General features: G+C 37.4%; 1 protein-coding gene across 3 annotated transcripts; it reads left to right on the top strand.

Annotated features, from left to right (window-relative positions):
• Positions 1 to 39,059: 39,059 nt before the first annotated feature.
• Positions 39,060 to 64,322, top strand: ESD (esterase D). 3 transcript variants are annotated; one of them, XM_053563631.1, is made up of 10 exons: positions 39,101 to 39,171; positions 42,150 to 42,211; positions 45,064 to 45,138; positions 49,348 to 49,436; positions 53,206 to 53,304; positions 54,787 to 54,911; positions 55,684 to 55,803; positions 57,418 to 57,516; positions 59,262 to 59,429; positions 64,108 to 64,322. In XM_053563631.1, exons 2-10 carry the CDS (start codon positions 42,189 to 42,191, stop codon positions 64,186 to 64,188), a joined length of 879 nt encoding a protein of 292 aa, XP_053419606.1. In that variant the 5' UTR covers positions 39,101 to 39,171; positions 42,150 to 42,188; the 3' UTR covers positions 64,189 to 64,322. The 3 variants fall into 3 exon arrangements, with proteins under 3 accessions (XP_053419607.1, XP_053419606.1, XP_053419608.1); XM_053563632.1 differs by lacking the exon at positions 42,150 to 42,211 and having other exon boundaries at positions 39,060 to 39,171; XM_053563633.1 differs by lacking the exons at positions 39,101 to 39,171; positions 42,150 to 42,211 and adding an exon at positions 40,078 to 40,249.
• Positions 64,323 to 72,089: the final 7,767 nt, after the last annotated feature.

Raw genomic sequence — 72,089 nt, 5'->3', positions numbered from 1 at the left:
ATTCTCTCAACAAATGTTAATCGCTTGAATTCCCCACTGAAGAGACATAGATTGGATGACTGGATTAAAAAACACAAGCCATCTATTTGCTGTCTGCAAGAAACACACCTGGCTTCAAAAGACAAATTAAAAGTCCAAGTCAAGGATTGGAAGACAATTTTTCAGGCAAATGGAATTCAGAAGAAAAGAGGAGTTGCAATCTTATTTTCAGATACATGTGGATTTAATGCAACTGAATTCAAAAAAGACAAAGATGGTCACTTTATATTGGTCAAGGGAAAAATGCAATAAGAAGACATTTCAATTCTAAATATTTATGTACCCAATTTAAATGCTCCCAGATTCTTGAAACAGATCCTACTCAGTCTGAGCAATATGATATCCAATAATACCATAATAACTCCTCTTACAGAGCTGGACAGATCCTCTAAACAGAAATTAAACAAAGATATAAGAGATTTAAATGAGACCCTAGAACAACTGTGCTTGATAGATACATACAGAACACTCCATTCCAAAGATAAAGAATATACATTCTTCTCATCATCCCATGGAACATTCTCCAAAATTGATCATATCCTGGGACACAAAACAAATATCAACAGAATCAAAAGAATTGAAATTTTACCTTGTATCTTCTCAGACTATAAGGCACTGAAGGTGGAACTCAACTCTAACAAAAAACGTTCAACCCCACACAAAGGCATGGAAATTAAACAACCTTCTGTTCAATGAAAGATGGGTGCAGGAAGAAATAAAACAGGAAATCAATAACTTCCTTGAGTATAACAACAATGAAGACACAAGCTATTAAAACCTGTGGGATACTGCAAAAGCAGTTTTGAGAGGAACATTTAACGCTTTAGATGCCTACATTCGAAAAACAGAAAGAGAGTGCATCAACAAACTCACAAGCCACCTTATGGAATTGAATAAAGAAGAACAATCTAAGCTTAACCCAGTAGAAGAAAAGAAATATCCAAAATCAAATCAGAGATCAATGAAATTGAAAACAAAAGAATCATTCAGAAAATTAATGAAACAAGGAGTTGGTTTTTTGAAAAAATAAATAAAATAGATAAACCATTGGCCAGACTAATGAGGAATAGAAAAGTAAAATCTCTAGTAACTTCAATCAGAAATGATAAAGGGGAAATAACAACTGATCCCACAGAGATACAAGAGATCATCTCTGAATACTACCAGAAACTCTATGCCCAGAAATTTGACAATGTGAAGGAAATGGATCAATATTTGGAATCACACCCTCTCCCTAGACTTAGTCAGGAAGAAATAGAGCTCCTGAACAGACCTATTTCAAGCACTGAGATTAAAGAAACAATAAAAAAGCTTCCAACAAAAAAATGCCCTGGTCCAAATGGCTTCACACCAGAATTCTATCAAACTTTCGAGAAAGAGCTTATTCCGATACTGCAGAAATTGTTTCAAAAAATTGAGGAGGAAGGAATCTTCCCCAACACATTCTATGAAGCAAACATCACCCTGATACCAAAAGCAGGAAAAGACCCAACCAAAAAGGAGAATTTCAGACCATTCTCACTCATGAATATAGATGCAAAAATTCTCAACAAAATCCTAGCCAATAGATTACAGCTTATCACCAAAAAAGTCATACTTCATGATCAAGTAGGTTTCATTCCAGGGATGCAAGGCTGGTTTAACATACGCAAGTCCATAAACATTATCCACCATATTAACAGAGGCAAAAATAAAGATCATATGATCCTCTCAATAGATGCAGAAAAAGCATTTGATAAAATCCAGCATCCTTTTCTAATTAGAACACTGAAGAGTACAGGCATAGGTGGCACATTTCTAAAACTGATTGAAGCTATCGATGACAAACCCACAGCTAATATTTTACTGAATGGAGTAAAACTGAAAGCTTTTCCTCTTAGAACGGGAACCAGACAAGGTTGTCCTCTGTCACCTTTACTATTCAACATAGTGCTGGAAGTTCTAGCCAATACAATTAGGCAAGACAAGGAAATAAAAGGCATCCAAATAAGAGCAGAGGATGTCAAACTCTCCCTCTTTGCTGATGACATGATCTTATACTTAGAGACTCCCAAAGACTCAACCACAAGACTCCTAGAAGTCATCAAAAAATACAGTAATGTTTCAGGATATAAAATCAATGTCCACAAGTCAGTAGCCTTTGTATACACCAATAACAGTCAAGATGAGAAGCTAATTAAGGACACAACTCCCTTCGCCATAGTTTCAAAGAAAATGAAATACCTAGGAATATACCTAATGAAGGAAGTGAAGGACCTCTATAAAGAAAATTATGAAATCCTCAGAAAGGAAATAGCAGAGGATATTAAAAAATAGAAGAACATACCATGCTCATGGATGGGAAGAATCAACATTGTTAAGATGTCTATACTTCCCAAAGCAATCTACCTATTCAATGCCATTCCTATTAAAATATCAACATCATACTTTCAAGATTTGGAAAAAATGATTCTGCGTTTTGTATGGAACCAGAAAAAAACCCATATACCTCAGGCAGTTCTTAGTAATAAAAATAAAGCAGGGGGCATCACCATAGCAGATTTTAGGCTAAGACTCCCTATTCAATAAATGGTGTTGGGAGAACTGGATATCCACATGTAAAAGACTGAAACTGGACCCACACCTTTCTCCATTCACAAAAAATTGATTCAAGATGGATACAGGACTTAAATTTAAGGCATGAAACAATAAAAATCTTCCAAGAAAGCATAGGAAAAACACTGGAAGATATTGGCCTGGGGAAAGACTTTATGAAAAAGACTGCCATGACAATTGCAACAACAACAAAAATAAACAAATGGGACTTAGTTAAACTGAAAAGCTTCTGTACAGCTAAGGAGACAACCTACACAATGGGAAAGGATATTTGCATATTTTCAATCAGACAAAAGCTTGATAACTAGGATCTATAGAGAACTCAAATTAATCTACATGAAAAAAGCCAACAATCCCATCAATGGGCAAGAGACATGAATAGAAACTTCTCTAAAGAAGACAGATGAATGGCTAACAAACATATGAAAAAATGTTCATCACCCCTATCTATTAGAGAAATACCAATCAAAATCACCCTGAGATACCATCTAACCCCAGCAAGAATGGCCGTCACAAAATCTCAAAACTGCAGATGCTGGCGTGGATGTGGAGAGAATGGAACACTTTTACACTGCTGGGTGGGACCTCAAAGTAGTACAACCCTTTTGGAAGGAAGTATGGAGAAATCTCAAAGCGCTCAAGCTAGACCTCCCATTTGATCCTGCAATCCCATTACTGGGCATCTACCCAGAAGGAAAAAAATCCTTTCATCATAAGGACACCTGTACTAGACTGTTTATTGCAGCTCAATTTACAATCGCCAAAATGTGGAAACAACCTAAATGCCCACCAACCCAGGAATGGATTAACAAGCTGTGGTATATGTACACCATGGAATACTATTTAGCCATTAAAAAAAAATGGAGACTTTACATCCTTCGTATTAACCTGGATGGAACTGGAAGACATTATTCTCAGTAAAACATCACAAGAATGGAGAAGCATGAATCCTATGTACTCAATTTTGAATTGAGGACAATTAATGACAATTAAGGTCATGGTGGGGGTTTCTGAAGGGGAGAGCAGAGAGAGAAAGGAGGAGGGAGGGGTGGGGAAAGGAAGAGCAGAGAGAAGAAAGCAGGGGGGTGGTTGGGGCTTTGGTTTGTGCCACACCTTTGGGGGGCAAGACACGATTGCAAGAGGGACTTTACCTAACAAATGCAATCAGTATAACCTGGCTTATTGTACCCTCAATGAATCCCCAACAATAAAAATAAAAGTAAAAATTATAATTAAGATACTTTAATTTTATAGTGGTAATTGTGTAAAAATTAGTTCCGAATATCTGACAAACCAAGACAAACAAGGAGCTGCAATACATAGATTTCACTGCTGGACAATACATAGCTCCCACTGATGGACAGAATACTAGTTTATTAGGACAAGCAAACAACCAACCCTTAGTGCTAAGAGAAATATTTATATGATACTACATAATATTTACAGAAGACTTTGTAAGCAGTCATTGATCTACATTATAAATATCATATAGAGCTATTTTAATTTTTTTTATTTCTGCTATCTGCCGCACCCCTGGCATCTGGCCGTAGTGGGATGGCTCTGTCCACGTTGTAAAGTACGTGGTTAGGCGGTCTGTGCTCCCCGGAGCGTTACCCCCAGTCCCCCTGGCTTGCGACAGCAGCGCATAAGTTGCCTAGCATGCCTTTTAGTGAACGTAGGAAGTCATGAGGTGCGGCATAAAAGCCTAAGAAACCTTTACCCTGAAACCTGTCTGTTCAGTTGAATGACTGATTATTGCCTGATTGTTTTGAGAAACTAAGAATAAACACAGTGACTTACTGATCCACAATTAAACACAGCAAGTATGGCTGTGCCGGACTCAGTGGCTCCAAGAGAGCCTGCACAACAGCACGTCCCTACCATAAATGTCAGTGACTTGAGACAATGCAGACACGGCAAACAAAATGTTCCATCACGATATGCACACCCACCATCCACGGTGCCTCTCACAGAAAAACTTTTCTCTAACACAACATGCACTATCACCATCTGCAATAAAACTTTACTTAGAAAAACATCTTACTTCACTAATTTTCATATGTAACACAAATCAATAGAGTAGTTTAATGTTTAACAAGCAATTAACTATGAATCAAAATATAGTTACTAATTAGAGTAAAAATATATAGAAGTAGTCAAGCATTATACATAAAAGAATATGTTCAGCTGTTTTTAAAAGAGATCATAAGAAACTGAGAACAATTACAGAACTAAGAGAAGTTACAAGCCTTGACATTCCTAGATAAGGGGAAGCAACCAAATGTTACTAATAAAACCACCTCCCTAGAGCAAAAACCTTGAAAAGATAAACCACCTCCCTCCAAAAAGAAAAACCTTGAAAACATATAGTGCATGATAAACCACATATGGAGACATAAAAATAATTTACAAGCATAAACAAAATAATGATTACATTGTTTTAACCCTGGAAAGAAAATGTATAAATACCATGCTTAAAAAAGTAAAGTCACAGCTGCTTTCTTCATCACTCGGTGTGTGGCAGTCTGTCATTTTCATCCTGCGTCGACCTTTCAATCAACCTGTAACGTTCGCCCTGAGCACCCTCAAATTGAGACTCATCGACAGGCGGCCCGCGACAGCTATCTATATAAGAAAATAATGCCAAAGCATTGTTCTATAAACACAACCATGCCAGGTGTAGGGAGATAAAGGCAGTTGGTAAAGTCCAGACATAGAGGGTTCTACTATCTTTAACATATTGTGCGTATCTAAGAGCACTGCACTCCACAAAATACTCCATTAAAGAATTCTAACTGGAGAGTTATAAATTTCTTTGTTATTTCTGAGTTCCTGCTGGGAATTTTCAGTGCAATGTGCTTTCAGGTTTCAAATTACAAAGTGCCAAGTGTACAACTGTTGAGGAACACTGCCTAACGAGGAAGCATAAAAGAGAACAGGGTGTGTTGGTAAGGATGTAACATAGCATAAATGTCCTGGCTAATATTTCAGCAATTTGTATTAGGAGGTTTAATTTTCCAATCCAATTTTTCTGCCACCCTATTCTCCCCAGCTATTATTTATTTTGACTAGCAAAGAGGTTGGTGGATTACTTGCAATTATCCTACAGTTTTAAAAGAGAAAAACATAAATATGAACTCACCTCAGTATTTGATTATCTATTTTGGGTTACATAAAATAATTCAGGTGTTTTTTTTTTTAATAATTTTTTTGAGCATGATATTCTTGAAGCAATCTCCAGAATGGCTTCCTTTTGCCTGTCTCACAGTAGAAAATGGTTTCTCTCCTTGTACCTTCCTCATCTCGTCTGCTGCAAACCATGAAATCCTTTGTTGATTTTTTTTCATTTTACATTATAAAATGCATCTTCCCATTTAGTCTTTCCTCAGTGTCAGAAGATGATGTCTTCCTCTCCTTGAATTTCTGTTCCTCACATTGCCTACATGCTGAGTGATGAGATCTCCCCTGTTAAGAAAGGCATGTCTGCACTTTTCTTCACTCTTCTTCTTATCTAATGAGTAAAGGATGTAGCTGTTCGCAACTGCAACTTCCATCAGCCAGAAGAATAATATTTTTCCACCATTTGTAAGGACCTCCTTGTAAATCTGTAACATCCACAGTACTGATCAGCGCTGTCCGCTGTTCCCATAAACTTTGTGTATTCTAAAATAACTGTTGGTTTTTCAAATTGAACTGGTTTCTTTTTTCCTATCACCAATGATCAACTAACTGTGTTTGAGGGCCAAAGAATGTACTCAGCATTATCACCAACCTCTTGTCATGGAATGAGAGGCACATAAAATTCATATCACATTGATAGGCACATAATTCATATTCCTGAAGTTTCTTCTTTTTCAGATAGCTTGGAAAATCCTTCATAGATTGGTCCAGTTATATGTATTTTCATTTTATGCATTTCCTAAGCAAATTGAGAGCTTGTGTAGAACCTATCAGTGTAGATGTGATAGCCTGAATCACTCGTCTGTGCTTGCAAAATTTGTGCCAAATGAATCACTAGTCTAGATGTAGAAGGAAGATCAGGATGAATAAGACTTTCTGTTATTGTCTTACCATAATAAAGAAAGTGAGAAAACATATAAACATTTTCTGAATCACACAGGCAAAAATACACCAAAGAAAAAACATGTTGGACATCATCTGACATCATAGTGGAACAGGAATAAATTTTGACTTAGCAAATCTACCTCTAGGACTATGTCTTCAGGAAACTAAGGAAGTGGGCAAAGGTTTACTTATGAGGATATACACCATAGAATTCTTTATAACAAAAAATCAGGAATAATCTAAACACTCAACAATATGGGAGTGGTGAAACATATATGAAAGACTTCACTCATTAAAAAGTCCTCAGTAAAAAACATTTTTATGATGGAAGTATTTTCAACTATAGGTTGCTGTTGGAAAAGTGGTGAGGATACAGTTTTTCATATACTTTAGAGAAGTGATTTCAGTGGCCACTGGCATGCTATGAGATCTCAGGTGTGCCACAAAAATTTTTAAAGATCATTAAATTATTTTCAAAAGAAGTTCAAAGCACAGTAAGTATATTCTCTTTTTCACTCTTTTTTTATCAACATAATTTAAGTGTGCCACTGAAGTTTAAGTGTAGGTTTAAGTGTGCTGTGAGATAAAAAATAAAAAGGTTGAAAAACATTGCTATAAAGGGTAGGTAAACTGGTAAAGCCCTGTGGGAGGCATATTAGGGGAGTATATCAAAGTTCTAAATATGCACACCCTGCGAAGCAGAATTTCAACTTCCGGTAAACACACCCTGCAGGAATACTTGCAGTGTGCACAAAGATAAACACACACATACACATACACATGGTCCTTGCTGCATTATCATAATGAGCAAAACCGTAAGTGTTCCAATGTCCTTAAGTGGTGGTTTTAAAACATGTCACAGATTCTTTGACATTTCTCCCATCAAGTTTCCTCCCCTGCAGCCTGGGTAGCTTGTGATTACCATGGCCAAGAAAGGCAACCCTATGTGGTCTTCCAAGGTCAGGTCAGGAAAGATGGGACATTCACCTCTACAGCCTTCAGCCACCACATAAAAGGTCTGACCTCCTTGAAGCTGTCAAGCTGTTAAGAAGCTCAGACTAGGGCCGCGCCTGTGGCTCAGTGAGTAGGGCGCCGGCCCCATGTGCCAAGGCTGGCAGGTTCCGACCCAGCCCGAGCCAAACTGCAATAGAAAAATAGCCGGGCGTTGCGGCGGGCGCCTGTAGTCCCAGCTGCTCTGGAGGCTGAGGCAAGAGAATCGCGAAAGCCCAAGAGTTAGAGGTTGCTGTGAGCCGTGTGACACCATGGCACTCTACCCGAGGGCAGTACAGTGAGACTCTGTCTCTAAAAAAAAAAAAAGAAGCTCAGACTACATGGACAGAGTCCTCTGGCCAACAACCAGCATCAACCAATACAAAATACCTATTGATGACTTCTTTCCCCAGTTGGTGAGTCACCTCAGCTGTTGGATTGCTCCAGCTAAGGCCCCAGACATCATGGATCAGAGAGGAGTCATTCCCCAGTGTGCCCTGGCCAAACATTTAACTGATGTTAAGTAAGATGGTCTGGGAATAGCTTTTTATACCATATTGGTAACTAGGATATTGTGGTATTGTTAAATAAAAAACAGCACATCCGTAGAAAGACACACTATACAGCTGTTAAAAAATAAAAGATGGAGTAGTTTGAGAATAATACATATAATATTACCCTATATTTCATAAAAGGGAGAAAGAAAGATAAACAAGGCACATGAGGTTTATGAACTTTCTGGAAAGCATTTTGGGGGTATATTTCAAGAACAATAAAAATGTCCAAAACAGTTGAACCAATACTTCCTTTCACAGGACTTTATCTTAATATTTTTTGAATTCATATATAAATCCAAGAATTCCTTTTATAAGAGGTCAAAACAAAAACAAATCATCTCTGAAAAAAAAATCAAGAAAAAAGAGAAACAACACACTCAACACTAACAAGGAGAAAAGTGTGATAACCACAGTTGTGGAGATTTTTTATGCTCCCAAAATATGAAATCAGAATAAAATAGAGTACCACTTTGTAAAATATATTTAATAAATCATTAAAATTTACCCCCAAAATATTTTAGAAATTTAAATCATCATAACAAAGTTTTCATTGCCACTTACAAAAAAATCATCTGGCACAAAAAGTTTTGCAGACAAGTGTTTATGATCCTGAAATGAACAGATGACCTATCAAAGAAATTAAATTCAATCGCATTCTCTTAAAACAGTAGAATTATTTTCTACTATAAATCTATAGCAGATTTAATTTTCTCTTTGCACTATTCTACATTTGCTAAGTGTTCTGCTTTTCAAATATATTGGTTATTAATATAATGAATATCATATAATAACATAATTAAAAATTATTTAAAATTAAAATAGAATCTAAATGGATGAGTAAATGGCTTAGATGGTATTTCAAAAATGACCTATGTACACAGCTATGATTTAATAAAAATAATAAATAAATAAATAAATAAATAAAAATGACCTTAAGTAATAGTTGAAGTTCTTAAGGATAGAATCATAAGAGCATACTTAGTCTTGCTAACAAAACACTAACTTTAGATCCAACAGACACTTATGATTATTAACCTAAACATACCTGTTACAACAGAATTAAAAGATGCTAAGTTCCTATAATCTTTACCTTTGTAACAAGTTTGCTCTTTTAAATAGTAACAAATATCCTTTACTTTGATTAAGAAGTGGTAGATAGGTAGGTAGAGTGTGGTGACTCACACTTGTAATCCTAGCACTCTGGGAGGCTGAGGTGGGTGGATTACTTGATCTCAGGAGTTTAAGACTAGCCTGAGCAAGAGCAAGACCCCATACCTACTAAAAAACAAACAAAGTAAGAGAAAAGAAAAAGAAAACTAGCCGGGCATTGTGGCAAGCACCTGTACTCCTAGCTACTCAGGAGGCAGAGGCAAGAAAATCACTCGAGCCCAGGAGTTTGAGGTTGCTGTGAGGTATGATGATGCCAGGGCACTACACCTAGGGAGAAAGAGTAAGAGCCTCTCTCTCAAAAAAAAAAAAAAAGTAGAAGTGGTAGGTAGGCATTTTTGCTTTTATAAAATCCTAAAGAAACAAAGGAAAACAAGCAAGTCACTGTATGATTCCACTTACATAATGTATTAAAGCAGTCAAATTTAAAGTAAGGGGAATGGTGGCTGCCAGGGCAAGAGGGGAATGTGAGTTATTGTTCAATGCATATAGCATTTCAGTTTGGGAAGATTAAAAAAAAGTTCTGGAAACAAACAGTGGTAATAGTAGTCCAACAATGTGGAAATACTTAATGCACTGAACCATATGCTTGAAAATAGCTAACATGACATATTTTATTGCATATACTTGGAAGTAAAAAATTAAAGAGAAAAAGTCAACCAGTAAGTCCTGGAGATCCAGGAAGAAATCAAATGCCAACACCAGAACACAATACTTTAACTAATAAAGGTAGAGTTAAGAGAATGGTACCTAAATGAGGCATATTTTATAAATAGAGTAGACTACACAGATCTTGAGTTCATTTTGATAAGTTTTGATAAATGTGTGCACTCATGTAACCACAACCCAAATAAAGATGTAATTCTAATATCTATGCCAGTTCTGGGTGTGTAATTGAATTACTTCATGGGAGTGTTTCCCCCTTTTTATCTACATAAACCCAATGGATGAATTTTTGTCCTGTGGATTTACATCATCTTCCCATGATTAACACCACAAATGACCACTTCCTTCATAGAAGCCCTCGTCCACTTACAAAGATAGAATTGGGTCATGAAAAATTAATCCTTTTCCATTAAAACTATGTGATTTGTACACAAATATCCATTGAATTTTAAAAAATGTCAAGAAAAAAAATACCGGGGGTGGGGGGCAAAGACAAGATGGCTGACTGAAGCCAGCTTTCCACAGAGGCTCCCATCCAGAAGGAGGGTTAAAGGACAGAAATTTAGCAAGTAACCTGGTGGATTAGAGCTGCACCAAGACAGAAGGTTGAAGAATGCACATCAACCCCACTGAGGGGAGCTGCGACCCCAAGGATACAAATGAAAGGTACAAAATTCATCACCAAGTGGACGGGAGTCCACTCCCCCATGAGAACAGCTCAGAGTGCCCCACAAACAAATGAGCAGAGTTCAAAGATCCTCCCACTAAACTCCACGGGAGAGACCCTCTAAAAACTGGACCTACCTCCCCTACTAGGGTGCCACAGTATTCTCCTGCCAGGCATAAAACTGTATATATTCTCTACCTGCAATTCTGAGCTCCCCTTCACCCTCACTCTGAGGTCCTGAGGCCTGTCGCCCAGGAGGTCAGATTCTTGGGAGGTTTCTCGAGGGGTGTGGACAGGGCCTAGACTACAGCTGGTCAGTGCTGATTTTGTGGCACAGGAGTGAGGAGAGGACAGTCAGCTGAGAGGGAACCACACCGGAGCAGCGGTGACCCAAAGTGCAGAGCAGCAGCTGTTTTTGGCAAAAATAGGGCTCACTCCTGGATATTCAGAAACCACATCCCCTGTCTCTCTGGGCAACCAGAGGAGGCCAGGCATCTTCTCAGGTGGCAACCACTGCGGAACAGATCTGGGATGGAAACACAGGCCCCATGAGTAAAGGGTTTGCCTGAGGTGGCACCGGCCTGGGTGGAGCACAGGGACTAGAAAAAGCATGGACAGAGCCATTAAATTCCCAAGGCGGGGCTGACCCAGACTACCACTTTACTGAGACTAAGATGCACCCGGCCCTCAGGGGATCGTCAGCCTATAGACAAAGAAAGGCAGGAGGCTAGAACTTACACCTAACCGAATACAAACCTGCAAGAGCAAAGACAGGGTCTGAGGCACAGGCTCTGGGAACTCAAAACAGCTTCTCTTTTGTAGAGGAATTTAGCAGGGACAGAAACAAATTCCCGCAAAGTTGTTCTGTTCTGTTCTGTCAGTAACATCAATAAGGGGAAAGGCTACAACTGAGTGAACAACCCCCAGCCTCCATCAAGCACCTGAGGTTGTCAGGTCTCACCTCCCCCTGCTGGATATGGCAGAGCGCAGTGGCCAGGGTGAGCAGATATAAATTTCCTTGTGATTCAGGCAGGTGCAAACCCCTGGAGTATCTGTTCACTACAGGGAACTGGGTCACAGCCCTGCGGGGCTATCAGACTGGGTATGACAGAGGTGCAAGGGGGAAGGAGGCATCAACTTTCCCAGACTAATCTATTTGCTGGGTGGGTCCTCCTGACTTCACGGAGCACTGGAGCAAGTCATATCTGAGTTGTCACCAGACCCCTGCGATCCAGTTGCCAGAGACCTTTTCAACTCTCTCACCTGAGACAGGTGCAGTCTAAGAAAATTGATTTGAACCTTTTGAACTGAGCCAATAGCCCAAAGACTATCCAAGTGGTGCCCTGGGTGTGTGGTTGTAGGAAGGTTTGATTTTCCTTTGCCAATTGTTCCCTGTGGGGGGCAGGGTGACTTAATTGCTGGTATTTCTCCACAGCTGAGACTTCAACCCAGAGTAACTGCTTCACTAGGGTCAGACAGAGACCAGCTGAAAACAAGACAGAACTACTTAGCCCCACCACACCAAACAGGGCCCCAGTTTCTCAGGCCATAGCACTGTATGGGTCTTCGACAAAGCTCCACGAGAAAAATAAAAGTGTAAAATAATCATGGGACAGAATCAGCAGAAAAATCTAGTAACATGAATAACCAGAATAGATCAACCCACCCAAAGGAAAGATATGACAGATGTAACTGAAGATCCCATTCATAAACAGCTGCCCATGATTTCAGAAATCAAATTCAGAATTTGGATTGCAAACAAGATTAATAGAATGGATGAAAATTTGGAATTAGAAATTCAAGCAGCAATTCAAAAGTTGGAATTAGAAATTTGAGGAGAAATTAAAAAGTTGTCTTAAGAATTTAAAAAATTTAAAGACAAAACCACCAAAGATTTTGACGCACTGGAGAAAGAATTTGCAGCCCTCAAAGACCTTAAAAATACAGTAGAATCCCTTACTAACAGAGTGGGACAAGTAGAAGAAAGGATTTCTGACATTGAAGACCAAGCTTTTGAATGCTCCCAAACTCTCAAAGAGGAAGAGAAATGGAGAACAAAAGTGGATCATTCTCTCAGTGAGCTCAGGGATAATTCAAAGAAAGCTAATACCCGCCTCATTGAAATCCCTGAAAGTGATGAAGTGGCCTCGCAAGGCACAGAGGCCCTTCTCCATGAAATTATGAAAGAGAATTTTCCAGACATGCCAAGAGATTCTGAAACTCAGATAGCAGACAGTTTCAGAACCCTGGCACGACTCAATCCGAATAAGACATCCCCTAGGCATATCATAATTAACTTCACTAAAGTTAATATGAAGGAGAAAATTCGGAAAGCAGCCAGACATAAGAAATGGAATACCTACAAAAGGAAGAATATTAGAATGACTGCAGATCTCTCTGCTGAAACTTTTGAAACCAAAGAGGGTGTTCATCGACTTTTAATCTCCTAAAGCAAAATAACTTTCAACCCCGGATCCTGTATCCAGCTCAACTGAGCTCCATTTATGATGGAGAAATTAAATACTTTAATGATATGCATATGTTGAAGAAATTTGCTATAACCAAACCAGCTCTTCAGGATATTCTCAGACTTATCCTCCATAATGACCAGCCCAATCCTCTACCACAAAAGTAAACTTTTGATCAAACTCCAACTTCCACAGTGGCAAAAGGATTAAAAATGTCCACTGGACTTTCGAAAAACTTGATACCCAAAATTTTACCAGACTTCTCAATATTCTCTATTAATGTGAGAATATTGTGAATGGCTTAAACTGTCCTCTAAGGAGACACAGGTTAGCTGACTGGATACAAAAACTCAGGCCAGATATTTGATGCATACAAGAGTCACATCTTACCTTAAAAGATAAATATAGACTTGGGGTGAAAGTATGGTCGTCCATATTTCAGGCAAATGGTAATCAGAAAAAAGCACGTGTTGTGATTCTATTTGCAACACAATAGGCTTTAAACCAACAAAAGTAAGGAAGGATAAGAATGGTCACTTCATATTTGTTAAGAATAATACTCAATATGATGACATTTAAATTATTAATATCTACGCACCCAACCAGAATACACCTCAATTTATAAGAGAAACTCTAACAGACATGAGCAACTTGATTTCCTCCAGCTCCAGAATAGTCGGAGATTTTAACACTCCTTTGGCAGTGTTGGATAGATTCTCCAATAAGAAGCTGAGCAAAGAAATTTTAGATTTAAACCAAACCATCCAACATTTGGATTTAGAAGACATCTACAGAACATTTCATCCAAAAAAAACCAGAATACACATACGTCTCATCAGCCCACGGAACATACTCAAAATTTGATCACATCTTTGGTCACAAGTCTAACCTCAGTAAATTTAAAGGAATAGAAATTATTCCTTGCATCTTCTCCGACCACCATGGAATAAAAGTTGAACTCAGTAACAACAGGAATCTGCATACTCATACAAAAACATGGAAGCTAAATACCCTTATGCTGAATGATAACTGGGTCAGAGATGAGATTAAGAAGGAAATTGCCAAATTTTTGGAACAAAAAGACAATGAAGACACGAATTATCAGAACCTCTGGGATACCACAAAGGCAGTCCTAAGAGGGAAATTTATAGCACTGCAAGCCTTCTTCAAGAGAACGGAAAGAGAGGAAGTTAACAACTTAATGGGACATCTCAAGCAACTGGAAAAGGAAGAACATTCCAACCCCAAACCCAGTAGAACAAAAGAAATAACCAAAATTAGAACAGAATTAAATGAAATTGAAAACAAAAGAATTATACAACAGAACAATAAATCCAAAAGTTGGTTTTTGAGAGTTCAATAAAATAGATAAACCTTTGGCTAACCTAACCAGTAAAAAAAGAGTAAAATCTCTAATTTCATCAATCAGAAATGAAAAAGACTAAATAACAACAGACCTCTCAGAAATTAAAAAAATCCTTAATGAATATTACAAGAAACTTCATTCTCAGAAATATGAAAATCTGAAGGAAATTGACCAATACATGGAAGTACCTCACCTTCCAAGGCTTAGACACGAATTTTGAACAGGCCAATATCAAGTTCTGAAATAGCATCAACCATACAAAACCTCCCTAAAAAGAAAAGCCCAGGACCAGATGGCTTCATGTCAGAATTCTAACAAACCTTTAAAGAGGAACTAGTACCTCTATTATTCAACCTGTTCCAAAATGTAGAAAAAGAAGGAAGACTACCCAACACAATCTATGAAGCAAACAACTCCCTGATCCCCAAACCAGGAAAAGACCCAACAAGAAAAGAAAATTATAGACCAATATCACTAATGAATATAGATGCAAACATATTCAACAAGATCCTAACAAACAGAATCCACCAACACATCAAACAAATTATACATCATGACCAAGTCAGTTTTATCCCAGGGTATCAAGGCTGGTTCAGTATACATAAATCTATAAGTATAATTCAGCACATAAAGAAATTAATAAACAAAGACCATATGATTCTCTCAATTGATGCAGAAAAAGCTTTTGATAATATCCAGCATCCCTTCATGATCAGAACACTTAAGAAAATTGGTATAGTAGGGACATTTTTTAAAGTGATAGAGGCCATCTGCAGTAAACCCACAGCCAATATCCTATTGAATGGAGTTAAATTGAAATCATTTCCACTCAGATCAGGAACCAGACAAGGCTTCCCATTGTCTCCACTGCTCTTTAACATTGTAGTGGATGTTTTAGCCACCGCAATTAAGGAAGAATAGGCAATCAAGTGTATCCATATAGGGTGAGAAGAGATCAAACTTTCATTCCTTGCAGATGATATGATTGTATATCTGGAAGACACCAGGGATTCTACCACAAAACTCTTAGAAGTGATCAAGAAATACAGCAGCGTCTCAGGTTACAAAATCAATATTCATAAATTGGTAGCCTTTATATATACCAGCAATAGTCAAGCTGAAAAAAAAGTTAAGGACCCTATTCCATTCAAGGTAATGCCAAAGAAGATGAAATATTTGGGCGTTTATTTAACAAAGGATGTGAAAGTTCTCTTTCACATAAAGAGAACTATGAAACTCTAAGAAAAGAAATAGCTGAAAATGTAAACAAATGGAAAAACATACCATGCTCATGGCTGGGAAGAATCAACATTATTAAAATGTCCATACTACCCAAAGCAATATACAATTTTAATGCAATCCCTATTAAAGCTCCACTGTCATAAACTTTAATTACTTTAAAGATCTTGAAAAAATAACACTTCATTTTATATGAAATCAGAAAAAAACTCAAATAGCCAAGACATTACTGAGACATAAAAGCAAAGCAGGAGGAATCACACTAGCAGACCTCAGACTATACTATAAATAGTGATCAAAACACCCTGGCACTGGCACAAAAATAGAGAGGTGGATGTATGGAACAGAATAGAGAACCATGAGATGAACCCAGCTACTTACCGTTATTTGATCTTTGACAAGCCAATTAAAAACGTTGAGTGGGGAAAAGAGTCCCTATTTAACAAATGGTGCTGGGTGAACTGGCTGGCAACCTGCAGCAGACTGAAACTGGACCCACACCTTTCACCATTAACTAAGATAGACTCTCACTGGATTAAAGATTTAAACTTAAGACATGAAACTATAAAACTACTAGAAGAGAGTGCAGGGAAAACCCTTGAAGAAATCAGTTTGGTTGAATATTTTATGAGGAGGACCCCCCGGGCAATTGAAGCAGCTTCAAAAATACATTACTAGGACCTGATCAAACTAAAAAGCTTCTTCACAGACAAGAACACAGTAAGTAAAGCAAGCAAACAGCCCTCAGAATGAGAGAAGATATTTGTAGGTTATGTCTCCGACAAAGGTTTAATAACCACAATCCACAGAGAACTCAAAACGTGTAAGCAAGGAAAGAACAAGTGATTCCATAGCAGGTTGGGCAAGGGACCTGAATAGAAACTTCTCTGAAGAAGACAGGCACATGTCCTACAGACATATGAAAAAATGTTCATCATCCTTAATCATCAGAGAAATGCAAATCAAAACTACTTTGAGATGTCATCTAACTCCAGTAAGATTAGCCCATATCACAAAATCCCAAGACCAGGGATGTTGGCATGGATGTGGAGAAAAGGGAACACTTCTACACCGCTGGTGGGAATGCAAATTAATACATTCCTTTTGGAAAGACATTTGGAGAACACTTAGAGATCTAAAAATAGATCTGCCATTCAATCATATAATTCCTCTACTAGGTATATACCCAGAAGACCAAAAATCACATTATAACAAAGATATTTGTACCAGAATGTTTATTGCAGCCCAATTCATAATTGCTAAGTCATGGAAAAAGCCCAGTGCCTATCCATCCACAAATGGATTAATAAATTGTGGTATATGTATACCATGGAATATTATGCAGTCCTAAAGAAAGATGGAGACTTTACCTCTTTCATGTTTACATGGATGGAGCTGGAACATATTCTTCTTAGTAAAGTATCTCAAGCATGGAAGAAAATGTATCCAATGTACTCAGCCCTACTATGAAACTAATTTATCGCTTTCACATTAAAGCTATAACCCAGCTATAACCTAAGAATAGGGGAAAGGGGAGAGGGAGGGGAGGGAAGAGGGAGGATAAGAGGAGGGAAGGTGATTGGTGGGATTACACCTGTGGTGCATCTTACAAGGGTACATGTGAAACTTAGTAAATGTAGAATATAAATGTCTTTTTTTTTTTTTCGTGGTTTTTGGCCAGGGCTGGGTTTGAACACACCACCTCTGGGATATGGGACTGGCACCCTACTCCTTGAGCCACAGGCGCCACCCAAGCACAATAGCTAAGAAAATGCCAGGAAGTCTATGTTAACCAGTGTGATGAAAATGTATAAAAAGGTCTATGAAACCAGTGTATGGTGCCCCATGATCGCATTAATGTACACAGCTATGATTTAATAATAAAAAATACTGTGTAAAAGTATTTTATGTGTAGACACCAGTGCTGTGTAAAAGAGCTTGCTGAGATGTAAATATTTTTCTCTGTTTCATCCAGTACAGATAGCTCTAGTCACAGGTGGCTTTTGTCCCCTTTGGTTATTGCTAGTGCACACACCACAGAATGAGAATTTTTCCAACAAAGGAATTGCTGGTTAATTAATTTTCCCCCAAACAATTAATAAACTGGTCTTTCACCAGTTCTATATGTGCCATGGGCTGTTAATAAGCTATGAATGGGACTTTGAAAATTATTAATAAACTGAACACTGAGGATCAACAAATATGTAAGATGTTAAGAAATGAGAAAAGTACTGTAACAGAGCAAAAAATGTCAAAAGAAAGAGAGTCACTCTGAATAGCAATAAATCTATAACTTTAGTTCTCATGCTAACAAAAGGAATAAAAATAATAGTTAATACAAAGGTCTAATTCTATGCCAGTTAAAATAATAACTTCATCTTTTTGAAACAAATTAGGAACAACGGAGAGGACAAAAACTTGATGGAAATAAAATATAGGCCTTAGGCATTAAGAAAATTAAAAAAATAGAAAATAAAATTAAAATGTATGAAATTTGGACATTTGCCAATGAGGGTAACTTACAGAATCTTTGCTAAAGTTTGTGTGCACTCGTAATGCACTCTGTAATTAGAACTAAGATAACAATGTCAAGATAGAAGAGTGACGTAGGACTACAAGTTTGCATGTATGGTTGAGTTCCCAAGACCCAAAGACTGACCCTGAGAGTATGCATTCAAAAATTCAATTTATGGGGGAGGAGACAAGATGGCTGACTGAAGCCAGCTTTCCACAGAGGCTCCCGTCCAGAAGGAGAGTTAAAGGATAAAAATTCAGCAAGTACCCTGGTGGATTTGAGCTGCACTAAGAGAGAAGGTTGTAGAATGCATGTCAACCCCGCTGAGGCGAGCTGCGACCACAAGGAAACAAACAAAAGGTACAAAATCCATCACCAAGCTGACGGGAGTCCCCTCCCCCACGGGAACTGCTCAGAGTGCCCCACAAACAACCGGTCAGAGTTCAAAGTTCCTCCCACTACACTCCACGGGAGAGACCCCCTAAAAACTGGACTTACCTCCCCTACTGGGGTGCCATGGCATCCTCCTGCCAGGCATAAAACTGTATAAACTGTATATAGTCTCTACCTGGAATTCTGAGCTCCCAGTGCGCCCCTTCGCTCACACTGGGGTCGGGAGGCCAGTCCTGGTCAGTCGGCGGAGACGGGACTGCACCGGAGTGGCAGTTCCCTGAGGCACAGTGTGACAGCCGTCTTTTGGTGACAATACGGCCAGGCATAAAACTGTGTGAAGCTCTGTGTGTTCTCTGCCCGCAACCCCAGGCTCCCAGCGCTCCCCACACTCCCCTCTGCTTTCGCTCCAAGGTCTGGAGGCCTGTTCCCCAGGGGTCCAGACTCTTGGGCGATTGTTCGAGGGGTGTAGACAGTGCTGGGCTGCGGCCTGTCAGTGCAGACTCTGGGGTGCGGGAGCCGAGAGAGGACTGTTGGCCGGAGGGGAGCTACACTGGAGCGGCCGTTGCCTAAGCCATAAAGCAGCGGCCCTCTTTTCCTAGCAATATGGCTCACAACCGAATATTCTGAAGCCACACCCCCTGTCCCCCTAGGCAACCAGAGACTCTGAGTTTACCTGAGGCAACTACAGCTTGCAAACCAGGGAAACTCCCAGGGTGGGGCTGACCCAGAGGTTCGCTTTACTAAACCTAAGACGCACCTGGCCCTCAGGGGATCGTCAGCATATAGACAATACAGGAGCAAAGACAAGCTGATTTAGAGCTCAATTCAGATTCTCTTCTGCAGGGGAACTGCACAGTTGTTCTGTTCTGTTCTGTCAGTAACATTAATCAGGGGCGAGACTGGACCTGAGTGAAAACCCCTCAACCTTCATCAAGTGCCCGAGGTTGTCAGGCCTCACCTCCTCCTGCTGGAGAGAGGCAGAGGGCAGCGGCCTGGCAGACTTCCTTGTGATTCAGACAGGTACAAACTCTTGGAGTACCGATTCACTACAGGCAACTGGGTCAGCCAACTGCAGGGCTATCAGTGATTGGATGTGAAGTGGTGCAAGGTGGGGAAGGAGGCAGCAACCTTCCCAGACTGATTTATTGGCTGGGTGGCTTCTCCTGACTCCACGCAGCACTGGAGCAAGCCACACCAGAGTAGTCACCAGACCCCTGTGATCCAGTTCCCAGACACCTCTTAAACTCTCTCACCCGAGACAGGTACAGACTGAGACAATTGATTTGGACCTTTTTGAACTGAACCAATCGCCTGAGGACAAATCAGGTGGTGCCCTGGGTGCACGGTGAAGGTTTTATTTTTCTTCTCCAATTGTTTGCCAGTGGGGGGCCGGGTGACTTAATTGCTGATATTTCTCCACAGCTGAGACTTCAATCCAAAGTATCTGTTTCACTAGGGTGGAACAGAAACCAGCTGAAAACAAGACAGAACCACTTAGCCCCACCACACCAGACAGGGCCCCAGTTTCTCAGGCCACAACACTGTACGGGCCCTCGACAAAGCTCCAGGGGAAAAAATCAGAGGGAGTAAAACAACCATGGGGTGGAATCAGCAGAAAAACTCTGGTAACATGAATAACCAGAATAGATCAACCCCCCCAAGGAAAGATACGGCAGATGCAATTGAAGATCCCATTCATAAACAACTGGCTGAGAAGTCAGAAATCGAATTCAGAATTTGGATTGCAGACAAGATTAACAAAGTGGAATTAGGAATTCAAGGAGAAATTCAAAAGCTGTCTCAAGAATTTAACGAATTTAAAGACAAAACCACCAAAGACTTAGACACACTGAAGCAAGAATTTGCAGCCCTCAAAGATATGAAAAATACAGTAGAATCCCTCAGCAACAGAATGGAGCAACCAGAAGAAAGGATTTCTGACATCGAAGATAAAACCTTTGAACGCTCCCAAACTCTCAAAGAGGAAGAGAAATGGAGAGCAAAAACGGATCACTCTCTCCGAGAGCTCTGGGATGATTTGAAGAAGGCGAATATCCGAATCCTAGGGGTTCCAGAAACAGATGAAGTGGCCTCGCTGAGCACAGAGGCCCTTCTGCATGAAATTATGAAAGAGAATTTTCCAGACATGCCTAGAGATTCTGAAATTCAGATAGCAGACAGCTTCAGAACCCCAGCACGACTCAACCCCAATAAGACATCCCCCAGGCATATCATAATTAACTTCACTAAAGTTAATATGAAGGAAAAAATCCTCAAAGCTGCCAGGAGAAAGAAAACCATTACCTTCGAAGGGAAGAATATTAGAATGGCTGCAGATCTCTCTGCTGAAACTTTTCAAGCCAGAAGAGGGTGGTCACCGACTTTTAATCTCCTAAAGCAAAATAACTTTCAACTCTGGATCTTGTATCCAGATAAACTGAGTTTCATTTATAATGGAGAAATTAAATACTTTAATGACATTCATATGTTGAAGAAATTTGCCATAACAAAACCAGCTCTTCAGGATATTCTCAGACCTATCCTCCATAATGACCAACCCAATCCTATATCACAAAAGTAAACTCACTCAGAAACTTCGGATCAAACTCCAATTTCCACACTGGAGAAAGGATTAAAAATGCCCACTGGACTTTTGAAAAACTCGATACCCAAAACTTTACCACACTTATCAATATTCTCCATTAATGTGAACGGCTTAAACTGTCCTCTAAAGAGGCATAGGTTAGCTGATTGGATAGAAAATCTCAGGCCAGATATTTGTTGCATACAAGAGTCACATCTTAACTTAAAAGACAAATACAGACTCAGGGTGAGAGGATGGTCATCCATATTTCAGGCAAATGGTAATCAGAAAAAAGCAGGTGTTGCAATTTTATTTGCAGATACAATAGGCTTTAAACAAACAAAAGTAAGGAAGGACAAGAATGGTCACTTCATATATGTTAAGGGTAATACTCAATATGATGAGATCTCAATTATTAATATCTATGTACCCAACCAGAATGCACCTCAATTTATAAGAGAAACTCTAACAGACATGAGCAACTTGATTCCCTCCAGCTCCATAATCGTCAGAGATTTCAACACTCCTCTGGCAGTGTTGAGTTGATCCTCCAACAAGAAGTTGAGCAAAGAAATCTTAGATTTAAACTTAACCATCCAACATTTGGATTTAGCAGACATCTACAGAACATTTCATCCCAACAAAACTGAATACACATATTTCTCATCAGCCCATGGAAATTACTCCAAAATTGATCACATCTTAGGTCACAAGTCTAACCTTAGTAAATTTAAAGGAATAGAAATTATTCCATGCATCTTCTCGGACCAACATGGAATAAAACTTGAGCTGAGTAACAACAGGAATCTGCATACTCATACAAAAACATGGAAGTTAAATAACCTTATGCTGAATGATAGCTGGGTCAGAGATGAGATTAAGAAAGAAATCGCCGATTTTTTGGAACAAAACAACAATGAACACACGAACTATCAGAAACTCTGGGACACCGCAAAGGTAGTTCTAAGAGGGAAATTTATTGCACTAAAAGCCTTCCTCAAGAGAACGGAAAGAGAGGAAGTTAACAACTTAATGGGACATCTCAAGCAACTGGAAAAGGAAGAATTCCAACCCCAAACCCAGTAGAAGAAAAGAAATAACCAAAATTAGAGCAGAACTAAATGAAATTCAAAACAAAAGAATAATACAACAGATGAATAAATCAAAAAACTGGTTTTTCGAAAAGGTCAATAAAATAGATAAACCTTTGGCCAACCTAATCAGGAAAAAAAGAGTAAAATCTCTAATCTCATCAATCAGAAATGACAAAGATGAAATAACAACAGACTCCTCAGAAATACAAAAAATCCTTAATGAATATTACAAGAAACTTTATTCTCAGAAATATGAAAATCTAAAGGAAATTGACCAATACTTGGAAGCACGTCACCTTCCAAGACTTAGCCAGAATCAAGTGGAAATGTTGAACAAGCCCATATCAAGTTCGGAAATAGCATCAACCATACAAAACCTCCCTAAAAAGAAAAGCCCGGGACCAGATGGTTACACGTCTGAATTCTACCACACCTTTAAACAGGAATTAGTACCTATATTACTCAACCTGTTCCAAAAGGTAGAAAAAGAAGGAAGACTACGCAACACGTTCTGTGAAGCAAACATCACCCTGATCCCCAAACCAGGAAAAGACCCAACAAGAAAAGAAAATTATAGACCGATATTACTAATGAATATAGATGCAAAAATATTCAACAAGATCCTAACAAACAGAATCCAGCAACACGTCAAACAAATTATACATCATGACCAAATCGTTTTTATCCCAGGATCTCAAGGCTGGTTCAAAATACGTAAATCTATAAATGTAATCCAGCACATAAACATATTAAAAAACAAAGACCACATGATTCTCTCAATCGATGCAGAAAAAGCTTTTGATAATATCCAGCATCCCTTCATGATCAGAACACTCAAGAAAATCGGTATAGAAGGGACATTTCTTAAACTAATAGAGGCCATCTACAGCAAACCCACAGCCAATATCATATTGAATGGAGTTAAATTAGAATCATTTCCACTCAGATCAGGAGCCAGACAAGGATGTCCATTGTCTCCATTGCTTTTTAACATTGTAATGGAAGTTTTAGCCACTGCAATTAGGGAAGAAAAGGCGATCAAGGGTATCCATATACGGTCAGAAGAGATCAAACTTTCGCTCCTCTCAGATGATATGATAGTATATCTGGAAAACACTGGGGACTCTACTACAAAACTCTTAGAAGTGATCAAGGAATACAGCAGCATCTCAGGTTACAAAATCAACATTCAAAAATCAGTAGCCTTTATATATACCAACAACAGTCACGTTGAAAAAAGAGTTAAGGACTCTATCCCATTCACAGTAGTGCCAAAGAAGATGAAATATTTGGGAATTTATCTAACAAAGGATGTGAAAGATCTCTATAAAGAGAACTATGAAACTCTAAGAAAAGAAATAGCTGAAAATATTAACAAATGGAAAAACATACCATGCTCATGGTTCGGAAGAATCAATATTGTTAAAATGTCTATACTACCCAAAGCAATATATAATTTCAATGCAATCCCTGTTAAAGCTCCACTGTCATACTTTAAAGATCTTGAAAAAACAATACTTAGTTTTATATGGAATCAGGAAAAACCTCGAATAGCCAAGACATTACTCAGAAACAAAAATAAAGCAGGAGGAATTACGCTACCAGACCTCAGACTATACTACAAATCAATATGATCAAAACAGCATGGCATTGGCACAAAAACAGAGAAGTAGATGTCTGAAACAGAATAAAGAACCAAGAGATGAATCCAGCTACTTACCGTTATTTAAACTTTGACAAGCCAATTAAAAACATTTAGTGGGGAAAAGATTCCCTATTTAACTAACAAATGGTTCTGGGTGAACTGGCTGGCAACCTGTAGAAGACTGAAAGAGGACCCACACCTTTCACCATTAACTAAGATAGACTCTCACTGGATCAAAGATTTAAACTTAAGACATGAAACTATAAAAATACTAGAAGAAAGTGCAGGGAAAACCCTTGAAGAAATCAGGCTGGGTGAGTATTTTATGAGGAGGACCCCCCAGACAATTGAAGCAGCTTCAAAAATACACTACTGGGACTTGATCAAACTAGAAAGCTTCTGCACAGCCAAGAACACAGTAAGTAAAGCAAGCAAACAGCCCTGAGAATGGGAGAAGATATTTGCAGGTTATGTCTCTGACAAAGGTTTAATAACCAGAATCCACAGAGAACTCAAACGCATTAGCAAGAAAAGAACAAGGGATCCCATCGCAGGCTGGGCAAGGGATTTGAAGAGAAACTTCTCTGAAGAAGACAGGCGCACGGCCTTCAGACGTATGAAAAAATGCTCATCATCTTTTTTTTTTTTTTTTTATTGTTGGGGATTCATTGAGGGTACAATAAGCCAGGTTACACTGATTGCAATTGTTAGGTAAAGTCCCTCTTGCAATCATGTCTTGCATGTGTGACACACACCAAGGCTCCACTCCCCTCCCTCCGTCCCTCTATCTGCTTTCCCTCCCCCCATAATCATAATTGTTATTAATTGTCCTCATATCAAAAGTGAGTACATAGGATTCATGCTTCTCCATTCTTGTGATGCTTTACTAAGAATAATGTCTTCCACGTCCATCCAGGTTAATACGAAGGATGTAAAGTCTCCGTTTTTTTGAATGGCTGAATAGTATTCCATGGTATACATATACCACAGCTTGTTAATCCATTCCTGGGTTGGTGGGCATTGAGGCTGTTTCCACATTTTGGCGATTGTAAATTGAGCTGCAATAAACAGTCTAGTACAAGTGTCCTTATGATAAAAGGATTTCTTTCCTTCTGGGTAGATGCCCAGTAATGGGATTGCAGGATCAAATGGGAGGTCTAGCTTGAGTGCTTTGAGGTTTCTCCATACTTCCTTCCAGAAAGGTTGTACTAGTTTGCAGTCCCACCAGCAGTGTAAAAGTGTTCCCTTCTCTCCACATCCATGCCAGCATCTGCAGTTTTGAGATTTTGTGATGTGGGCCAATCTCACTGGGGTTAGATGATATCTCAGGGTTGTTTTGATTTGCATTTATCTAATGTATAGAGATGATGAACATTTTTTCATGTGTTTGTTAGCCATTCGTCTGTCGTCTTTAGAGAAAGTTCTATTCATGTCTCTTGCCCATTGATATATGGGATTGTTGGCTTTTTTCATGTGGATTAATTTGAGTTCTCTATAGATCCTAGTTATCAAGCTTTTGTCTGATTGAAAATATGCAAATATCCTTTCCCATTGTGTAGGTTGTCTCTATGCTTTGGTTATTGTCTCCTTAGCTGTACAGAAGCTTTTCAGTTTAATGAAGTCCCATTTATTTATTTTTGTTGTTGTTGCAATTGCCATGGCAGTCTTCTTCATGAAGTCTTTCCCCAGACCAATATCTTCCAGTGTTTTTCCTATGCTTTCTTGGAGGATTTTTATTGTTTCATGCCTTAAGTTTAAGTCCTTTATCCATCTTGAATCAATTTTTGTGAGTGGGGAAAGGTGTGGGTCCAGTTTCAGTCTTTTACATGTAGACAGCCAGTTCTCCCAACACCATTTATTGAATAGGGAGTCTTTCCCCCAAGGTATGTTCTTGTTTGGTTTATCAAAGATTAGGTGGTTGTAAAATGTTAGTTTCATTTCTTGGTTTTCAATTCGATTCCAAGTGTCTATGTCTCTGTTTTTGTGCCAGTACCATGCTGCCTTGAGCACTATGGCTTTGTAGTACAGACTAAAATCTGGTATGCTGATGCCCCCAGCTTTATTTTTGTTACAGAGAACTGCCTTAGCTATACGGGGTTTTTTCCGGTTCCATACAAAACGCAGAATCATTTTTTCCAAATCTTGAAAGTACGATGTTGGCATTTTGATAGGAATGGCATTGAATAGGTAGATTGCTTTGGGAAGTATAGACATTTTAACAATGTTGATTCTTCCCATCCATGAGCATGGTATGTTCTTCCATTTGTTAATATCCTCTGCTATTTCCTTTCTGAGGAGTTCATAGTTTTCTTTATAGAGGTCCTTCACCTCCTTCGTTAGGTATATTCCTAGGTATTTCATTTTCTTTGAGACTATGGTGAAGGGAGTTGTGTCCTTAATTAGCTTCTCATCTTGACTGTTATTGGTGTACACAAAGGCTACTGACTTGTGGACATTGATTTTATATCCTGAAACATTACTGTATTTTTTGATGACTTCTAGGAGTCTTGTGGTTGAGTCTTTGGGGTTCTCTAAGTATAAGATCATGTCATCAGCAAAGAGGGAGAGTTTGACCTCCTCTGCTCCCATTTGGTTTCCCTTTATTTCGTTGTATTGCCTAATTGTATTGGCTAGAACTTCCAGCACTACATTGAATAGTAAAGGTGACAGAGGACAACCTTGTCTGGTTCCTGCTCTAAGAGAAAAAGCTTTCAGTTTTACTCCATTCAGTAAAATATTGGCTGTGGGTTTGTCATAGATAGCTTCAATCAGTTTTAGAAATGTGCCACCTATGCCTATACTCTGCAGTGTTCTAATTAGAAAAGGATGCTGGATTTTATTAAATGCTTTTTCTGCATCTATTGAGAGGATCATGTGATCTTTATTTTTGCCTCTGTTAATATGGTGGATAACGTTTATAGACTTGCGTATGTTAAACCAGCCTTGCATCCCTGGGATGAAGCCTACTTGATCATGATGAATGACTTTTTTGATGATAAGCTGTAATCTATTGGCTAGGATTTTGATGAGAATTTTTGCGTCTATGTTCATGAGTGAGATTGGTATGAAATTCTCCTTTTTGTTTGGGTCTTTTCCTGGTTTTGGTATCAGGGTGATGTTTGCTTCATAGAATGTGTTGGGGAAGATTCCTTCTTCCTCAATTTTTTGGAATAATTTCTGCAGTACAGGAATAAGCTCTTCCTTGAAGGTTTGATAGAATTCTGGAGTGAAGCCATCTGGACCAGGGCATTTTTTGGTTGGAAGATTTTTTATTGTTTCTTTGATCTCAGTGCTTGAAATTGGTCTGTTCAGGAGCTCTATTTCTTCCTGGCTGAGTCTAGGGAGAGGGTGTGATTCCAAATATTGATCCATTTCTTTCACATTGTCAAATTTCTGGGCATAGAGTTTCTGGTAGTATTCAGAGATGATCTCTTGTATCTCTGTGGGATCAGTTGTTATTTCCCCTGTATCATTTCTGATTGTGGTTACTAGAGATTTTACTTTTCTATTCCTCGTTAGTCTGGCCAATGGTTTATCTATTTTATTTATTTTTTCAAAAAACCAACTCCTTGTTTCATTAATTTTCTGAATGATTCTTTTGTTTTCAATTTCATTGATCTCTGATTTGATTTTGGATATTTCTTTTCTTCTACTGAGTTTAGGCTTAGATTGTGCTTCTTTTTCCAATTCCATAAGATCTCTTGTGAGATTGTTGATGTGCTCTCTTTCTGTTTTTCGAATGTAGGCATCTAAAGCGATGAATTTTCCTCTCAAAACTGCTTTTGCAGTATCCCACAAGTTTTGGTAGCTTGTGTCTTCATTGTTGTTATGCTCAAGGAAGTTAATGATTTCCTGTTTTATTTCTTCCTTCACCCATCTGTTATTCAACAGAAGATTGTTTAGTTTCCATGCCTTTGGGTGGGGTCGAGCATTTTTGTTAGAGTTGAGTTCCACCTTTAGTGCCTTATGGTCTGAGAAGATACAAGGTAAAATTTGAATTCTTTTGATTCTGTTGATATTTGTTTTGTGTCCCAGGATATGATCAATTTTGGAGAATGTTTCATGGGGTGATGAGAAGAATGTATATTCTTTATCTTTGGGATGGAGTGTTCTATATACGTCTATCAAGCACAGTTGTTCTAGGGTCTCATTTAAGTCTCTTATATCCTTGTTTAATTTCTGTTTAGAGGATCTGTCCAGCTCTGTAAGAGGAGTGTTAAGGTCCCCTGTTATAATGGTATTATCAGATATCATATTGCTCAGACTGAGTAAGGTCTGTTTCAAGAATCTGGGAGCATTTAAATTGGGTGCATAGATATTTAGAATTGAAATGTCTTCTTGTTATATTTTTCCCTTGACCAATATAAAGTGACCATCTTTGTCTTTTTTGACTTTAGTTGCTTTAAATCCACATGTATCTGAAAATAAGATTGCAACTCCTCTTTTCTTCTGAATTCCATTTGCCTGAAAAATTGTCTTCCAACCCTTGACTCGGAGCTTGAATTTGTCTTTTGAAGCCAGGTGTGTTTCTTGCAGACAGCAAATGTATGGCTTGTGTTTTTTAATCCAGTCAACCAATCTATGTCTCTTCAGTGGGGAATTCAAGCCATTAACATTTATGGAGATAATTGATAAGTGTGGTAGTATTCTTTTCGTCTTATTTTGTGAGAGTCCATTGCTTAGTTTTATCTTTTGCATCACTGTGGAGGTTAGGTTCTGTGCTTTAATTTCTGAGTTCTTACTTTGCTGCTGATCCATTGTGGTGGTCAGTGTGCAGAACGGGTTGAAGTATTTCCTGTAGAGCTGGTCTTGTTGTGGTGAATTTCCTCAATGTTTGTATATCCGTAAATGATTTGATTTCTCCATCAATTTTGAAGTTTACTTTGCAGGGTACAGAATTCTGGGCTGGAAATTGTTCTATTTAAGTAGATTAAAGGTAGATGACCATTGTCTTCTTGCTTGGAAAGTTTCATTAGAGAAGTCTGCGGTCACTCTGATAGATTTGCCCCTGTAGGTCAACTGGCGCTTACTCCTGGAGCTTGCAGAATCTTTTCTTTTGTCTTGACTTTGGACAGGTTCATCACAATGTGTCTTGGAGAAGCTCGGTTAGAGTTGAGGCGACCTGGGGTCCGATATCCCTCTGAAAGCAGTGTGTCAGAATCTTTGGTGATATTTGGGAAATTTTCTTTTATAATGTTCTCTAGTATGGCTTAAATTCCTCTGGGCATTCTTCTTCCCCTTCTGGAATTCCTATAACTCGTATGTTGGAATGCTTCATAAAGTCCCATAATTCTGACAGTGAACATTCTGCTTTCTCTCTCTTCTTTTCTGCCTCTTTTACTATCTGAGTTATCTCAAAAACTTTGTCTTCCACCTCTGAAATTCTTTCTTCTGCATGGTCTAACCTGTTGCTGATACTTTCCATTGCATCTTTAAGTTCCCTGATTGACTGTTTCAGTTCCTTCAGCTCTGCTATATCCTTTTTGTATTCTTCATATCGTTCATCTCTGATTTGATTCTGTTTTTGGATTTCCTTTTGGTTGTTTTCCACTTTATTAGCAGTTTCCTTCATTGTTTCCATCATTTCTTTCATTGTTTTCAACATGTGTATTCTAACTTCTCTTTCTGTCATTCCTAACATTTCTGTATAGGTGGAATCCTCTGCAGTAGCTACCTCATGGTCCCTTGGCGGGGTTGTTCTGGACTGGTTCTTCATGTTGCCTGGAGTTTTCTGCTGATTCTTCCTCATGGGTGATTTCTTTTATCTGTTTCCTTGCCCTAATTTTCCTTTCACTTCCTCTTGCTCTTTAAGTTCTTGTGCCTGTGGAAGTTGCGGCGGGTTTAGACGGATTGAACACACGTGACCACTTGCCAGTGTTCCACTGTTTTAGTCCTCCTCCTGGGGTCCAGAAGTCTCTTGCTGACTCCCTGTATCCTCTCAGGGGTGATGATAGGCAGATCCCACCAGCCAGAGATGCCTGGAGTCTTATCTCCCCAGACTCACGGTGCCCAGATGCAAGGAAGCTGTTACTCGGCTGCCATCTTGCTCCGCCTCATGCTCATCATCTTTAATCATCAGAGAAATGCAAATCAAGACTACTTTGAGATACCATCTAACTCCAGTGAGACTATCCTATATCACAAAATCCCAAGACCAGAGATGTTGGCGCAGATGTGGAGAAAAGGGAACACTTTTGCACTGCTGGTGGGAATGCAAATTAATACATTCCTTTTGGAAAGAGATATGGAGAACACTTAGAGATCTATAAATAGATCTGCCATGCAATCCTGTAATCCCTCTACTGAGCATATACGCAAAAGACTAAAAAGCACATCATAACAAAGATATTTGTACCAAAATGTTTATTGCAGCTCAATTCATAATTGCTAAGTCATGGAAGAAGCCCAAGTGCCCATCGATCCATGAATGTATTAATAAATTGTGGTACATGTACACTATGGAATATTATGCAGCCTTAAAGAAAGATGGAGACTTTACCTCTTTTATGTTTACATGGATGGAGCTGGAACATATTCTTCTTAGTAAAGTATCTTGAGAATGGAAGAAAAAGTACCCAATGTACTCAGACCTACTATGAAACTAATTTAGGGTTTGCACATGAAAGCTATAACTCAGTTACAACCTAAGAATAGGGGGAAGGGGGAAAGGGTGGGGAGGGAGGGGGGTGGTTGGTAGAGGGAAGGGGATTGGTGGGATTACACCAGCGGTGCATCTTACAAGGGTATATGTGAAACTTGGTAAACGGTCTGCAAAGCTAGTGAATGATGCCCCATGATCATATCAATGTACACAGCTATGATTTAATAAAAAAAAAATTCAATTCATAAGGTGAATACTATGATCAAAGGTCATAAGCCTCCCAGGAAATTTACCATCCTAACTAGATTCACTGGAGACTAAAGCATTATTAACTTAAGTTTCTGATTTATAAAATAACAATGAAAGCCATTCTTTTTTTGAAATGTCACTGGATGGGAACAGACTCGAAATGGAGGGATTTTGAAATACTTATCTAGGCCACTGGCTCATAACTAGTGACAATTTTGCTACCCCTCTCTCCTCCTATCCCCAGTAGACATTGGAAATGTTAGAGACATCTAGGGCATGGAAGCTTGTTGGGGGTGCTACTGACACCTAGCAGGTAGAATACAGAGATGTTGCTAAACATCCTACAGTGCACAGAATAGCTCCCCACCACAAAGAATTTTATAGCTCCAGATGTCAACAGAGCCAAGGTCAAAAAACCCTGATGTAGTCTCGAAAAACCACAAGAATGTTTCTGAAGTTGCATGATAGATGTCTGATGTTCGATAGATATCATTCTCCATGTATGGTGTCTTTTCTAGACTCTCTAAAAATCATCTCTGCTATGGACTGAATGTTTGTGTTTCCCAGACTTCAGACATGATCTGACAATTAAGTTGGTGAACTTTCCACAGTGTGCTTATATTGGCAGCACCGTGCAAACAACTTGGTAAAATTTCAGAACCTTGGAATATCAGTATCTCACAGCTGTGTCTGTGTTGATGTGTGGTGTTCATTGCTGTTATTGCATGTTTTTGTGTGCTTTTGCAAGAATGTGGGAATTTGACCTCTTTTTTTTTTTTTTTTTTTGTAGAGACAGAGTCTCACTTTATGGCCCTCGGTAGAGTGCCATGGCCTCACAGCAACCTCCAACTCCTGGGCTTAAGCGATTCTCTTGCCTCAGCCTCCTAAGTAGCTGGGACTACAGGCACCCGCCACAACGCTCGGCTATTTTTGGTTGCAGTTTGGTCAGGGCCGGGTTTGAACCCACCACCCTTGGTATATGGGGCCGGCGCCTTACCAACTGAGCCACAGGCACCGCTCTGAATGTGGGAATTTGAATTAGATCAGCAAACAAACATTTATAAACTTCCTATTAAATTTGGCAAGAGTAGAAGTGAAAACAGGGACAGGTTAGTGCAAGTTTATAGGAATAATAGCATAAAGGAAATGGCAGTGTAAAATTGAACATTTTTGTGAGGGGAGAGAAACATCACTGATGAAGAGAGGTCAGGAAGGCTAGTAATGAAAACATTGCAAATCTTCATTAAATTGTGTGTCAATTATTGACTGACTATGAGAAGCCTAGCAGATCAAATAAACATTGATAGATAGTTAGGAAATCTTAACTGAAAATCTTGGCATGAGAAAGGTATGGTTCTTACATTACAACAATACACGAGCTCACATAGCACCATCTGTTAGAGAGAGCTGTTAGCCAGTAAACAAATAACTGGATCAGAACATTCTCCCTACTCACCTGATATGACCCCCCAATTCTTTTTCTTTACCCAAGATAGAGAAAATATTGAAAAGAAGACATTTTGATGACATTCAGGACACTATGGGTAATATGACAACAGTTTTAACGGCCATTCCAGTAAAAGAATTTCAAAATTGCTTTGAAGGGTGGTGGACTAGTTGCTAGTGTCAGTGCATAACTTCCCAAGGAGAGTACTTCAAAGGTGACTATAATGATATTTAGCAATGAGGTATGTAGCTCTTTTTCCAGGATGAGTTTGTGAACTTCATTGTCAGTCCTTTGTATACTGAAAGGACTTTATACTTTAACATGAAGGTATTGGGAAGTGGGGCCTTTGGGAGATAATTAAAGGTCCCACTTCCGGCAACCAGCACCTCTCGGCACACAGGCAGCGCTCCCCGAGAGGGGCAGGGAGCCGGGGCGCCGGCTGAAGCAGCCCCAGGAAAACAACAACAGAGCCCTCACGCTGGCAGCTTGTGGCAGCCGGTGGAGGCCCAAACTTCATTGCGGCGAAATTTAAGGTGGAGAGAGCGAGGCTGAGATTGGTGGTGGAGGGGAAGAGGAAGGCCTTGGCTGTTCAAAGTCTTATTTCTGAAGTCCACAGGCACGGGAACTTAAAGAGCAAGAGGAAGTGAAAGGGATATTAGGACAAGGAAACAGATAAAAGAAACCACTCATGAGGAAGAATCACCAGAAAAATCCAGGCAACATGAAGAACCAGTCCAGAACAACCCCGCCAAGGGACCATGAGGTAGCTACTGCAGATGATTCCACCTATACAGAAATGTTAGGAATGACAGAAAGGGAATTTAGAATACACATGTTGAAAACAATGAAAGAAATGATGAAAACAATGAAGGAAACTGCTAATAAAGTGGAAACTAACCAAAGGAAATTCAAAAACAGAATCAAATAAGAGATGAACGATATGAAGAATACAAAAAGGATATAGCAGAGCTGAAGGAACTGAAACAGTCAATTAGGGAACTTAAAGATGCAATGGAAAGTATCAGCAACAGGTTAGACCATGCAGAAGAAAGAATTTCAGAGGTAGAAGACAAAGTTCTTGAGATAACTCAGATAGTAAAAGAGGCAGAAAAGAAGAGAGAGAAAGCAAGAACGTTCATTGTCAGAATTATGGGACTTTATGAAGCATTCCAACATACGAGTTATAGGAATTCCAGAAGGGGAAGAAGAATGCCCCAGAGGAATGGAAGCCATACTAGAGAATATTATAAAAGAAAATTTCGCAAATATCACCAAAGATTCTGACACACTGCTTTCAGAGGGATATCGGACCCCAGGTCGCCTGAACTCTAACCGAGCTTCTCCAAGACACATTGTGATGAACCTGTCCAAAGTCAAGACAAAAGAAAAGATTCTGCAAGCTGCCAGGAGTAAGTGCCAGTTGACCTACAGGGGCAAATCCATCAGAGTGACCTCAGACTTCTCTAATGAAACTTTCCAAGCAAGAAGACAATGGTCATCTACCTTTAATCTACTTAAACAGAACAATTTCCAACCCAGAATTCTGTACCCTGCTAAGCTAAGCTTAAAAATTGATGGAGAAATCAAGTCATTTATGGATATACAAACATTGAGGAAATTCACCACAACAAGACCAGCTCTACAGGAAATACTTCAACCTTGTCTGCACACTGACCACCACAATGGATCAGCAGCAAAGTAAGAACTCAGAAATTAAAGGACAGAACCTAACCTCCACAGTGATGCAAAAGATAAAATTAAGCAATGGACTCTCACAAAATAAGACGAATAGAATACTACCACACTTATCAATTATCTCCATAAATGTTAATGGCTTGAATTCCCCACTGAAGAGACATAGATTGGCTGACTGGATTAAAAACACAAGCTATCCATTTGCTGTCTGCAAGAAACACACCTGGCTTCAAAAGACAAATTCAAGCTCCGAGTCAAGGGTTGGAAGACAATTTTTCAGGCAAATGGAATTCAGAAGAAAAGAGGAGTTGCAATCTTATTTTCAGATACATGTGGCTTTAAAGCAACTAAAGTCAAAAAAGACAAAGATGGTCACTTTATATTGGTCAAGGGAAAAATATAACAAGAAGACATTTCAATTCTAAATATCTATGCACCCAATTTAAATGCTCCCAGATTCTTGAAACAGACCTTACTCAGTCTGAGCAATATGATATCTGATAATACCATCATAACAGGGGACTTTAACACTCCTCTTACAGAGCTGAACAGATCCTCCAAACAGAAATTAAACAAACATATAAGAGATTTAAATGAGACCCTAGAACAACTGTGCTTGACAGACGCATATAGAACACTCCACTCCAAAGATAAAGAATATACATTCTTCTCATCACCCCATGGAACATTCTCCAAAATTGATCATATCCTGGGACACAAAACAAATATCAACAGAATCAAAAGAATTGAAATTTTACCTTGTATCTTCTCAGACCATAAGGCGCTAAAGGTGGAACTCAACTCTAACAAAAATGCTTGATCCCACCCAAACACATGGAAATTAAACAATCTTCTGTTGAATAACAGATGGGTGCAGGAAGAAATAAAACAGAAAATCATTAACTTCCTGGAGCATAACAACAATGAAGACACAAGCTACCAAAACCTGTGGGACACTGCAAAAGCAGTTTTGAGAGGAAAATTCATCGCTTTAGATGCCTACATTCGAAAAACAGAAAGAGAGCACATCAACAATATCACAAGGGATCGTATGGAATTGGAAAAAGAAGAATAAACTAAGCCTAAACTCAAGAGGAAGAAAAGAAATATCCAAAATCAAATGAGAGATCAATGAAATTGAAAACAAAAGAATTACTCAGAAAATTAATGAAACAAGGAGTTGGTTTTTTGAAAAAATAAATAAAATAGATAAACCATTGGCCAGACTAACGAGGAATAGAAAAGTAAAATCTCTAGTAACCTCAATCAGAAATGACAAAGGGGAAATAACAACTGATCCCACAGAGATACAAGAGATCATCTCTGAATACTACCAGAAACTCTATGCCCAGAAATTTGACAATGTGAAGGAAATGGATCAATATTTGTAATCACACCCTCTCCCTAGACTCAGCCAGGAAGAAATAGAGCTCCTGAACAGACCAATTTCAAGCACTGAGATCAAAGAAACAATAAAAAATCTTCCAAACTAAAAATGCCCTGGTCCAGATGGCTTCACTCCAGAATTCTATCAAATCTTCAAGGAAGAGCTTATTCCTGTACTGCAGAAATTATTCCAAAAAATCGAGGAAGAAGGAATCTTCCCCAACACATTCTATGAAGCAAACATCACCCTGATACCAAAACCAGGAAAAGACCCAAACAAAAAGGAGAATTTCAGACCAATCTCACTCATGAATATAGACGCAAAAATCCTCAACAAAATCCTAGCCAATAGATTACAGCTTATCATCAAAAAAGTCATTCATCATGATAAAGTAGGCTTCTTCCCAGGGATACAAGGCTGGTTTAACATACGCAAGTCCATAAACGTTATCCACCATATTAACAGAGGCAAAAATAAAGATCACATGATCCTCTCAATAGATGCAGAAAAAGCATTTGAGAAAATCCAGCATCCTTTTCTACTTAGAACACTGAAGAGTATAGGCATAGGTGGCACATTTCTAAAACTGATTGAAGCTATCTATGACAAACCCACAGCCAATATTTTACTGAATGGAGTAAAACTCAAAGCTTTTCCTCTCAGAACCGGAACCAGACAAGGTTGTCCTCTGTCACCTTTACTATTCAACGTAGTGCTGGAAGTTCTAGCCAATACAATTAGGCAACACAAGGAAATAAAGGGAATCCAAATGGGAGCAGAGGAGGTCAAACTCTCCCTCTTTGCTGATGACATGATCTTATACTTAGAGAACCCCAAAGACTCAACCACAAGACTCCTAGAAGTCATCAAAAAATACAGTAATGTTTCAGGATATAAAATCAATGTCCACAAGTCAGTAGCCTTTGTGTACACCAATAACAGTCAAGATGAGAAGCTAATTAAGGACACAACTCCCTTCACCATAGTCTCAAAGAAAATGAAATACCTAGGAATACACCTAACGAAGGAGGTGAAGGACCTCTATAAAGAAAATTATGAAATCCTCAGAAAGGAAATAGCAGAGGATATTAACAAATGGAAGAACATACCATGCTCATGGATGGGAAGAATCAACATTGTTAAAATGTCTATACTTCCCAAAGCAATCTACCTATTCAATGCCATTCCTATCAAAATACCAACAGCGTACTTTCAAGATTTGGAAAAAATGATTCTGCATTTTGAAGGGAACCGGAAAAAACCCCGTATAGCTAAGGCAGTTCTCTGTAACAAAAATAAAGCTGGGGGCATCAGCATACCAGATTTTAGTCTGTACTACAAAGCCATAGTGCTCAAGACAGCATGGTACTGGCACAAAAACAGAGACATAGACACTTGGAATCGAATTGAAAACCAAGAAATGAAACTAACATCTTACAACCACCTAATCTTCAATAAACCAAACAAGAACATACCTTGGGGGAAAGACTCCCTGTTCAATAAATGGTGTTGGGAGAACTGGATGTCTACATGTAAAAGACTGAAACTGGACCCACACCTTTCCCCACTCACAAAAATTGATTCAAGATGGATAAAGGACTTAAACTTAAGGCATGAAACAATACAAATCCTCCAAGAAAGCATAGGAAAAACACTGGAAGATATTGGCCTGGGGAAAGACTTCATGAAGAAGACTGCCATGGCAATTGCAACAACAACAAAAATAAACAAATGGGACTTCATTAAACTGAAAAGCTTCTGTACAGCTAAGGAGACAATAACCAAAGCAAAGAGACAACCTACACAATGGGAAAGGATATTTGCATATTTTCAATCAGACAAAAGCTTGATAACTAGGATCTATAGAGAACTCAAATTAATCCACATGAAAAAAGCCAACAATCCCTTATATCAATGGCCAAGAGATATGAACAGAACTTTCTCTAAAGACAACAGACGAATGGCTAACAAACACATGAAAAAATGTTCATCATCTCTATATATTTGAGAAATGCAAATCAAAACAACCCTGAGATATCATCTAACCCCAGTGAGAATGGCCCACATCACAAAATCTCAAAACTGCAGATGCTGGCGTGGATGTGGAGAGAAGGAAACACTTTTACACTGCTGGTGGGACTTCAAACTAGTACAACCTTTCTGGAAGGAAGTATGGAGAAACCTCAAAGCACTCAAACTAGACCTCCCATTTGATCCTGCAATCCCATTACTGGGCATCTACCCAGAAGGAAAGAAATCCTTTTATCATAAGGACACTTGTACTAGACTGTTTATTGCAGCTCAATTTACAATCGCCAAAATGTGGAAACAGCCTCAATGCCCACCAACCCAGGAATGGATTAACAAGCTGTGGTATATGTATACCATGGAATACTATTCAGCCATTAAAAAAAAATGGAGACTTTACATCCTTCGTATTAACCTGGATGGACGTGGAAGACATTATTCTTAGTAAAGCATCACAAGAATGGAGAAGCATGAATCCTATGTACTCAATTTTGATATGAGGACAATTAATGACAATTATGGTTATAGGGGGGGAAACAGAAAGAGGGAAGGAGGGAGGTGGGTGGGGCCTTGGTGTGTGTCACACTTTATGGAGGCAAGACATGATTGCAAGAGGGACTTTACCTAACAATTGCAATCAGTGTAACCTGGCTTATTGTACCCTCAATGAATCCCCAACAATAAAAAAAAAAAAAATCTGTTCCGAAAAAAAAAAAAAAAAAGAAAATGAAAACATTATTTTGATTACCATTATTTTTGGTCTGATTCCCAACGGATCCACAGATCCATAGTTTCAGTCCACAGGTTAATTCAGTCCAAAAGTCATTATGGCAAATTAGGTCAGAGAGACACAAGTTTCTGGCAATAGAATGTGTGTGGCAACTCATCCTTATCTAGCTCAGGTCCCATAGAAATCATTCCCTACGGGTCTTTCAACAAGACCAGCTACACAATTTGCAGAGCCCAGTGCAAATTCAAAATGTGCAGCCTGGTAGGGTCCTTCTGACCTATGGGCTTTGTACAAACAAAAGGTTGCACACCTGTCCGTCTGTGTGAAAAAAAATTAGCACTTTTGTAATCAAATTGAATTTTCTCCTTAAGCAAAGTACACTCACAATCAGTTTGGTTAAATCAGAGAAACAAAGGTTAAGGGAACATTTGCCATAAGTTATCAAACAGCAACTCTTGCCTTTATTGAGGGAAGAAAGGAGAAAACAGGACGTTGATGGAGCTCCCAGCACATGTCGACCACTGGAGATTCCAAACGACTCTTGTTAAATTCCAATTACAAAGTAGGCGAAGTGTAAATGTTTGAGCAAGAGAGGGAAGACTTAAAATCTAAGTAACTGTAGAGTTAATGAAAACCACGAGTTAAGCGAAGCCAGACCTCAGGTCTACTAATGCCAAGGCTTCTTCCTTGTCTGGGAAGAGTCTGGGCGCTCGCGGCAGGAGGATTCCAGACTTTGGGAACCAGCTCCATCTTCAAACGCCCTTGGCGGTGGACCTGACGCAACGCAACCGCAGAGCCAGGGCAGGAGGAGCCGCCCCCTCCCAGGCCCGCGAGCGAGGGGGCGGGGCCGTCAGCTCCGGATTAGTACCCAGAGTGGGCGAGTTCTGGGATGGGCGGGGCGTCAGCGAAAGCCAAGCAGCCATATTGAGGCTCCGCCTTTCACTTCCGACTGCGTTTTCCGGCTACGCTGCTACGGCTGCGGAGGTAAGCGTTAGCTTAGGTTCGGGCCAGGATACCCTTGGCTTGCCTGAGTCTGCGGCAGCGGCTCGTGGGGCATGGTCCGGGCGGACTCCAGGCCTGTCGGGCAGATGTCCGCAAGCAAGAGCGCGGAGACGGCGGCCCAGGCCCAGAGCGCCACCCAGACGTTGCAGGAGGCCCAGGACCTTGTCCCAAGGCGCGCGTCTTCCCCAATCCCTTTTCCCTCGCCGAGCTTACAACAGTGTGTAACTCGGGGCGCGCGGGTGTGCTGCGTCCCAAGGGAACTCCGTTTATCTACTGTCCGTTACATTCGTGCAACTTTCCATTTTACAGAGACTTCACAGACGGTGCAAGGTAGACATGTACCATTTTATTGAGAAAACGGGCCACAGTGCATTTGTAGCGAGCGACCAAGGCACCTGATCCCGGGCACGGGTCGGGAGCGTGCACAGGGAGTGCCGAGGGGAACCCGCGTGGTCCAAGTCCGGTGAAATCTGTTGGGGCTATAAAATGCTCTCTCAGAGCGCCCTAGGGACGGAGGTCATTTCCCGTGGGGCTGTCCAGGCTCTGGCATTTTGTTTTGTTTTGTTTTTGAGTCTCACTCCTTGCTCTAGGTAGAGTGCTGTTCACAGCAACCTCAAACTCTGGGGCTCAAGTGATCCTCTTGCCCCAGTCTCCCAAGTATCTGGGACTACAGTTAGGGCGTCCGCCCGCCTAGTTTTTTTTTTTTTTTTTTTTCCTTCTTCTTTTTAGAGACCTTGAAGGAGCGAGTACCAGGTTGCAGGGGAGATTAATAGCTCACATGTGTATGCATGTCATAGCAAGCATATTCCCAAGCACTAGTGAATTAACTCAATTTAGTTCCTGGAGCAACTCTATCAAATTGATAGTCTAATATCCCTAATTTTGCAGAAAGGAAATGACACATAGATTAAATAGCTTACCCAAAGTCATACAGTCATAAGTGGTGAAGCCAGAATTTGAACCTGGAAGGTCTGGCTCCAGATCCTGCTCCAAAACAACTATACCTTGGCATTGAATAAACTCACCCGATGGAAACATCCAAGCCATCCTAGAATTATAGGTAATTGCGTTTGACCAAATTAAGTAATGGGAAGTAAGACCAGAGAAATAGGGTGGGACTAGATAATAGGTAATTTTTATAGCCAAATGAAGATGTTTGGAGTTCATAAATGATATTTCTAATCTGGATGAGAAATTTGTATGTGCACAAGCCATGTGATTTGTTACAAAGGAAAAGAGACCATGCTTAGTACAACAGGTAAAATGTGACCAAGGCATATATGGAGTTTTATTCATCCTTATCTTTTTGTTGAGGACCCATTGTATTTTCAATTTTAAGAGTAACACAGTAAGGGCAGAGCCTGTGGCTCAAGGAGTAGAGCGCCAGCCCCATATACTGGGGGTGGCGGGTTCAAGCTCAGCCCTGGCCAAAAATGCAAAAAAGAAAAGTAACACAGTAACTGCCATGTGAGTTGTGTATAACTTACACTAGTTTTGAGCCTGGGCCTTCATGAAGCATATATAGCTCACAGGTCATCTTGACTTATCTTAATCTAATAAAACACTGGCTCCAAGGGAAAAAGTTATTTTTTCTAGTGTGGCAGTCAGTGTGTTAACCACATTGTTTTCCATTTAGGTAACTTGCTAGTTCTTGTCTACTGGCCTAACAGCCAGGAAGATTAGGTCTCTACACCTACAAGAGCCAGGTGGTCAAGCATTGTTCATCTAATTAATATGGATTAACTAACTGTTTTTAAAAACGATTAACAGAATATACTTAACACTACTGAAATATATACTTATAAATGGTTAAGATACAAAATATTGTGTTTTCACCACAATTTTTAAAAAATAAAAATGACTAACAATTTCTCGTTGGCCATGTTAGGTCTGAAGATGAACTCTTTATAGGGATCCATTCAGCAGTAAATTAAGTGGATTGAAACCCTAAGCTACTATACAGGACTGATTGTAGTGGGACATATTAGAAAGAAAATGTAAGAGGCTATAAATTTCTTATTTATATAATTAGGATGATGACGACAGTGGGAATTCAAACAAAAGGTAACTTTGATATATCTCAAATGTTGATTAAGCAAGACAGCATGGGTCTGGAGAAGGGAAGCAAAGGAAAAACATGGCCTGAAGGTGAGAGAAGGTCAATTTTAGATGTGTTTAATCTTAATATCTGTGTAGAGGGATGCAGCAAGGAACTTTAATTTGGGCTCTAATACTTGAGAAAGATTGGCTGTAGAAATGCAGATTCAAATTCTGTCACCCAGAAAATGTAGCTGAAATGTAGGAATGAAATTTAAGGGAGAGAATGTGTGAAGAGAAAAGGAAAGGGAGATGGTAGGTGACTGGGTGGAAAGACTGATTCTGAGTTTGCACTAGAGAGCATTGGAACATAAAGTGGTGGTCACCAGTGCTAACCTGCACTGCACTCTAGATTTTGGGGGAGAACAGTCAGGTTGTAAGAACCAGTGGAGTTGGACACACTGAAAAGAAGAAATAGATTAAATTCTAAGGAGTCTGAGAGAAGGGGAACAAAAACCGGAAGAGATACAAAGAAAACTTGTGAGACTTGTGTGAAGAAGGAAGAAAATGGGTAAAGATACAAAGAACTCAAATTTCTGGAAGTGGGTGACATTTGGCTTCAATAAGTAAAGAGAAGAACAGTAAGATTTGGCCTTTGGGGGAACAGATGCTTTGTGAGTACAGATGACTGACTTTATGTAATGCTTCCACCTGATTGGCTGGGCATGCGTGATGCACTGAGAGAACCTTGCTTCTCCAAAGAACATTGGTGTTTACTGACTTTGTAGAAAATTATGTAACTCCCAATGGCACTATGACATTGGTTTTTTTGTTTCGTTTGGGGGTGGGTATTGTTTTGTTTTTTTGGTATTCTATTTGTATAATACTCTATCACTTCATTTCTTCCCCCATATCTGTTTCAGAACTTCTAGGACCTAAACAAAACATCTATCAAATGACACATGATACATGTTTATAGTACTATGTAAGTTTCCTTATATCCATTTTTTTTTTTTTTTTTACTAAAGACGAACATATCGTTTACTTCAGCCTCATTCATAAGCCCGATTTTCTCAGCATGTCCTTTCTAATTAGTCAAACCAGTAGTCCTTCAGTCTTCATCTCTTTCCCCCCTGTGTCCTCCCCACATTATAAGTTTGTTAAAAGTCTTGGCCAGATAGATTTATCATCATCTACTTTTCCAGTCTCTAACTCCTGCTTTATTTATTCTAATTAATTGACTACCTCTCATACTTCCAAATTACACTTGGTAACCATTTTTTATTTACTTAAAAAAAGAAAGCAAAACTTTCTTCATAATATTTTTACTCTAGCAAAGATTTTAGACTAAGTACCAGGTCTGATGGCAAAATAGGCATTATAAAAATTAGATTAAGGACAGGGTGAAGTGGTAATGTGGTATTCCACCAGGGTAGATAATCACCTACCTCAAAAGAAGAAAATGTCTGTATTGAGAATGTGCGTGTATGTAACCTCTGTATAACCTTTGCTGTGGAAAGTGTATCCCATTTGTAAACCTTTTGGACTGTCCGGATCATCTGCCCTTTGCTTTGGTACAGCTGAAAAAGCAGGTAGCAATTGGACAAGTTTTATTTATCTGTTGTTGAAAGTTGAATGAAAAAATCTAAAAACCTGGTTTATTACATTTGTTAACTTTTCACACAGAAAATTTTTATTGGGAAATGTAACTACTTAGTGTATCATAATCAGATATCACAGTATATCTAGTTCTTAGCTTATGTCATATTTTTTGTTAAGCTTGACATTTTGTTTATAGTTGAACATAGTTTCTAAAACAGATGGTTAAATTTTTTGAAAATAAGCTTTTGAGTTTTTTGGGAATGTAAAGAGCATTCAAAGAGCAGAGAAAATTGGTAACTTATGATTTATTAAAATAGATGAATAGGGGCAGTGCCTGTGGCTCAAGGAGTAGGGCGCCAGTCCCATATGCTGGAGGTGGCGGGTTCAAACCTAGCCCCGGCCAAAAACCACAAAAAAAAAAATAAAATAAAATAAAAATAAAATAGATGAATAGGTAAATAACAAAATATAGAATCAGAAATGAAGGATGTTTCACATTACTAATATGTATGCAAAAAGGTTTAAAAAAAGTATTCATCAATTCAAGACATAATTATTAGCTACCAGGTATATACTCAGTATACCATATTTGGGGAAAGCAGACATAGTTCCTGCTAGGAACTTGGACTTCTTTGTAGAATAATTGAGCAAATAAATTTTATTTCAGTCTCATATGTATGTGTATTAAAATTGTACACTATCTCTGTAAGTTCATTGTTAAGATATGATCACAAACAAGAATAGTTGAAGTTAATATTCAGTAACTGGTAACATCTTGTAGGAGTTTGTTGTTTAAGAATAGCTGGATGCTCACAGCCCGAGTCTGAGGTTGCAGTGAGCTGTGATGCCATTGCACTCTGCTCAGGGCATAGGGTGGGACTCTGTCTCAAAAATAAATAGAACAAAGAATAGTCTTTTCTAGATTAAAAACAAAACTATTAACAGAATAAATTCTCTGTGTATAATTGTAAAATCCTAATCCTAAAGATTCTGTGAATCTTAGGATGTCTTTAGAAAGAGTATTTAAAGGCTCTCCAAAGTGTTAGTACAGCATAGCAGCTCAGAGTAGGGGCTCTGATATCAGAATTTCTGGGTTCAAATCCCAATTCTCAAATATAAAATTAAGTATTTGGGTTTATTGAAGAGAATACTTTAAAGATGGGATTGAAGCTGATTTCTCATAGAATTTTACAAAGACATTTTCAAAATGAACTTTTTAAGATTATTGTTACATATCTTTGTAAAAGTAACCCAATGACTGCAAATTTATCAGCATATATTAGTGCATTTCACTGAGAAGACCAGCAGAGGGGTTATATCTATTCCTTTTAAAAACTTTTTATTTAGTATGTAGGACTGCGTTATATTTTCTGTCTTTATTTTGTATCTTTTAGGGATTTAGAAAGGGGATTCTTCCTTTATAAGAACACATCAGAATCAGTGTGGTTCTTTGCTCAGCAGGCACTTATGATAAAGATGGTTTACTATTTCTTTTTCTTTCATTCATTATTAAAAAGTAATGTGGTATTTTATGTGTAGGTTAAAAATTATTTTTATATGAAAATTTAAAAGATTTTAGAGAAAACATTGTTAACAGGCTTGTCTTGTTGCTTTATTATATAGAGAAGTTGATTTAAAAGTTTGTGTATCACTTTCTTTCAAAAACTCCTGTAGCATAAGTAATGTCTATCACAATATTACTGTTCAATAATGTTATATTGTTATTATTAAAATCCTTATTATCACATCTTTTTTCTTTCATTTTAAAGTCACCCATAATCAGACATGTAACCGCCTCCCTTGACTTGCTATAGGTAATACGTAAACTGTTAACAATATCTAATCTTTTAAAGTAACCTATTGGTAGTATTTATTTTCTGCCTTTTTTTTCTTTTTCTTTCTTTCTGTCTTTTTTTTTTTTTTTTTTTTTTTGGTTTATTCTCATCCATAATAACAAATCTGCCTCCCTTAAAAAGAATTTGGGTCAGTCAACAACAAAAAGCTTGTTAATAAATTAGTTAATGATATACCCAAGTGCTAAGGTGTCGTATAGTAAGTAAAAAGTGTAAATGTGTGTATGAAATTTAAACAGTTCTTAATATTATTTGCCAGAGAAAAATGGCATGTGGAAAAAAATTCTGGGTAGAAAACAGTATGTAAAGGTAATTTATCTGGCAACGTAAGTTTTGTTTCAAGTTTTTTCTAGAATTTAATGAGATTAATCTTTACTAATAGGAGAAGAATGGCGTTGAAACAGATTTCCAGCAATAAGTGCTTTGGGGGATTGCAGAAAGTTTTTGAACATGACAGGTAACTACTAAGATAAAATTTTAGATGTCTCTCATTTTGTTCTGTTTTTAAACAAATTGTTGTCTAGATATTATGGTACCTCCATTCACTTCTTAACCTGTTTACTGTCTGTGGTTATCACTTTGACAATATGAGACTTAGTTGGCTGTGGTCTTGATGACTGTGTGAGGTAAAGAAGAGCTAAACAGAGAAATGTCTTTAAGCTTTGATTTGATAGTGCCCTGAAATTGAAAATACCTGTATTGCCAGTAAAAATGTAGGGACATCTTCTTTGGGGATCTTTTAATGTAGAAAGAAGAGACACCTGGACTTGCTGATAAAGTTGGCAAATTAAACACATACCTTCCAAAATCTGAGTAATGTTGCATTAAGTAAAGGAATTAAACACAACCCTCTCCCCCCAACACACACAAAGGAATAAAAAAATGGAGGACAGGAGTTAAAAACAGTATTTTAGAAGCATGAATACAGATGGACAGGTAGTACCTGACTTAGTAAAACCTGGAAAGCTAAATTCTAAACATCAGTAAGAGAAAGCTAAGAAATGACATAATTTATATAAAGCCATAGGAATTGGAAGCACCATGTATACCTGGAAGTAAGAGTTCAGAAAATGGAAGATTAGTTGAAAATAGGTTTTAAAAAACAAATATATCTCAGATGTCCCAGCTCCCTGTGCAGCTGGGACACTGCTTCTCCCCACCTCTGACAACAAAATTGGAGATGTGTTCTCTAGAGAAGGTAAACAGAAAAGTCAGTACTAAGGAATACTAGGCATAGTTGGTGGGAGGTGTGATACTACAAATAGATGGAGAAAGTTTCTATGCTAATTTCTTTTACTGCTTCCAAAGTTTGGGGAGTTAAGCATATACTCTTTAGAAGAATTTTCTTGCTGGGAATTTGACTAGCTCAAAAGAAGAGATCTCAGTATACTGAGATTTGTCAACAAAATGATCCAGCCACACTTCTCTGCAGTGAAGCAAAGGTTGACAACCCCACCAGTAGGCATAATGGTTTCAATCAGATTTGTAGTGTTTAACTCTTAAATAGGGGTAGACCACTAAAAATCACTATACATTTATATAAAGCCAATTTGAAAGACACTTAGACATAAAAACAAGAAGAAATGAACTGTGCAGGGAGACAGACTTCAAGTGGTGTTGTTAATGATTGACCTCCAGTGTTAGAGAACACTAATAAAAATATTCAAGAACAAATAAGCAGCCAGGGACACATGCCTATAGTCCTAGCTACTGGGGTGGCGGAAGCAGGAGGATCACTTGAGCCCAGGAGTTTTGAGTCAAGCCTTGGGAACATAACAAGACTCTGTGTCATGATTAAAAAAAAAAAAACAAAAAAAATTTATAAAAGGAACCCAGAAACTGAAAATTTGATAGGAGAAATTACAAAACTCACTAGAAAGGTTAGTTGATAAAATTGAACTTTCCAGAAAATAGAATAAGAGGAAAGTTGAGAGAAGAGATGAGAAAGGGCGGCGCCTGTGGCTCAAAGAAGTAGGGTGCCAGCCCCATATACTGGAGGGTGGCGGGTTCAAATCCAGCCCTGACCAAAAACTGAAGAAATAAAATAATGTTAAAAAAAAGAGATGAAAAAGTCAGAGGACCAATCCAAGAAGTCCAACATTAAAAAACAAATATAGGTATGAATATATAAGAATAAAGAAATAATTCAAGAATTCCTGGAACTCAAGTATTTAAGTTGACAGATTAGAAAAGTCCTGCATGATGGTTGATAATTGACCTCTACCGACAATGCTGTGTGAAGTATCAGAGCATTGAGAACAAAAAGAAAATTCTCAAACTTAACAGAAAGGAAATGGATTAAGGGTGTTAAAGCCGTGAGACAGCTCAAGAGCAGTCGTAGACTCCAGAGGGCAGAGCAGCCAGTGACTGTCAAAGCGTCAGCTAAGCATGAGAGTATATGAAGATACTTTCATATAGGTAAAGTCTCAAAAGCATACTTCCCTGGCAGCCCCTTTTGTGGAAGCAGCTGAAAGGTACGCTTCACCAAAATGAGGGACTAACACAAAATGGCTGAGGCCATGAGATCTAAGACACAGGATCAGAAGAGAAAAATTCCCAGATGAGTGTGGCAGTGCTGAGGCTGCAGCTAGAAAGCAGTGTGGAAAGTGGCAAATCAGAAAGGTGGAGATACAGTAGCCCATAGCTAGTAGCTAGTTACTACTAGCTATTTAAGTTAAATTAATTATATTTTAAAAATTCAGTCCCAACTAGCCACATTTCAAGGGCTCAGTAGTCACGTCATATCTGACCTTGTTTTGTCACTGTAGAAAGTTCCATTAGATAGTACTTGTCTGAAGAAGAACACTTTTTTATCACATAAACTGCCATGAAAATTGTCTTTAACTCAAGATAGTTTTGAGCCCAGAGCCTCATAAAGCATATATAACTTACACATCTCTCTGCCTTGGGAGCCACATAATAAAACACCATGGTCCTGAGGAAAAATGTGTTAAGTAGATGAAATTAATAGAAATGGCTATATTGGCAAAAACATTTATGAAACTCGGTAGCAGTTGATAAATACAGAGCGGCCTTAGCAAATCTGTATGCATGAGATTAGACATGTTTCCTTTTGGTAATTGAGTAGCATCTTAATGACATGATAGGGACAGGTTTCAGAGCACCACTTAATAATGCTATTTTTACTTATTTATAGAAGTGTTAATACTGTTGTTTGAACATGTTTCAGACCTCTTCTACTCCACAGCCACTTGAGAAAGGTCTTCTTTAAAAAATGTCGTGATAAGAACACAACATGAGATTTACCCTCTTAACAAATTTTTAAATATACAAGAAAACTCAGGGCACCAGCCATTTTGCAATAATACTAAGCTCACTTAGTTTTACCAACTGATAACAAATGTTCATGCACTGGATATTGGATAGAGGAAAATATCCCTGCATTGGACATGGATTTGATACAGTATATAGTGAAAGAAAATACCTCAACTCTCCTAACAGCAGTTGAAGACCTAAAAAACAGATGTCAGAAACTTCTGATGACTTCCAATCACCAACAAAAAAAGAGATGTTTAAAATAACATGGAAAAATAAAACCAACATGTGCAGAGAAAGGAAGGAAACATACAGAATGGTTCTATTAGTATTACTGAGGCATTTGTGGGAGTCTGTACCTAAAAAGAGTAAATATAGCCAAGTAACAAAAAAAGTTGCTAACTCAATGAGAAAAAAAAATTGAAAGAAAAAGGGAAGTATTTTAGAATACCACATGGCTCATCTCGGAATAGCTCTTATAACTTCTTAGTATGGATTAACCAAAGTCGTGTATGCGAAGATAGCAGAGAGATGTAGAGGATGCAGTGAGCAAAGACAGGTGAAAGTTAACTAAAATTTTTCTGTAATGGTAAGTCAATAGATAATAACTAATCGGAAAAATCATTCACTGTCATGTAAATTGTAGAAAATAAAGAATTAGATAGGTAAGTAAAGACCAGAAGAATCAAGTAAAAGAGGTAAAGTAACTATCTGGAATGTGGGAAATAGGAAGACTGAGGGGCAGGGGAATACTAGTTTTTCATGATAAAGTTTGTAGAAGTAATTCTTTGCAGTTACTGTTCACTTTATACATACATACATAATTTTAACGAAGAAGAAGCTGTTCATTCTGAAGTGGTAAGAGTTTACGTATAGCTATATGATTCTTTAGCCCATGAGAGATTATTGTTGCATGAATTATTGCTTACAGAGAAAAATACCTGTGGTTTTTATCAAAATTAGTTGTATTAATAGTGATTATGATAAAATATCAGTGATTAAAAAGATGTACATTTCAGTGCCCATGAACAAATGTATAATTTAAGATGTTTAGAATTCATTTTTTTTTATAAAAGGTGATTTGTTATTTTATATACCTCTTTAAAAAACAGAAACAGCTTTTCTTTTAATAATACTAGTGCCACATTAGGGATTGCATTTATTTTTAAAATTTATTCTGCCCAAAATGATAGTGCCCTACAAAGCATAGGTTGGGTGATAGATCAGCATGCTGAACTGGCCTTATAATTTTCTTTAAGGGGCAAAGTGTATTCCTTAAATGTTGAGTGGAATCACTTATTTTGGACCTTCACTATCTTTTTACATAGTGCTTATTTTGTTTCTGTTTTTATCAATAAGACGCATTCATATTTTGTTGTTAAAATTACAGTGTTGAACTGAACTGCAAAATGAAATTTGCTGTCTACTTACCACCAAAGGCAGAAACTGGAAAGTGCCCTGCACTGTATTGGCTGTCTGGTAAGAATTATGTACTTGAGCTTTAATTGGCTTTTCTTACACTCTTATTTTGACTTGATGGTGCTTTCAGAGCCATTTATAAAAACTTTAGGGGCCTGCCCATAGTCTACTTTGTTAATTTATCCTGAGAATAATTTCAGACCTGCTGAATTACATTTATTTCATTTCTTATTCAGTCAAACTACATCATTTTGCAGAGAATATATAATTCTGACCTCAATAGCAAAAGGCTTAGAAAATTTATTTACTTCATCTGAACCTACCCAAGCATTTCTGGAGTTTATAGGACCTTTTTCAGTCAATTAGAACAATATTCTTCCATAAAATATTTTAACTGGACTCCATAGAGCTGCTCTGGCAGCAGTCAGGAAAGTTATAGAAAAACAGTCATCCTGAAATACTATTTTAATTTTATTTCCTTAAAATTAGTTATTTACATATGTTTCATGAAGGATAAGCCCCAAATATCAATCTTTGAAAATAAGTGTAAGTATTTCATTTTTAAAATTAAGTGCTTATCTGATTTTTTTTCTAATATATTAAGGGAATAAAAATGTTTTCGTTACATGGATATCTTTTATGATGTTTAAGTTGGGGCTTTTAGTGTATCGTCGCTTGAATAGTATTCATTTACCCAACAGATAGGTTTTATGCCTCTCTTCTTGTTTTCTGATGTCCTTTACATCTCTTGCTTATCTCATTTTTATCTCAACATAGCATTTTTGTGATTGAATGAAGAACACCAATTTTGCTAGAAGAACATTAGATATTTCCAAAAACAACAGCAACAAAATCAGATACTTGTTTTAGAAAATGTAACATTCGGTGGCATCTGTGGCTCAAAGGGGTAGGGCACCGGTCCCATATGCCAGAGGTGGCGGGTTCAAACCCAGCCCTGGCCAAAAAAAAAAGAAAATGTAACATTCTGTAGTTAAAGATGATACTGGAAGTCATGTAATTTGTGAAAAGAAGACTTAGGCCAGAGAAGCTAAATATTTCCCAAGGTCACATAACAGTATGAGGTTGAAAAAATTCTTTTACATTTGTTTCTAGTGAAAGCTACTAAAGTCATATCTCTTAGTTAACACATTAAATGCTGTGTGAGTTTGGGCCCAGGCTTCATGAAACATATGTAACTCAGGAATCTTCACCTATCTTGATATCTAATAAAACTGTGGCCCCCAAGGAAAACAATTTTTTTTCTCATTTGGCAATGTGTTAAAGAATATTAACCCAAATCAGAAGTACCAAAATACTGTGCTATTGGTATTATGATAATAAGGCCCAAAACACCTAACCAAAGTTTAAGTCTATCAAGACTATCATTAGAGCGTTATGAGTATAAAATACAGAATTTTTATTTGTTTACATCAAATGACAGGACAGTTTTCCTTAGCAAGATGCTGAAGAACAGATAGACCTTGGAAATTAAGCCTTGATTTTCTGAAAAAAGGTAAGGTTGCCTGATCAGTGTACTTGAGAAATGATGACAAAAGAATTTTAGAAAGTTTGCTTCCCAGTAAGTTGAAGGAAAACAATGACTGAAAGAGTAAATCAGTTTTTAAATATTACTGAAACTAATAAAGTAGCTGAAATCAAAATGTCCAAGCTCACATCCTAAAAGTCTGTGTACAGTACTTCATATCTTTCCCAAGTCAAGGTGACCATCAAAACAGCCCTTCGTTAGCTGTGTATCCAAGCAAATTGAAAACATTTGTCCACACAGAAACTTATACATTACTGTTCATAGCACATTTTAAAAGCCAAAAAGTGGAAACATCAAATGTTCATCAGTTGACAAAATGATAAATAAAAAGCATAATATCCACTAAGTGGAATTTACTCAACATTAAAAAGTAATGAAGTTTTCATACATTCAGTAATATAATGCGGTGAACTTTGAAAACATGCTAAGTGAAAGAAGCCATTCAAAAAAGAGCACATGTCGTTAAATTCCATTTATAGGAATGCCCAGAATAGACACATCCATAAGACAGAATGTAGACTGGTGGTTGCCTAGGGCTAAGGGAAAGGGATCGAGATAAATGGGAACTGACTGCTAGTGGGTATGGGATATCTTTTTGGAGTGATGAAAATATTCTAAAATTACAATAGTGGTCGTGGTTCCATAACTGTGAATATACTAATGGTATAGAATTGTAGACGTTAAATGGGTGGCTTGTATGGCATGTGAATTATACTCCCAAATTCTAGCTCTTCATATGAAATAAGTATAGTTGATCAAGTAGATTTTAATTAGTAACCACATAATCTTGAGAGTAACCCATCTAGTAAAATTACCTTCATTTCTGTGAATGTACAGTTCACTCCTTACTACTATAATCAAGGAATTTATATTCTAACTAGAAAAAAAAATTAAAAAATTTTTCTCTGGTAGCTAACAAATTTAAATTTCTCAAGTGCAAGACACTATGTCCCAAACACAGTTCAAGATTCTTTCATGTTATCACATTAAATCTTACTAATGGGGTAGAAAATAGGCAATATAATCTACATGTTTTGAATAAAAAAAGTGAGGCTTAGAATGTTCAAGTTGGGTAATTAATAAGTGGACAAGTGACGCTTAGAACCAGATGCTGTCTGAAATCCAAAACCCATGCTTTCTACACTGTTACCCTGCCTTTGTACCTTAAGGTCAGCAAAATTGCTAATTTTTTATCAGTATTTAGGGTACTGCTCCATCACAGTGTTGCTGCAGTATCTCTGGAAAACTTCCTGGAAAAGTACGTGGTAGATAAACAATGACTTTGTTCTTCTGCCATCACTTGTGAAAGTCTGTGTTTCCTAACAGAGTTTAACCATAAACCCCTATAACACTTTATCCAATGATACTTGCAACTTTGTTTCTTATAATTATTTATTAATTTAACAGATTTTTGTGGACAACTATGTCATAAGTCTGTGCTGGCTGTTATGGGATAATTAGAAACTATAAAGTATTTTGTAGTTAATATTGCATCATGCTAATTAATGAGATATGCAACATTGGCCATTATTAAAAGGCTGTAGGGTTAAATGGTGGTTTTTTTTTTTTTGGTTTGTTTTTTTTTGGGGGTTAAATGGTGTTTTAACTCAAGCATCTTTTGCTGATTCATTCTTGGCCATTCTTACATTATACTTGTAGTATTTGGTACCTATAAGATAATTAAGTCATCTCTTCTGTCACCTGACTGAAAAGCATAGAGCTAGGAGGAACAACAGATAACAGTTCTAAAAACGGGGGCTAACACTCAGTGTAAGGAAGTTGTATGGTCACCATTACACTCTTTAGTTCGGTGAGGAATGCAAAGATAATTAAGCTGAATTTGTTGCTGAGAGTTACCTGTATATAAAAAATTTTAATTTATATTATGATGGCCTTACGTTTCAAGGCAGTAGTACCATATTTAATTAGCATGTTTGAGAACACTTCACTGGGGTAGTCTTAATATTGGGATTATGCACCACATTGCCATTCTACAGTTTGAAAAATTCTGAATTCCTAAACACATCTGGCTAAAGGATTTCAGCAATTGAAACTGTAGTAATTTTTAAAAGGATAGTTAAGGGATCATTTAACACAGTTTTTAGATTAATACTAATATAAATTTTGTTAGAAATGTAATTTTAGTCTCTTACTCAAAATTATTTCTAAAAGCAAAACATTAAATAATACCAAGTGAGAACTTGTTTTCCTGTATTATAAAAAGATTAAAGCTTATAAGCCATTCACAGAATAGCGTGAGATAACAGTATTTTTGATCTTCAGGTTTAACATGCACAGAGCAAAATTTTATATCAAAATCTGGTTATCATCAAGCTGCCTCTGAACACGGCCTTGTCATCATTGCTCCAGACACCAGCCCTCGTAAGTGTTCTTGGTCCAGAGACCTGTTCTAAAAATCCACATCTTTAAGACTGAGTTTTAAGTGCTATAATACGTTATACAATTCATTTCATGTTTTGTTGTTATCTCTATTAATCTTTCAGGTGACATCATGACTCCAAAATACTGTGCTATACATTTTCCTCACTGAATTTTACTCATGACATGGCTCTTATGAGAGGGGACAGATTTGCTATTGTTTTTACAGGTTAAATTACTGCAAAACAGAGGTTGAGCAACTCAATTCGTATGTCATATTGGCACCGATGTCAAAATACTAACGTACAGTGCATAGGAAATTATTTTTTCTATTTCATAGGTGAACTGTCTAGTCACATGGTAATTATATCTTTTTTTCTTATTTCTGTTAATCATCAGGGTTACCATTAAACAAGTATCAGTTTTAATGTAAATGATTGCAATGTTTGCATTAGAGAAATGAAAATACTTGAGAGAACTCAATTCATCTTGTTTTATGATTGTGAAAGTGTCAGGAAATGGAATTTAAATGACGGCTAAAACTATTGAAGTTAAATAGCTGGCCTTGGGAAGCAGAGCATTTCCTTTTACAGGCTGTAGTATACAGGAGAAGACCTGTATAGTTAGAAATATAATAACAAGTTTAATTCCACATAGCTTCAAAACTGTAAACTACTTAGGAATAAACTTTACAAAAATGAATAAGTATAAAAAAGAAAAACAAAAAGTTTTTAAAGATCATAAGTGAAAACTTAATAATGGGAAAATGCTGTGTTTGTAAATGGGTAGACTGAATACTATTATGAAAAGAATTTATTTCAAGTTACTGTAAGTCTATTCAAAATCCCAATTGTTGGCTTTGTAACTACATGCAAGTATATAAAATCTAATAAATTTAAAAGGAATAAAAGGAAATTCTACTGGAGGATGAGTAACTAGGGATAGAATGATTCCAAAGTACATCAGTAGAATAGACATTTTCAGTTCAAGATAGTGAATTGAGTACAAGGGTTTGTCTCCCTTCTGTTCTAAAACCACAGAGGTTAAAAGAATTAAAGAAGTGTTAGTGGGGGAAGGGTTATTAGGGAAAGGATACCACTATATTCAGAAAGATAAAAAGAGGATATAAGGCCTTCGACAGGCAAAACAAAGTAAGAGAGCATATGTTCAGCATACATAAGAGTAAACTTCATCCACAGAGAAAGCTAGCGTGCCTTACCTTGGCAGCTGAATGTTACAGCTTAGAAAGTTGTTCCCTCTCTCGTCTTATTGGCGAGAGGTAGTCACATGGACCCATACAAGGTCAAGAGGGCCGATAAGTATTGGTAATCCTACCATGTGCCCCAAAAGGCAAAGAGCTCATAATATTTAATATTTAGTGATCAACTCTAATGCAAATGGACTTGCAGATTTATCTAAAAATATGTTATCAAACATGGGCGATTCCTGTGGAGTAGATGAAACCACAAGATTTTTCCTTAATAGGTGGCTGCAATATTAAAGGAGAAGATGACAGCTGGGACTTTGGTACTGGAGCTGGGTTTTACGTGGACGCCACTGAAGATCCTTGGAAAACTAACTATAGAATGTACTCTTACATAACAGAGGAGGTAATTTAATTTGTATTACAATTATTAACTGATAACTACCAAGAGTTTGATTTGGACACAGTTCTGAGGATTTTAAACTAGGGTATGATAATTGTTGAATTTATTCGACACATATTTATAAGTTAGTGAAAAATCCAAATTTTACTAGTACTATAGTCGTATTTAATATAATTTAAATAACACCAAATGCAATTCTAAAGAATTTAACAATTATATAAGATTCATGTATACTACCCAGAATATCAGAGAAAATAGTATATGAAAATCTTTTCTCTGGCAGCTGGTTCATTTGGATATATTTTATAGTGATAAGCCAAGGATAAGTAAATGGTAAAGCATTACTTTTATTAGATATATTAATCTAATCTGTAAAACTTTTTATCCTAGTCTTTTTTTAGTTATAAATATTTTCTAGTAATATTTGCAATTTTAGTAAATATATAACATTCTATCTTATGCTATAATTTACTTTTTCCTCATTTATGATACTTATGTTTTTGCATAAAATTACTAGGTTGAAAGTATAGAACGTTTTACAGGTTCCTTCTGCATCCTTTTCTTGAAGCTTCTGTAAAAAGTCTGCATCATAAATTCTCCGGTAATATATTAATAACCGTATCTGAGGCTTTTGTTTTATTTTAATCGTTACTAATTAAAAGCATTATAAGACTGTGATTTAGAAGTGTTAATTATAGAATTACTTTATTTAACTTTGAAAAAATCTGAACTTATTTTCCTGACATCTTTTGTCATGATGTTAAATTTTTTCTAGCTTCCCCAACTCATAAATGCCAATTTTCCAGTGGATCCCCAAAGAATGTCAATTTTTGGCCACTCCATGGGAGGCCATGGAGCTCTTATTTGTGCTTTGAAAAATCCTGGAAAATACAAAGTAAGTTTAAGTTTGTATTAGTAAGTTTCTATTGATAAATACTTCTTTTGAGTAATGTAATATTAGGAACCTTCAAAGATTGAAATTACAGTATTTTTTAGTATTAGGACTAAACTTTTCTAGTGTTGAGAATTTTGGGGATTAAGAAAGGTATTAAAGGGCAGCGCCTGTGGCTCAAGGAGTAGGGCGCTGGTCCCATATGCCAGAGGTGGCGGGTTCAAACCCAGCCCCGGCCAAAATCAAAAAAAATAAATAAATAAATAAAATCCTGCACTGGAAAAAAAAAAAAAGAAAGGTATTAAATTTGACCATACAATTTGTGCTACAGAATGAGAATCATAGGATTTCCACCAGGGTGGTTTCTCGTTGTCATACTGAAAGAATTATATAATGTAGCTTATCTTTTTGCTACTTGTATATATATGATAATTTTGAACACATTCTTTTTTTTCCCTCTAATGGTTGTTATTCCTGATTAACATTATTCTGGCAGAATCTATCAATTATTTATATTTTTACTAGGAATATTTTTATAAAGTTAATTTTGATTTTCTGAAGTAGAAGAAGATATTCATGATTTATAGAATTCTGTTCTAAATGCCCCTATTGAAAATTGAAATGCAGCTTGATTGAAAAATATCACTCTAAGCCTTTCCCATTCTTTGTTTAAAGATTTATGGCTTTATATATACACACACACACACATATATGCATGCACATATATATATTTTTATTTATTTATGTATTTATTTTATGATAGAGATGGGGTCTCACTCTTACTCAGGCTGTTATTGAACTTCTGAGCTCAAGCAATCTGCCTGCCTCCTCTCCCAGAGTGCTAGGATCACAGACGTTGAGCCACAATGCCCGGCCCTATATTTTTTGTTTAAATGAGTTAAGTTTGAGGTGGACACAGTGGCCCATGCCTATAATTCTAGCACTTGGGGAGGCTGAGGTGGGTGAATTGCTTGAGCTCAGGAGTTGGAGACCAGCCTGAGCAAGACTGATACCCTGGTTCTACCAAAAATAGAAAAACCATCTCATAGTTGTGGCAGGCGCCTATAGTCCCAGCTACTGTGGAGGCTGAGGCAAGAGAATTGCTTGAGCCCAAGAGTTTGAGGTTGCTGTGAGCTATGATGCCATGGGACTCTACCCAAGGTGACAGAGTAATACTCTGTCTCAAAGTAAAAAAATAAATTAAAAAAAAAAAATGAGTCAAGTTTGCATAGGTAGAGTGTCAGACTGTGCAGAGAATTATATTTCAAGACTTGAAAAGGAAAGTGTTAAAATGACAGTCATTTTAAGATTACCGCTGTCTTGAAAGTTACATGGCTATTTACGACCTTAAGATTTGTTTCATTCATTTCCTTTGCTTACAAAGGACTTCTTCATTATTTCAGGTGTGCTACTAGAAATTAAAATATTTCTCATAGCAGTTTCCTGCTGTAGCACCAAATATTTTATTTGTCATAAGCTTTATTATAAAGTTGAACTAATTCATGGCATAACAGTGGTTTTCATGAGAAGTCAGAGTTTTAAAGCAAGTTACAAATATCTGCTCATATTTAATTTAGCAAAACATAACTTGTTTTTAAATTTTCTTTGTTTCTGAAGTCTGTATCAGCATTTGCTCCAATTTGCAACCCAGTTCTCTGTCCTTGGGGCAAAAAAGCCTTTGGTGGATATTTAGGACCAGATCAAAGTAAATGGAAGGTAGGTCCTGGATGGCTGTCTTAATACTCATTTTTAAGTGTTCAAGTGTGTTAAAAGTCTGTACACATCACAGACATTGTATCTAATTAGGACTATAGAGCTAAGAGTAATTAGCAAAAGTGTATATAAACAAAAACCCTGCTTTCTAATTGTATTGAATCATGACAGATATTCTGAAGCTATATATTTGTTAGTTAATTGTTAATTTATATTTTTATTTCTAAATTAACATAATTTTAAAATAATACATATTATAGCTTGAGTATCTTTAATCCAAAAATCCAAAATGTTTCAATGAGTATTTCTTTGAGTATCATGTCATTGCTCAAAATTTTGGATTTGGGGGCATTTATGATTTCAGATTTTCAGATTAGGGATGCTCAACCTGTGTTTACTAAATTTAGGCTTGCCTCTTTTTAACTGTATATTCAATTGTATAAGAGGAACCAAGAGGCCTAACTTTTTAGTTATTTTGTGTATATGTTTCAAAATTCAGTATCTCTCAGATTTGAATTGTAAATTCCAGACTTAAAAGTCTTTAAAAATACCTGTAGTCCCAGCTACTCGGGAGGCTGAGGCAAGAGAATCGCTTCAGCCCAGGAGTTAGAGGTTGCTGTGAGCCGTGTGACGCCACGGCACTCTACCCGAGGGCGGTACAATGAGACTCTGTCTCTACAAAAAAAAAAAAAAAAGTCTTTAAAAATATTCTGAAATGTACACTATGTGAATATTCCCACAGCAAGATTTCTTTTTCAAACATTGTAACAGGTGCTTCAAAATGAAAATAAAAATGATGATTTCTCCTGAGAACCATTTTACTCTTGTGCAGAACTAAGCCATTTGGAAACTCCAACAAGAGTTGGGATACTTTGCAAGTGAACTCATCGTCATGTTCATTTTACTAAGCAGAAAATACTTACATGGGGAAAAATACTTTCTTTGTTTTAAAGTAAATTATAGTTCTTTGTTCAGAGTCATTTCTATATGGACCCCTATTTATTTAAGGATAATTATTACAATTCTCACAAATTGAAGGGTTAATTCTTTAATTTTTCATTGTTTAGGCTTAGGATTTTATTTTATTGAAAGAGTGCTGGCAATTATTAGGACCAGGTCCTTTGAGAAATTACATTGCATGTATATCATCTATTTGAATCTTCATCATGTGCAGAGTCCATGCCAAGTTCTGAGATCTTTTGTCACAATGGAAGATCTTTCGTGTCCACAGGGAGATGGTCTAATAGAAGAGTTGGGTAAAAGACCAACTAACTGGGAGTGTTAAGAGAGATAAAGGCACAGGTAACCTAGAAAGTAATCTAGTTATTTAATTTTTTCTATTAATAAGTGGCAGCAGATTTTACAGTCTTCATTATTTAATTTACATTTGGAATCAAGACCATGTAGAATTATAAAGTCATAGAATTTAGAGCTAGTCAGACTTTATAGATTCCCTCCCACTCTGCCATTAAAGGTGTAGAAGAAAAAAGGGCATATTGAGATATCAGAATCTTGCCACTGGCCTAGGGCTGCTTGAAAGTCGGGAAGAGGATACTATTAGAAAATAGAATTCTGAACATCTTGTAAATAAAAACCTGGCAAGTTGGATTTTAAGCCAATCTGAAAGCATATTTATGATTTCACCTGTTTTAAATAACTTTGAATTTCAGTTTGGTTCTGGGATAGTATATTCTGAAGAATATCTTTCTGAGTACTATTATTTTTCAGTGTTTCTTCACCTTTTACAGGCTTATGATGCTACTTTTCTTGTGAAGTCCTATCAAGGTGCTCAGCTGGACATACTAATTGATCAAGGAAAAGATGACCAGTTTCTTTCAGATGGACAGTTACTTCCTGATAACTTCATAGCTGCCTCCACAGAAAAGAAAATCCCTGTTGTTTTTAGATTACAAGAGGCAAGTATTAGTATTAGCTTGATCTAAATAATGTCTAATGTCTAAATAAAAAAGCTAGATTCCATAGTACTTTCTTAACTTTATTTTTAGAATATAAAATCCTACTTCTAGTAAGATAGATTTTAAATATATTAAGACACTTGAAGTGAAAGTGTTTCCATTAAAATAATGATATATAAAACCAAATTTGGTAAAAAATTTTGGCAATGAAAAATATTTACAATTTTCTCTCTACCACCAAACCAGTAAATAAAAAGTTCAATGGTTTCTTTTTATATATATACCTTCATTGCAGTAATATAAAAGGGACAAACTTAAAACTTGGTTATTCTTTATTTTATATATACATTTTAGCCTCAGAAGCTGAGTAATGTTTTTCACACACATGTACTTTATATTAATTTATTTATGTGCTGACCCTATTCATTGTGCTACTTGATAGTTGAAGTTGTTTAAGAATAATTACTGAATTTCAGTTAGCTTGCAAATTTTCCGTGACAGAAATACTTTTGACTAGCCACTACTCACCTAATTCTACTTGTGTTACTATAGTTATAATTAACAAAATTCTTTTATTTTTAAAAAAACCATTCATTGGCTCGGCACCCATAGCACAGTGGTTACAGCACCAGCCATATACACTGAGGCTGGCAGGTTCAAACCCAGCCCAGGCCAGCTAAACAACAATGACAACTGCAACAAAAAGTAGCCGGGCGTTGTGGTGGGCCCCTATAGTCCCAGCTACCTGGGAGCCTGAGAATCACTTAAGTCCAAGAGTCTGAGGTTGCTATGGGCTGTGACACCACAGCACACTACTGAGGGTGACGTAGTGAGACTGACTGAAAACAAAAAAAAACAAAACTATTCATAAACTTCAAAACAAAAACAAAACCTTCTGTTCAGGGTGAAATATGAGAACTGAGAATTATATATAATTATTTTAAATACATTTTTATTCATGTTTGAGGATAATTCATATTCATGTTTTAGGCATGTTAACCTAAAGTATAATTATGATGGTGAATGTTCAGATCTAGATCAATGTGTAATGTGGTACATACAGTTTACAAAATGTTTTCATACCTTAACTCATTCTTAATTCTTACACCGCCAAAGAAGAAAACATTTCTTTCCTGTCCATCTGTTTCACAGATGAGGAGACAGGACCACAGAAGTAACCTACTACCTAAGGTCACACAGCTAGTAAGTAGGGTCAGTTGACTGCAGATGCTGTGCTTTATCATCTGGCTAGCCATTCCCAGGCAGTGAGGAGGAGCAAAAAGATGGAATTAGGGAAAGCAAAAGGAGAAATTGTGCATAGCCTGTTACCTAACTTAATGCAGCAGGTCTCGGCAATCTTCCTGTTTACAAGGATATTTTGAACATGTGAATGTTATATATCCTGTGGAAAAATATGTCAAAACCCAACACATTATATATACCTTGTTCTCTTAGTATCCATCCCTAAGTAATAGAATTTTTTTAGATCATTTAAATATTTCCCATCACAATTATTGTTTTAGATCGACAACCAGCCTTGAGAAATCTAAATACCAATTTAATTATAAATAGAGTAGTGCATTTAACTATGTTAACTATAGCTATACGTGACATACCAAGCCATGTTTTTTTCCAAATGACCTTAACTGGCACTGCCCATGTCGGATGCTTCATCAACTTCCTGTAAGGCTATGCCAGGAAATTCTGTTGTTTCTGCCTACCAGCAAAGTCTGAAAATCTCTTGAGTTTGTTGTAAAAACAGCATAGAGTTAGAACATGGATGGTATTCTTTGAGAATGAAAAAATAAGTCAATTTCTTTATTTCAAAATGCCTGCATCCCAAGCAACTAAAAAACATTGTTGACCATACTTAATGTCAAGACAAAGCATTTAATTCTTCCAAACAGAGTAAGAAAATACTAAAATCACCACAGTCATAATCTGCAGCTCAGGTATAATTTTTCATTCACTTTACTTCCAGCAGGTGCACAATCTATCCGGAACAGATTGTGTTTAGATTTGTTGTAATTGAATCACTAACTGAATGAACTTGCCTGAGTAGGGGCTCCAGAGAGTCTACTCTCAGATTTTCTAACCAATTTCCATTAATCTCAGATCACCAGATGACCTTGAGCCCGAGAGTTTCATCACCTCCTTTTTTGTTTAATTATATGTACAATATAATTTTATTTTGTAAAATAGGAGCTATAAATAAAATAAGCTGAAAATAAGGGAGAGTATAAATATTAAAAAGCAATCTAAGATGGAAGAAAAAAAATTATTACAATCGTGTGTGGCTTATCCAGCTTCATTCCTTTACCTCTTTTTAATGGTGTTAACTGCTCAACATGTGTACTTTGTCAGCTGTCAAATTTTTCTAAGGAGAGGTTAGTGTATGGGGGATATTTATTTGGTGATTATTTTATATATTTTTTTCTACTTTGACTTCAAGGAATCTAAATTGACAAAAGCACCAGGTAGTGGAATTCTGTTAGCTAGTATAGAAAGATCAGATTCTAGTATGAAAAGGAAGGACCCAGAATGTCTTCTCTTTAGTTATTGAGTGTACAAAACTGAGAAAAGAATTCAGTGACCTAATAATTGAGAAAGCTTCCAGAAACAGTATTCACTGAGAGGAGAGGTTCCAAGATTCAGAGACTGTTTTGGCCTCTGCCAGAGAAGGGTAAGGCAGGGAATTAGAGAAATGCAGGCATCTCACTTACCTCTGTACTCCATGCTTAGCGCAGTTGTCTAACACTTAGACTCTCAGTGTTTGTTAAATAAACCAATACCTTTCAACAATCTTCTTTGTACTCTGAAGAGATCTAATAACCTGGGTATTCATATCTGAGCTTTTCTATGGGTCTGGAAAATATGTAGGAACACACTGCGTTTTGGAATAAATGTCATCCTAGTTGCTGGAGCACTGCTTCCTTTTTGAGAGTTGAGTGAAAAGTGAAAGAATGCGTTCATTTATTTTTATACTCCAGGAGTCAAGAGTTTTGCTACCAAGGATATTTCCATTTAAGGTGTGAGGTAGAGAAGGAAAGTAAGGCCCCTCAAGTGTCACTAAATATGGGCAGTTCCACTGCTGGTTAGCATCCCAAACCAACTCATTTGTCAAAGAATTTAATGAAAGAATCCACCCCTATTTAATAAGATTCATAAACAAAACTTGAAAGCTGTCAAAGGTAACACGCTTAACTCTAGTTGTATGGCTTCATGAGAATGCCAGTAGTTCAGATAGATGCTGTTACCTTTATGTTGGTATTTTTAAAAATCCCCCTTGGTCTCTCATGGCAGGCATTTTCTACTTCCTCATAATGGTGGATCTCACTTTAAATATCATTATGAAAGTTTTGGATATTTGCTTTGGATTTTAGATGAATACACTGTTATCTTGCAGAGTATTTCTGAGACCTAAAAATTATCATTTGGGTTTACCCTGGGACTTCTCTAATAATAATAGCAATAATAATGGTGGCTATTCATCATGTACCTGAAACTAAGGATAAAAACATGGCATACTCAGTCACGTTGGGACTTTTGTCACACAAGTCTTGAGGTGTTTGTTTTTCTTTATCCGTGGCTGTTTCCTTCAGATCTAATCTGTGCTAACGGGTCAGATACTATTTGGCACATTTCACTGGTTTTTGTGACCCAAAAAATCACAGGCCTGTTTAACTTTTTAACAATTCAAGAATTACATGAGTGGCAAATGCTTTTCTTTAAGCTTCGTTCTTCATGTAAGGAACTGTCCTTTAGCTCCAGATTTAACAAACTGGCTGGGACTACTATAATCATTAAGAAATGTGAAGCCAAGTGATTCCAAGACTCAGCTTTAATCTTGACAACATTTCCTGTCATATTCACTTCTGTGATAGAAGACAGATTGCCTTAGAAAAAGACATAAGTTACTTTGATGACTCCAAATGAGAAGTTTTATTAACAGCTGTTCCCAAGATAAATATTTTGTACTTCTCTGGAAGTAGGAGATTGAGAACATTTACTGATTCATCAAAACCTTGGGGATTTGCCTTGCCCCAGTGATATTTTTGTTACATCTATTTTTATTTCTTATGTACTTAGAAAAATTTCCATTTTCTCCTGTAAGAGACCATTCACTAGTTAAGAACTTAAAATCTTTCTTAGACCTTTATTTCATTTTATTCCACCTTTTATTTTAATTGTAGTTAGGGATGAATTAGTGATTTTAATTGATTGGATAGATTGAGATCTCTTTCAAAGTCAATTGCTTGGCATGTTACATTTTCTGCTTCATGATAGTTTTTAATAAGTTTATTGATTTTTTTATCCAATTTGATATATTGTTAAGGGATGTCAGAGTTTAATGAATTAATTCCTTTCTCCTCAAAGGTATGTTTTGGGGTGAAATTCTTAACATGATTTGTGTTACTTCCTCTCTTTACCTATTAATGGCAGCATTTAGAAACAAGGCAATGAAGAATGTTTAATTTTCCTTCATATTTTTGCTGCTCTTTTAATACACATTGAAAATGTCAAAGTACAAGTATGATGACCTTGATTTAACCTTCCTCATATTGTGATATTTTGACTACAGGCAAATTAAGTGACCTGAGAGATACTAAATGTCTCTAATATTGATGTTTATGAATGGTAGATAAATATCTTAATATCTCTGTATTTTGTTTTCTAGGGTTATGATCACAGCTACTACTTCATTGCAACCTTTATTGCTGATCACGTCAGACATCATGCAAAATACCTGAATGCATGAAAAACCCCCTCAGGGTTATAAAAGATGTAAAAACAGTATTGCCAACTACAAAAAGATTGCAAAACGTTGGATTTTATAATGCTAAAAGAACTTTATTCTGTGGTTAAATCACATTCTGAATAAAGATATTAAACTTCTGATTTAGAAAATTATTTTACCATTGTTCACATAGGAAATCTTTAGTACTTTATAGCTTTTCTAATGTCATTTGGAAATCCTTGTATTAATCCCAGGTCTCAGAATATGAATGTAATCCTATTCTTAAATCATACATGATAAGGATTTGAATGTAATTTAGCCCAAACTCTAAACCTTTCCAGACTTTAAGCCTCTGAAATTATGGATTGTCAATTTCATGAGTGTCTAACAAGTACTTGATTTCTAATAAATATTTAATAACTATTAGTGTAGAATAAAGAGATAGGTTCAGAAAGGTGAGGGTATTCCCCATCATTATAAGGCTGTGGGACATTAGAAGACAGCCTTTCTAAATTTTCTTCTTACCTATTGAGCCAGATACATTTGTGATCATTGGTTTTTGAGTGTCTTATGATGTCAAGAATTAAATAACAGTAATAAGATTCAATCCGAAATGGCTAGATAAGGAAACTTTTAAGTTTCATGTATTAAACGTATTTTCCCTTAGTCACATGCAGAAATTTAATTTGTTGAGTTTACCAATTAAAGGTCAGTCTCTGTACATAACAAATTGTATTCTTTTTAGAACTTAATAAACTTTTTTTTTTTTTTTTTTTTTTTGAGACAGAGTCTCACTATGTCACCCTGGGCAGAGTGCCATGGTGTCATAGCTCCCAGCAACCTCAAACTCTTGGGCTTTAGCAATTCTCTTGCTTCAGCCTCCCAAGTAGCTGGGACTACAGGCGCTCACCACAACACCAGCTTTGTTTTTGTTGTTGTTGTAGTTTTCATTGTTCAGCAAGCCTGGGCTGGGTTTGAACCCACCAGTCCAGGTGTATGTGGCCAGCACCCTAGCCGCTGATTTGAAATACAACAGATGAAGCCTGCCTGCTTTAAAATATGTATTTTTCTGTAAAAGAGCACAAAGTCTACACATTTTTAACATCCAATAAGATTACATATTAAATGGTAATTGAAGAAAGTGCCATCACATTTTTTTTTTTTTTTTTTTTTTGTAGTTTTTGGTGGGGGCTAGGTTTGAACCCGCCACCTCTGGCATATGGGACCGGCGCCCTACTCCTTGAGCCACAGGCACCACCCATCATCACATTCTTAAAGTTATAAAATGAGTACTGTTTAAATGCCAGTAGTTAAGATTGAGCCCCAGCGTGAGCTCATACAAATGGTTCTAATCCAGACAGGCTTTGTGTTCTTTGTTCTTCATAAGGAAGATGATGTAATTCATGGAGTTTTTGCCTGTTACTTCTTAACTTGTGACGAAAACAATCATATTATCCTAGGATCATCATTATTAGTTGAGAATTGAACAAGAGAAGCAAAACTAGTAGGAGATACACACATTTAAGAGATGTGTTCTAAGCATTTGACTTAGGTGATTGTTAGTGCTGGCTAAACAAATCCAAAATCCTTAGGGCAACAGGAAGGAAAGATCATAGCAGGATGGAACTCAGTGTGAGCTTAATTTGTTGTCCACAAGAGGAATTTCTTCTCTCTTGGGAAGGCCTCAGCCTTGCTTTTAAGGCTTTCTAGCTGATAACTGAGGCCCAGCAGATTATCTGTCCCTTATTCAGAGTCAATTGAGGGACTTTAATTATATCTGCTAAATTCCTTAATAGCAATACCTAGACTACTGTTTGAATAACTGGGAGTATAACTTAGCTAAATTTGCACATCGTTAGAAGAAAATAATTGTTTTTTTGCAGGGTAAATACAAAACATTTAAATATTCAAGGAGTAATTGCTGATGTACAGTTAATGTTGACTACAATAAAGACCTTTGTTTACGACACAGAAATGACCTTTGAGGATATAAAGGAAGCCAGTATATTTGAGTTTGCTTTTATGACCAATGCCTAAATGTAACATGGGCTTCCCCAACTAGAAAAAATTATCCAAGTCTTTCATAAGAATTTATGCCCAGGAGACGGGCAAGGAAGGGATCTTCGGAGACAAGGAAAGTGGCTGGGGCTGGAAGAGTCAAGTTGGGGGAGCAGGGCAAGTCAGAGGAGGAGGAATGAAGTGACAGTTCCTATGGAGCTGGGGCCTCTGTGTCCAGGCCACCTCACATAATAAACCACAACTATGTGTGGACTCCTTTAGCCTTTTTATAGCCCTCTGAGGAAGTTGCTGGTATTAATTTCCTTAAGGCCCAGAGAAAGTATAGTTGCCAGGTCCAAGAAGGGACCAGTGATCCTTAACCCCCTGGTATTTAGCTGTTCATTCCCTCCCACATGGAATTAGGGTTCCCCCAGTCCCTGACACCTGCCTGCAGCTCAGGCCTGGCACCCCTTTGCCCAAGCAGGTGACATCTGCTCCTTCACTGTAGGTGACAGTGAGGTCCTCCTACCTCACCTTGAGCTCCTGAACCAGCCAGCCATGCCTTTCAACCTGTCCTCTGATTGTGCTTGTGAAAGATGAGGAGATGGTCCCTATCCCTCATATCTCTGCTCCTGTTGTCAGGAAATCCAAAAGTCTCAAGGAGACAGAACTTTTTGTCCTGTACTTATGGTGGAGATGAAATGTAAAGGGCAAATACCACTGGAAGAAAGAAGTAGATGTTGACTTAAACACAACTAAGTCCAGCGATGCTGAAAGCTGAGTTCAGAGAGGGAGCTACAAGAGATCAGGGCTGGGGTTGGAGGTGAGGAATGGGAAGAACCCACAGAAGGGGGAAGAGATGGCACAAATGGAAGGCTTGGTTTAGCCAAAACAAATAAGAGTTCCTCCAACTAGTCCTGCCAAGAAGAGCTCCATCTTCTGAAATTTCCAGATTTGAGCCAGGATGATGCCAAATAAGCCACTAGCTGAAGGAAGCAGATGGGTGAAAGCAGTTGGATTTATTTACCAGATACCAATTTGCCAGAAAAGGAAGTGGGGGGTGTCAGAAACATTATTTCCACTTCCTGGTTACGTATTCAAACATGGAACAACTAAGTCCTAACAGGAAGAGGGAATAAAATAAGTGGCCACTCCAGGTGGTCCCACACCCAACACAGATCAGAACAGAGTGAGAATTCTTAGTATTGTTTAAGGGCCTGCTGAGAGCAGTGCCTAGTTGCCACCTTAAAGGACAACAAAGTTACCTCAAGAATATACATTTTTAAAAGCCAGCTCCAACAATTGGATGTAACCTCTTTGCTTTTGAATAAAATTACATTAAAAAAAAAAATTCATCTCAGTAACTTTCTAGTAACCAGCAAATAATCTAAAAATGACCTCCCAAGGCTACTTTTCAATGTTGTTTAAAGTCACTTGACAAAATTAGGTATAAAAGAAGGCACAGCAATCTTGACATTTCCTGGGATGAGTTAGGTGTAAAACCCTCTTGAAGATCTCTTTAAGAAACAGGATAATATAGTAAAGCCACTGTAAGAGTAAAAGGGCAAGGCACAAAATCGGCAGAGATACTTACAATACATACATCTGATGTATAGATTGTACCTAAAATATAGGAAGACTCCCAGGAAGTCTTAACAAAAACAGATTAACCAACAGAAAAGTCGGCAAAAAAATTTGCCTGGGTACTTAACGAAATAGGACAAATAAGGCTAATAAACATGAAAATGCACTTAACTTTGTAGGACTGGAGGAATGGAAATAAAAACTACAATAAAAAGAAACCACACACCCACATGAATGGCTAAAGTTAGGGCAGGAGAAAATTCCATGTGTTGACAGGCTGTGTGGCAACCTAAACTGTCATGCTGCTAATAGATGTGTAAACTGGCAGGGTCTGCTGGGTCAAACATACGCATGTTCCCACCTAACAATTCAACTCTGAGGTACACCCAACAGAAATGTGTATGTAAAGGCCATATGAGAATGTTCACAGCAGCACTGTTCAAAATAGCCAAAATCTGGAAATAACTGGAGTGTCAAACAAGTGAAAATAAATACACTGCAACTAGAAATGGCAGTGGGAAAGGGGTTCAATCCTAATGTGGGATGAAAGAATCCAGACATAAAATTATGTACTATGTAAATCACTTGGTATCATTTTATATAAGGTTCCAGAGCAGGCAACACTCATCCATGGTATTAGAAGTTAGGATGGAGGTGTTACCCACAGGAAGGGGAGGGAGGACTGGAGTGAGAGGTGATGGAAAGGGTGGCCTGAGAGGGCCCTTGTGGTACTGGCGATTTACTTTGAAAATTCCTCAGGCCATACCCTTACACACTGACACATATGTGTTATACATCAATAAATTTTACATTAAAATGGATTGAGTAGGTGTGCCATGTAGGTCATAAATATACTGTGTGAAGAAGAAAAATACCTTGATGTTATTAGAAAGGATATTTATCTCAGAGAATAAAATTTCCACGTGATTGCATCATTCATAGATTCAAATAATGTACCGCATATCTTAAACCACTTAGAAGTGAAGGTGACAAGTAACACTGCAAAAAGTGACACAAGAGATGTCACTGATTTTGAAGGTGCAAGTGAAGTTTTGATAAAATTTCATGAAATCTTATAGTGGAATATGTAATGTTTCTTTTTTTTTTATTTTCTCTATGCATATACATGTATTTATTTGGTTTCCACTTCTTGCCTTCACAAAATTTAAAAGGCTTAAAATTTAATAATAATAACAATGTTTAAGATAAGAACTAGAAACAAAAACGTCGTAAAGAACAAAGGTAAATACATTCAGAAAAGAAATCGGACAATTGCTGCAACAAAATATTGAGCAATAATAATAATAATGCAAAAAAAGTAACATTCACATTGTCAGATAAGAGTATGTCTATTATAGAATGCTTTGACTCTGGAGTTCAGTATGGAGTCATCGGTTAACTTCTTATTTTTTTTTTTTTCTAAAGTCTCAAAAAAATAGACAACTAATATTTATAAATAAAAATAAAAGATAAGTGGGTGGCGCCTGTGGCTCAGTAAGTAGGGCGCCGGCCCCATATACCGAGGGTGATGGGTTCAAGCCCAGCCCCGGCCAAACTGCAACAAAAAAATAGCCGGGCGTCGTGGCGGGCGCCTGTAGTCCCAGCTGCTTGGGAGGCTGAGGTGAGACAATCGCGTAAGCCCAAGAGTTAGAGCACTCTACCCTCGGGCGGTACAGTGAGACTCTGTCTCTACAAAATAAAATAAAATAAAATAAAATAAAAGATAAGTTCAAAAAACAGATCATGCCAAATCTTACAGACAACAAAAAAAGCAGAAATACTTCAAAATCATTCTACTTCATCTGGATACACCTGATATTAAAATTGGAAAAAATATATTATTATAAAGGTAAATTACAAACATATTTCACTTATAAATGAGGATGCAATATCCTAAACAACATATTAACAAGTTAAATTAAAAATTAATGTTCAAGTAATATACTTTGGTCAAAATTAAATCCAATTTATGTGAGAATTAGTCACTATTTTCTTTTCTTTTCTTTTTCTTTTCCTTTCCCTCACCCACTCCCTCCTTCTCTGTCTGCTCTCCCCTTCCCCCATGCCCCACCATGTCATTAATTGTCATTCATTGTCCTCATATCAGAGTTGAATACATAGGATTCTTGCTTCTCCATTCCTGTGATGCTTCACTAAGAATAATGTGTTCCACCTCCATCCAGGTTAATACAAATGCTGCAAAAGCTCCATTTTTTTAATGGCTGAATAATATGCCATGGTATACATATACCACAGCTTTGCCAATCCAATCCTGGGTTGAGAGGCATTTGGGCTGTTACCACATTTTAGTGATTGTAAATTGAGCTGCGATAAACAGTCTAGGACAAGTGTCTCTATAATAAAAAGGTTTTTTTCCTTCTGGATAGATGCCCAGTAATGGAATTGCAGGATCAAATGGGAGGTCTAGGCTGAGTTCTTTAAGGTTTCTCCATACTTCCTTCCAAAAAGCTTGTATTAGTTTGCAGTCCCACCAGCAGTGTAAGGAATATGTAATATTTCTAAGCTGGCATCTAAAATATTTTTAAATAAATAAAGTTTTTTAAATTAAAACTTTTTTTTTTTATTCTCCTGAGACAGAATGTCATTTTGTCACCCTCGGTAGAGTGCTGTGGTATCATAGCAACCTCAAACTCTTGGGCTCAAGCAATTCTCTTGCCTCAGCCTCCTGAGTAACTGGGACTCCAGGCACCTGCCAGAATGCCGGGCTAATTTTTAAGAGACAAAGTCTCACTATGGCTCAGGCTGGTCTCAAACCTGTAAGCTCAGGCAATCCATCCGCCTCAGCCTCCCAGTGTGCTAGGATTACAGGCGTGAGACACCACATCCGGCCTTTTTTTTTTTTTAAGCTTTCGCTTTTGAAGCCTAGCCTCCAAGTAATCTGAAGTATTGGCGGTTTGGGTGAAGAAAGGAAACGCTACTGGTAGTGCTTCAATGGTGGAGATGGCAGCAGTAACAGCAAAAAAATAATTGGCAGAGGTAGCGGGGCCAATAAAGATGGCCACAGCAGCACAGTGACCATGACTAAAGAAGCAGCTGCTGTGGTCAAGGAGGAGAACAAAGTATTAGAACCAATGAAAGTTTAAAAAGGTGGCCAGAAACAGGATCAACATCTCAAAATTAGTCGTTTTCCTTTAAGTCTATGTCCAATAAAAAAGTCTAAGAAGAAAATGATCCCATTCACAGTAGCAACAACAACAAAAAGGACTTAGGGGTAACTTGAACAAGAATTAAATAAGACCTTTACTAATGTAAATCTTTTTTTTTTTTTTTTTAGACAGAGTCTCAAGCTGTCACCCTGGGTAGAGTGCTGTGGCATCACAGCTCACAGCAACCTCCAACTCTTAGGCTTAAATGATTCTCTGGCCTCAGCCGCCTCCCAAATAGCTGCGAGTACAGGTGCCCACCACAATACCCAGCTATTTTTGTTATTGTTGTTCTAGTTATCATCATTGTTGTTTGGCAGGCCTGGGCTAGATTTGAACCTGCCAGCTCTGGTGTATGTGGCTGGCGTCTTAGCTGCTTGAGCTACAGGCACCAAGCCTACTAAAGTAAATCTTAAACAAACAGAAAGCAATATCATGTTTGTGGAATAAAAGGCTCCATATTATAATGCAACTAATACATCCCGGATTAATCTACAAATGCAATGTAATCTTAATCAAAATCTCAATATTGTTAATGGAACTTGAAAAGCTAATTATAAAATTCATATAGAAGAATATGCCAAGACAATTGAGAGAGAACAAATTGGTCCACCACTTACCAAGATGATACATTATAAAGCTGTAATAGTAACAATGGGTTTGAACTCAGTAGAGGTCAATGGATCAGAAAAGTCCTGCCTTAGACCCAGATGGGAATTTAGTGTCTCAAAGTCAATGAGGAAAATATAGGCATTTCTGTAAATGGTGCTGCAAAATTATTTTTTGACTATTTTGTGGAGAAAGATACATACAGAAAGAGACCTGTTATGCAGTACAACCTGGCTTATGACAGAGCAAATAGAAAAAGAACATCAAAACTCATGAAGTCATACGTCAAAACTCATTAAGTCACCCAACAATGCACATAATTTGATACTGATTATATTTTTTAAAGCTATCAAAATGATGTTTATATTTATAATAGGTACATACCTATAAATGTATTTCACAGGAAAAGATCTGAATGGAAATAATGGCAGTTACTTCTGAGAAAGAATTGAGGATGATAGGCATAGGGTATTTTTAATGAATATGTCATTTTTACAAACAAATTATCCATGTATATTTTGAGTTCTAAAATGGTCATTTTAAACATCAATGTTTAATAAATATTGA

Source organism: Nycticebus coucang, chromosome 15 (genome assembly GCF_027406575.1).
Source record: "Nycticebus coucang isolate mNycCou1 chromosome 15, mNycCou1.pri, whole genome shotgun sequence".
NCBI lineage: Eukaryota > Metazoa > Chordata > Mammalia > Primates > Lorisidae > Nycticebus > Nycticebus coucang.
Note: the sequence above shows the minus strand (reverse complement) of the source record. Positions and strands in the feature narration are given on the sequence as shown.

Bases quoted from the DNA above. Each gene is read 5' to 3' on its own strand.
- ESD (XM_053563631.1), top strand. From the start codon at position 42,189: ATGATACATGTTTATAGTACTAT. The intron at 45,139-49,347 runs GTAACTACTAAG...TTAAAATTACAG, and splicing joins AAAGTTTTTGAACATGACAG to TGTTGAACTGAACTGCAAAA. The intron at 54,912-55,683 runs GTAATTTAATTT...AATTTTTTCTAG, and splicing joins ACTCTTACATAACAGAGGAG to CTTCCCCAACTCATAAATGC.